General features: G+C 40.7%; 2 protein-coding genes across 2 annotated transcripts; both read right to left on the reverse strand.

Annotated features, from left to right (window-relative positions):
- Positions 1-6,390: 6,390 nt before the first annotated feature.
- Positions 6,391-33,039, reverse strand: LOC311001905 (GTPase IMAP family member 7-like; the record flags this gene model as incomplete). Its single annotated transcript, XM_083993084.1, has 6 exons — positions 33,005-33,039; positions 31,653-32,138; positions 14,150-14,203; positions 11,513-11,925; positions 6,948-7,148; positions 6,391-6,399 (listed from the first exon to the last, which is right to left on the reverse strand). The coding sequence occupies exons 2-6, from the start codon at positions 31,999-32,001 to the stop codon at positions 6,391-6,393; spliced, it is 1,026 nt and encodes a 341-aa protein (XP_083849210.1). The 5' UTR covers positions 32,002-32,138; positions 33,005-33,039.
- Positions 33,040-35,254: 2,215 nt separating this feature from the next.
- On the reverse strand, positions 35,255-37,288 carry LOC311002221 (GTPase IMAP family member 4-like). Its single transcript, XM_083993507.1, has 2 exons — positions 37,170-37,288; positions 35,255-36,090 (listed from the first exon to the last, which is right to left on the reverse strand). Exons 1-2 carry the CDS (start codon positions 37,174-37,176, stop codon positions 35,261-35,263), a joined length of 837 nt encoding a protein of 278 aa, XP_083849633.1. The 5' UTR covers positions 37,177-37,288; the 3' UTR covers positions 35,255-35,260.
- Positions 37,289-53,151: the final 15,863 nt, after the last annotated feature.

Raw genomic sequence — 53,151 nt, forward strand, 5'->3', positions numbered from 1 at the left:
TGTAGTGTGTTTTAAGAGCTGTTTTGAGCAAGAGAGAGACAGTTATTTTGCCGCGATTTCTCCCTGTGTGTGTGCGTGAGTGTGCGTGCGTGCGTGTGTGGTGTGCATGTGTCAATGCGTCCTCCATGTACTAGCCTACATGCTAAATGTATTTTATTTTTTGTGTGGTAGGACTTTTATGGAGAAGATGACCATTTCATTCACATCCATTTAGTTTTATGTCGCCATCATACAGGTATGTGTGTGGTTGCTCAGCCTCCATTGTTATGTTAGAGATGTTTACTTGTATGTTTTACCATGTGAAGAAATGTGATAGTTTTTTGGGAGAAATAGTGCTGCATTTGTCAGTCTGTGCTGTTCCTGACTGAGAGAGGACTTTTATGGAGAAGATGACCATTTAATTCACATCCTTTTTGTTTTATGTCGCCATCATACAGGAATAAACCTGAGTGTGAACCCAGCCCTGCGTCCCGTGTTATTGTGCACAGAACACAACGCAGTAGACCGTCCCGGCTACACATGGACTCCAGTAGCCTACTGCTGATACCGATGCCAACATTTTTGGTGGTATCGGAGGCATTTCCAATACTGGTATCGGAAAGGGAATAACTCTACTGGGAATGTTCCAATACGCTGACATAAGCAGGGAAATTATTAAAAACAACTGAAAACAGCTTCATTGTATTTTCTTCATGGGAACATGTGAATATGAGTTTTGAGATTTAACAGGACAACATCCCATTCATGTACTCTAATCTACTTTGCCTTTCTTCTATGAAGTTCAGAAAAAGGTGGATAGGTTATAGCAGGAATATTGTACACTTAATATAAAATGTGAAGGCAAGGGCGTCAGTTTACTTTGAAAAGTGGTGGGGACAATGACCATATGCATATGCTTCCTGCCCACCCCCCCCCCCCCCCCCCCCCACCCCCCCGACGCCGCCGCCGCCGCACCGCACCTGACACCGTTTCCCGGATAGACTGCCGTTCTCAACCAGACTCTGGTCTCCTATAGGACCGGGTCTGGGTCCAAGTTTGAGCAAATACATGAGCAAAGACCCGACCAGGTCCGACCAGTGTTGAACCCTGGACCCGATGCGGCTGCGAGATTTAAAAAAAAAAAAAAATTTAATTCTCCACCGGACCGCAGCAAAAAAAAGAAAAAAAAGAAGAAGAAGAAGCCCGTAGCTGTGTTTAGAGACGTGACAGGTGGGGCATGACAAGCTGGTGATCAGCTGTGGTCATTGAATTGTTAGACTACACTACAGTAGGTCATTTCAATTTACGCATCTGTGTTTTTTCCTTTTTATAACATCTATGCGCATCGAGGGTGAGTGAGAAACAGAAACAGCGGGTGTGCCAGATGATTGCCAACCAGCAAAAACTGAAGCAAGACGGTTATAGAGAGGAAAAACACACAATATACAATATATGTCCAAAATACTTTGTCCCGTCGTCACGACGTGAGTGAGGAAGGATCTGATGGTCGCTCAGGTTTAGTGATGAGGAACTGTCACTGTCAGCTGCTGCTCCAAACAGACACGTTATAAACTTTATTTTGAAGGGACAGATTAGATGTTGATTTCGTTAACAGTGACTTTGCACCCAAACATTAAGCATATATCGGGTGCTGTCTCATTCGGTACAATCGAAACGAGTGGAGGCAGCGCTTCAGTTAGGCGTCTGTTTTATTTTTCACGCGAGCCGTGAGCGCCGCTGTCAAGCTGGATAGACGGATCGTACCAGACAGGAAGTCGGGCACAGAAAAGGCGAGAGAATCCGGTCAAAAAATAAAATGATGATTACCGGTAATGAAGTTGTTGCTTGTCCGTCTATACATATTTGTCAGTTGCGTCTGCACACGAGACACACACACACATCCATACATACATACAGAGCTAGAGACAGACCTGTGTGTGTGGAAAACCGAGTACAGACGTGGTCGATGTTTTCCCGGCGCGGAGAGAGAGAAGCAGCTCCCTGTGTAACCAGCCAAACTGCGAGGACGCGCGCAGCGCGCCGCTCCGGGCTGTTATAACTACTTTAATCAAAGCTACATTGTTGCGAGTCGGCTCCGGCAGAGGCTCTGCGCCGTGCACACTGTTTCAGCTGCCTATTTGTCATAGTTTATCAACGTTTTTTCGCCATTCTTCATTAGGATAATGTTAAGTTAATTTTGTGGTGGGGACAAAATTGTTCTTGACAAAAAGTGGTGGGGACATGTCCCCAGCGTCCCCAGCGTAAATGACGCCTATGTGTGAAGGTAATTATCTCCTCCATTATTTGGAAATGGCTTCTATGTTCCTAAAAAGAGTTCATGTTGTGACATTTCATGGTACGTAGCTTATCTTTGTTGGAAAATATTTATACATTTGATCCAAATGGGTTACTGGGAAAGACTATTACAGTGTAAGATCTTATTACTGTGTTAGTTATGTTGAAACTACCCATACGTTTCTAAGGAACAAAGCCCACTACAGTTTGCAGGCAGCAGAAAGGTAATTATGGGTTAACTACGGTGACATTTCCAGCAGTTGCCACATCTACCATCTTTCATCCAAATGGGTTATGGGCAAGACTATTACAATGGAAGTTCTCATAACCATGTTAGTTATGTTGAAACTACCCATACGTTTCTAAGGAACAAAGCTCACTACACTTTACAGGCAGTGGAAAGGTAATTATGGGTTAACTACGGTGACATTTCCACTGGGCAAGACTATTACAGTGGAAGTTCTCATAACCATGTTAGTTATGCTGAAACTACCCATACGTTTCTAAGGAACAAAGTCCACTACACTTTGCAGGCAGCAGAAAGGTAATTATGGGTTAACTATGGTGACATTTCCAGCAGTTGCCAGATCTACCATTTGCTTTTGGGAAACAGATATTGCAGCTAACCATAAGGTAAGACTGTGGAAATTACAATTACATCAGGTTAATCACACTGAAAGTACTTGACTATATCATGGAAACGACAGGCTATTTACTCTGTAATTACCCAATACTTAGCAGTAATTCACTGCAATTCTACTACTACAACTTGTCTATATTACTAGAGTGTCATTTCTTTGCTATATTTCTTGACATTACCATGTAATTAATTGTTATTTCTGGGCTATATTTCTCAACATTACTACACAATTGACCATTATTACTGGGCTATTTCTACACAATTAAAAGTTATTTCCTGGCTATATTTCTCAACATTACTATGAAATTGACCGTTATTTCTAGGCAATTTCTTGACATTACTACGCAATTAATCATTCTTTCTGGGTAATTTCTTGATATTATGACGTAATTAACGGCCTGGAAATTAAAGGGTTACCGAAGTGTACAGTAATTTGCTCAGTTTTTAAGGTTATCAAAAACGGACAAAACTCAATTAACATTCTGATACAGTAAGTGTTGAAATTAAAATCTTCTGGTATTTAATATTTTTGTTAAATTACAGTCTTTTAAGAACACATTACAATAATAAAGATCATCATAAAGATCACCGTGCAATCATGAATATAGTAATGACGGTTTCAGCTACTTGAAGTGAAACTGTGTGTTCATTGGACCATTTCGCACGCCACCCAGACTGAAAAGGTCACCTGACAGATTTAGAGTCAGCTTCTTGATAAAGGCTTTGTACATAATGTCTTTTTATGTGATATAATTACCCTCCTTTTGTGTCAGACAGGTCGAGGCAGTTTCACCTTTTCATGTGTTTTAAGTGTAGGAAACAGAACAGTTTTTTTTTTCATATTTAATGGCAAAATCTACAGAGAGCTTCACTGAATCAACTGATCATTAAGAGACAAATATTATAAGACCTTGGTCTTATCAGGGTACAGTCTGTTACTTTTTGTAAATGTAGACAGCTTTTTTGGACCCCAGAAAATCATATTATTAATGTATGTTTTGATAGTGACTATTAATGAGTTTAGCCATATCCTTATAATTGGGTCTATGAAAGGGCAAAACACAAAACAAAACTGAAAAGATGTGACCATTTCGCACGCCACCCAGACTGAAAAGGTCACCTGACAGATTTAGAGTCAGCTTCTTGATAAAGGCTTTGTACACAATGTATTTTATGTGATATAATTACCCTCCTGTCTGGGTGTGACAGAATCCAGTGATCAGACTTTTTTTTTTTTTTTTATCAACAACATCCACTCCCACGTTCTGGGAACCAACTGTACAAGTAAGTAAAACAAAAACTGAGACATCGAGGTGCGGCCTGCTGCTTCTTGTTACTTATTACCTGTGTTTATTCTGGATTCTTGAGAATTTTCACAAAATACACACATAAATACAGTTGTTTGCTGTTTTTGAAAACTTGGGGCGTTTAGATCAGTATATTGCAGTGAACAATCATGATTGCTAAATAAATATATCTAAATGAGTAAAGCATTAATATTTTTGAAAACGCATTTAAAACTTTCTGAAACCTAATATTAAATATCCATTTCACTTTTTTAAGGTTGTGTGAAGGAATTGTTTTTGAGGTATATCAAGCAAGCTCTACTCACTGTCCATGCCATTATAAAATCACCCAGAGAAGTCCTTGCTGCGTTAAAAAAAAAAAAAAAAAATCTTGATCTCTTGTTATGATATGAGTATACTTTCGTTATCTACCAGTTGGACTTGTTGGGCCACACCTGAACAATGGAACAGTGTCATTTCTGTGTGCCTGTTGCAGTTGGTCAAGATAGTAAAATATGTTCTACACAGCATGAGCAAAAGTCACACAAAATAAAAATTTATGTTAAACACTTTGTGGTGTACTAGGCATGAAATTGTACAGTCATTTGCACAGTAATTAAGGTTATCAAAAAATGAGAAAGTGAATCATAGAGGCAGTTGAGGTCCAGCATTCTGATTCAGGAAGTGTTGAAATGTGGATATATTTAAAATGCTATGCTCATGCTGTTTAATGCATTTTTTTTTTAATTACAGCTATTAAAGGGATAGTTCACCCAAATTTCACTCATTATCTACTCACCCTCATGTCCACTAAGGGCTGGAAGAAGTTTCAGAGTCCTTTGTGCCTTCCCTGAGTTACAGGGGGGCTCGGCGCAGCACTGCATGTCCATATGACGGTTGCGAACGGAGTTCACTTTTCTTCGTCCAAAAAGACACACCAAAAAACAAATACCTCCATAGTGCTCGTCTGTAATGTCCCTCTTGTATTGAAGCCCCAACATGAAATTGTTCCGAAAAAAATTAAATAAGTCTATATTTTAAGCTTGTTTGTAGCGGAAGCTCCCAGTGTTGCTCTGCCGGAATCTTGCGCGATTTGCAGAGCCGTGAACTGGGTGTCAATGCAAATCGCAAAATTTGGACGAACCAGGAAGAGCAGTGCTGGGAGCTTCCACTACAAACAAGCTTAAAATACTTATTTAATTTTTTTGGAACAATTTCTCATGTTGGGGCTTCAATACAAGAGGGACATTACAGGTATTTGGATGGTTTTTGGTGTGTTCGCAGCGGTCATATGGACATGCAGTGCTGCACGGAGCCCCGCTGTAACTCCAAGAAGGCACGGAGGACTCTGAAACTTCTCCCAGCCCTTAGTCGACATGAGGGTGAGTAGATAATGAGTGAAATTTGAATTTTGGGTGAACTATCTCTTTAAAGAGCACATTACAGTAATAAAGACATGTAATCGTGAATGTAGTAATGACAGTTTTCAGCAGCTTGTAGTTTAGATGCCTTCACAACAGCTTGGTTAAAAAGTTCATTTAAAGGGACTCTTTTTAACCTGAGATGACTTCACATTTGGTGCTGTGCAGTGAGCACTTTAAGGCAGCAAACTGATAAATGTGGAATTACTTTAATACAAATGCAATGGTGTGGCACGTTTGTATGCCAAAGAGTAAGTTATTAATTACAAGGAAGTTACGTATATTAGGATTTTGGTACTGGATCTGATCAATATTGGATTTGATGTTAAAGGCCGGGGTATATTAATGCTGAGGAAATTTGGTTTCTGCACCGTTGTCCTTCAACAACACATTTGAATGATTCCATAATCAAAGAAACAACTACAAACAAACATTTGACCAAATGGCCTATTTATTGTTGCATAATACATTTGCATTTATAATACTAAGCAAGAAATGATTAATATAAAACCTTAAATCATTGTTTGAAGACCCACATGGTTTCGGTGGACACATGACAAAGACAAACAACCAATTAAAAAAAACTGAGTTAACTGAGACTACAAGAAACAAATATCAACTACTTAATTTACCAGCTCAATAACTCTTTATAGAAAAGTGTTCACAATTGTATGATTTTCTATTTACAGGTAAAATCACCCTGAAGAAAGGGATCTCCGCACACTTAGATCTATGCAATCTCTATTTATTAAAAGCTAAGCTTTCGGTCTCAGACGACCTTCATCAGAGCATACCACAGGTAAAATCACAAAATTAAAAGCACAGGACAAAAAATTCTTAATCCTTATTTTACAGAATACATGTTAACAAACATGGTTACAATATTTTTTTGAATGAGATTTAAATGATTACTGCAGTTTGTGGTGTTTTTTATTCTGCCTTAATGCTTTTCATTCAAGGATTGTATATTCTTTCATACAAGGCAAAAAGTTTGTCCATGATAACTTGAAATGCATTTGTTTTTTGTGGCTCTTCAATCATGACGGCTGGTGGAACCTCAATCACGTCTTTTAACACTGTTATCACTGGTGTTGTGAGATCCTCTTTTGTTGCCTTCATAAATTTTGATTTGATCAAAACAGCAGAGGCAACAGCAAGTAATGCTATGACTGCCCCACCCGCAAAGTATGGAGCCCATGTCTGTGTTCTATTTTTTATCCCAGTCTTTAGGACATGGCTTCTAGCCTGCTTTCTGATCTCTTCCTGTGTCATATTTCCTGATGACTGTCTAATGCGCTCTTCCTCTTTCTGTATTTTTCTCTCCACATCGTTTAACATTTCATTGGAGTAGTAATCTCCGTTGTTGTCCTCCACTATCTTTTCAGTGGTCTTGAGCAGCTCTGACACCTGGAAGTGGTTGCTCCTGTATCCATCTTCTTGGTTCTTCTTCCAGTATTTATTGTCAACGACATGGCACCGACCACCACACTTCTTCACCAGATCACTCAGGGCCTCACTTTGATTGACATACTCCTTGATCTCCATATCTTCAAGGAGCTGATCACCATGAGTGAAGACAACTACGGCATATTTCAGAGCATCTTCAGAGAAGTGATCACAAATTTGTGTGATGACGGCCTTCTCATGCTCAGTGAATCTCTCCACTTTAAGCACAATGAGAAAAACATGTGGCCCGGGAGCACACTCTGTGACACACCTGTGTATGTCAGCCTTCAGGTCCTTTTCAGACCTGTCTGGGTCAAAGAGACCGGGGTTATCGATCAAAGTGATGCTTTTTCCATTCATAGTTTTGGTCTTGACTTGACATTTTGTTTCAGAGTCAAGGGAACGGTTTATTAGGAACAGTTCTTCTCCAAGTATGGTGTTGGCCAGGCTGCTCTTCCCAGCTCCAGTTTTTCCAAACAGGACGATCCTTAAGCAGGATGTGTTTGGTGCTTGAAGAGAGTACAAAACAGAGTAAAAATTCTCTATCTCTATTTCAACTGTCATTGTTTCAACTTGTAAAAGTTGTCTGTTTTTCTCATTCGTTTGATTTGCTTTAAGATTTATTACAGCGTGTCATGAAAGAAAAATGTAAATCGTAATGTCACAAATATTGACTTTTGATATTTTTGCCGTAGTGGTCTTTGTGTACATGTCTGTTGCTCACTTCACTAAATCAGCTGTAATTTCTAAGAATGAGAGTCTGGAGGATTTCTTCCACTCAGCAACACACACACATACACACACGTAACCATGTTTCAAATTTCAGAAGTGCTTTTTTAATTTATGCATTGTTAATTTATCTATTATGCAATTCGATTCCAGCATTAGGTGAGTTTGACATTAAAAGAAAAAGACTGTTAGAACTGATAGAAGAAATAAACCTAACTTACCGTCCATGGTGTAAAAAATGAAATGCCGGTGCACAAAATGATACAAATCCTTCTCCTCTGTATCGTGCCCTGTTGTGTTGTTCTGACTTGCCCTTTGCTTCTTTTTTTTCTACCTGTCTGACTTGTTTCCGGCTCCAAGCTGAGTCGTCAACACGCATTGTTAGTATATTACACGGGCAGCAATATATTGTAACAGAAGAGCATAGTATTAGGCTATAACATCAGGGTGAAACAAAATTTTGCATTTTATAATTGATGGCCATGCAAATTAGGGTAATTTAAAGTAATTAATTATATGAAGGAAGAATACAAAATCAACCACGTTTTCTGGTTAGTCTGACACTTTCCTTCCATGATGATGATGATGAAAAAAAGTCTGTCTTTGGTCTTATGACATAAAAGGTTACACTACATATTTGTGATACTTTCCCACTGGAATGTCCAAAGGTCTCCTGCATTTTTATTTTGTTCCTTTGACTATGTATTAACACTATCACACTGTCACTATCACAATGTCAGATGTATTTTGGCAACTTCAGGTACTCTGTAGTTGCATTCTCAACAGCTGGGACTTTATCATTCTACTCCAACTAGTTTATGCTGCCATCTAGAGGAGCTCATTGTCTGTTAATGTTGGTCTTTCTCATCAACCCTGCACATTGTTTCTTGACACCATTATACATTTAGGCCTACGTATGCAGGATTTTATTATGAATAAACACAAAACAATTTTGGGGGAGACATTACTTGGTAATGGTAAGCATGGGAGAAAATTTATCAAGAGTCACACTTCAGCTTAGCCTTACATCTTATATGTATTGTGGAGGAAACCCAATTTGAAAAGGACTGTCATCTGTGACACTGACAGCCCCTGCTGCCGTCTTTGCACCATTGTATGTACAACTGTTCTGTCTGTTCCTCCCTCTGCTGCTGATGATCCTCCACTTGTAGCATCTCATTGATGTAACGTTGTCATTGGTTTACCTGCCTTATCTCATCTATTGTATGGCTCCTTCACCTGGAACTGGTTTATACAGTATGTTTCTGGAGCTGTTTGCCACACTTCACTAGATCTTTAAGAGCATTCTTCTGGTTGACAAACTCCTTGATCTTTCTTTCAGGCAGTTTGATACTGTGAGGAAGAGAACTATTGCATACTTTAAAGCTTCCTTTGATAAATTCGAGGTGTAGGCTATTTTGTCAATTATTGATCATAATAAACAGTTTCAGCTTTGAATGTAGAAATACATGGTACATGGATTTTTGGTGGTTAGCATCCTCAGTGCACTGTGGTCTTTTTGTAATGAAATGTTTCTTAAATATCAACATGCGTTTCTAAAGTTCAGTTCACCTGAAGGTAGGCCTGGGAATCTTACACTTTGTTGCTATATCATGCATTATTGTTGAAAATTCATATTTTACCATGTAGACAGGCTGCTTTCAACTGGGGAGTCCATTATCTATACATTTGTGTTGTGGTATTGTCTTAAAATTTATAACAAGCAGACAAGATAGCTCTTAAATGTTTATTTCTTTTATTTACAGAAGTTTAAGAGAAATAAAATCACATCACACTGATTATTTCACAATTTATCATTTAAAAAAAATCCACAGCATAATAATTTTAATAGCAAGGAGTAGTTTTACTGAAAAATAAGTATTGTGACCTTCAAGAAATTTATTGAAATAATAGTTGAATCACAGGTTCAGCTGGTTAAGGCCAGTAGGTGATATGATGTAATTACCAAGCTAAAGAAAATGAGAGCTAATCTAGTGAGGTGTCATTGGACCCTACCTGGCTGTCACTGACATGGTTTTATTAACACAAGCAAGACCAACACCTCAGTTTTATTACTTAGAACTGAAAATCGAATGGATATGAATCTGAACAATCCTAGTGCACACACTAACCTAGAATACATAAAACACAGTCAAACACAGCAAATGTATACATGATTAAAATAAATGTTAAGCAAGAGAACAAATACATGGGGCGGTGTTTAGCTCAGTTGGTAGAGCAGCTGCCCCATGTGTTGGGGCTATAGTCCTCACTGCAGGCGACTGTAGTTCGAATCCTGCGCCGAGTGGCCCTGTTCTGCGTGTCATTCCCCCTTCTCTGCCTCCTATTTCTTGTCTCTCTCTCAACTCTCCTGTCCATTAAAGGCGATCAATCACCTATAGCGCTATAACATTATGCAAAAATCCATTACCAAACTTCAGATAAAACTCATGTATCATATTCAAGCCACTGTAGTTTTCTTTTATTTATTTGATCTAGACTCAATGCTTCTTCTTCATTGTTTTATCCATTTTCCATTTGTCACTTTCTTTCAATAACAACTTTTCATTTTTGTTTTGTGAACCGAAGGCGAATATTGTTTATAGTAAGTTCTGCTCCTCATAAAAGCAGAAAATAATTTGGTATTGAATGAATAGAAAGGTCATGTTGTGAAATTTACATTTACACTGACTCTCCTATAATAACAGGAATAATGCCACTTACATCAACAACGTTAAAAATACACCAAACCATAACAGTATGGTCCCAGCAAGTGGTACTTGCACACAAAATAATAACAACAAGAAGAAGAAGAGCAAGGCAACCACCAGCAATGTGATTACTGCACGTGGGGAATATTTTGTCAATATGTAATCAATCAATTTTTTCAGAGCCCACTCTGAATATTGAAGTATTGCTAGTGCTACTCCTACAGCTGTTGCTATTCCTGTAATAGCTCCTCCAACAAATATTCCTTCTGCACTACCTCCTCCGGCTGCACCTGCTCCTGTTGCTGCTGAAGCTCCACCTGCTACTTTTTTTGTTTCTGATGCAGCTGTCATATCTTTTTTTGTTGCAGTTGCTTGTTTTTCATTGGATTCCTCTGCTCTTTTTTCTACTTCTTCTGTATCTGTTGCTGCTTCTTTTTCCTCTGTTTGTTTTGTTGTTGCTTCTCCATCTTCCTCTCTTCCTGTTGTTGTTGCTACTTCATGTTGTATTTTTGGTGCTGCTCCATCTTCATCTCCTTCTTTGTCTTCTATCTTTGTTGCTTCTTCCACTGTTCTTTTTATATCGTTCAAATCTTTTCCTTCTCTGGCTTCTTTTCCTTCCTGCACTTTCTCTGCTGCTCTATCTGTTGGTTTTGCAGTGTCCTGCAAAACTACGACAGCTGGGCTGGAGAAAGCTTCTACCATTGATTCTGCTGCAGGGCCTGTTAGTTTGATCCACATACTCTTGTAAACACCTTTGTTTTTGGTTTTGCTGGTGTCTCCTTCTAGCATGTTGCCTACTGATTCTTTGTTGCCGGTTTCCTCTGTTTCCCTCTCTGCTGCTTGCAACATCTTGTTGGTGTAGTAGCCCCCTTTGTTTTCTATCACTAGCTTGTCTATTGTGCTGAGCAGCTCTGTCACTCGGTTCTTCCTGTTTTTATTATCAACAACATGACACCGACCACCACATTTCTTCACTAGATCACTGAGACTTTTTTCCTGATCCACAAACTCCTCAATCTTCATTCCTTCAGGGAGCTGATCACCATGAGTGAAGACCACCACAGCGTTTTTTAAGGCTTCCTCAGAAAAAAACTCGCACATTTTGTCAATTGCATCCTTCTCTTGCTCTGTGAATTTCTCCACTTTCAGCACAATGAGAAAAACACGAGGTCCAGGAGAGCACCCTGTGATCCAGGTCTTCATCTCCTCCTCATGTCTGTCAGTGTCAAAGAAACCAGGAGTGTCAACCACAGTGATTCTTCTTCCATGAACAGATTTGGACTTTGTCTGACATTCACTTGCTCCACAGATGGTGGTGTGATGTATCTTGAACACATCCTCTCCAAAGATGGTGTTAGCCAGGCTGCTTTTCCCAGCTCCTCTTCTTCCCAGCAGGACGATCCTGTATTGTTTTAGCACTAGAGGAGAACATGGGTAAAATTACAAATAATATTAATAATAATAATAGTATTTTTGTGCTTGTTCTACTCTTAATTAGTCACTTTACGTTATCTTGCAATAATGTACATTGCAATAATGTGTCTTGTACATTCTTGTTACAGGACTGAAATGAAGAATTGAAGGATAAATATTTACAGTCATGCTAAACTGAATTTCTTACAAGACATAGATGATGCAGTTGGGAGTTAAATTACTCCTGTATATTTACTCCAGTCAGACTTACAACAACACTGGTGCTCTGAACATGCTCCACCACCCTAGGCTATGACCTGTTCTTGATTGGATGTTTAAAAAAATTGTGTAACAGAGGAAGCCGGCAGCTCCACATGCTACTGGTTTTCTGTTAGCTAACTTGTGTTGATTGTCTGGCCTGTGACGTAATAGGTCAACCAGAAAAAGGTCACGCACTAACAAGCTGAAAGGCAGAATAATGCTACCTATTGTAGCAGAATAAATTGATTCCCCAAAACAAAGGCAGTGGTCCAATTAAAGCTTCAGTTGGTAACAATTATTCAGTCATATTTGATGGAACTGTCACTATATTCAAATAGTCAGACATTAAATGGGTATTTTAGGACAAAATCCAACTCTTCTGGCTCCACCTACAGCCTGTAAACGTATTTGCCGAAATCCACCATGACTGACGATTCTCCACCAGTCAGGTAGAGGGAGCAGGAGGAGCAGCCAATCGCTGCTCGTACACAAAAGTGAAAGTAAAGTCCGCGACTTGGTCGGAAATTTCAAGACGATACACCTCCCTCCCTCTACACACACAAACACACACACACAAGAAGAGTGTGTTTCATGGTGAGAGAGACGTTAGATCGTTTTGGAGTCTCCGGTTGATGGATACGGTACGTCTTCTGTCAGTGCGTACGCACCTGCACGTGTGTGTGCCTGTGTGTATCTGTGCATGTGTGGGGCGTAGGCCTGGGACGATAACAAATTTTGCTGGACGATATATTGTCCCACAAATTATTGACGATAAACGATATTATTGACACATTTTTTGAGAACAAATTAACCACTAATATAATAATAATATTTCATAATAATGCAAGTAGACCCTTTTAAATGCGATACACTTTTATTTCTCATGAGTATTTTTTTTTAACCATTGTAATTGGAATGACAAGAACGTATAGCTACTATCCTAAATAAATAAAATAAACAAAAAATAATAAACAGTGCAGTGCAGCTCTTCTGTCCAATAACGTTACACACCTGAAGCTCCACTTTTCATTCAAACAAACTAATATGATTTCCACAGATGTAAGATTTCATCAATGAGACCAGCATTTATCTCCTAAAAAGTATTAAACCAGCCGGCGGTAAACCTCTAAAAACCTGCTGATAAGTTTTCTTAGTCGTTTTCTCCCCCAATGACGGAGGGTGACCGGCCCGTGAGCTGCTGCACACGGCTGCAGACTGTGGGAAGCCCCGCTCCTCCTGCTCGCTGCTACCACATTAGCTCCAAAAACGTCGGAGGAAATCTCCTAACAAGTGATATGTGGATAAACTGACCACAGACTGGGGATCTAAACTTTGACTTTCTCGCATGAAAAAATATTAAAACTTTAAAAAGTGACGTGTTAACAGCGCGGCAGCAAGAATTACGGTAAAATAGCTTTTAGCTGCTTAGCTTTACAGCTAGCGCTGCCGGTTGCCACGAAATGCATTCTGGGAAACAAAGATCCTGGATGACTGAAAAGAGGGTTCACTCCTTTCATTCTGCAAAACAAACGGCCCAGGTGCTGAGGCCGATGCACAGAGTGAAGCCTCTTGTCATCCAGCCTGGTTGGAGGCAAGAGACCAGGAAAACAAATACGTGCGCATGCACATTGCGATATATCGAGGCCGGAAAAACTGTCGAGTTCATTTTCATTTATCGTGCGATTAATTGATTTATTGATTATCGTCCCAGGCCTAGTGGGGCGCTTGGCAGAGGTTCATAAAGGGACCTGACGGAGTATTGTCTTGAAATTTCCGACCAAGTCGCAGAGTTTACTTTCACTTTACCAAATGGAGCTTTAAATGGTCCCACAACTGTTACTGGACTTTCTTTCATCAAAGAGTTCAGTTGTCAGTCAAAAATATGTTTTGCCTCCCGAGGAATTTAAACTTCACTTGGCAACAACTCTTGGATTTGAACAATATCTCTCCAAATATGTAAATCATTACCTTTAATGGTCTTCCCAACTCCAGATGTTCCTGCAATGATTCTGGTTGGTGGCACTAGGGGAGCAAAGTGATAAACGGTAAATAACATCGAACAGCACTGCCTCGGATCATTTTCTCACTATAATAACGTCAACACCGGTTTATATGATGCTGAATAAGTATCATGTAACAGTATTTTTGTTCAAGCATGTGTCACTTTTTACCTGGTGCTGGTTTGACTCCTGCCATGGCTCTTCTGACAATTCTGTTTATGATGAGCTCTTTGCTGTTTGCTGGGTCTGCTGCATCTGCCGCTCCTTTTTCCTTCCCCTTTATTTCCTGCAAAACTACGATACCTGGCCCATAGAAAGCTTCCCCTAATTTTTCTGCTGCAGGGCCTGTTAATTTGATGCACGTGTTCTTGAAGATATTGTCAGCCCCATTGCTCCCACCTCCCACCTCTGGAGCCATCTCTGTGTTTACCATCACCATCTCGTATCTTGTGTTGAGCTGTAGAGCCAAGCTTGGATAGCTGCTGCTGGAGTGGTTGTTTTTCCCCCCCAATATTAATTATCAGTGATGTGACACTGGCCGTTGCACTTCTTCACCACATCACTCAGAGACTGTCTGCCCTGGAGGAGATAAATGAATGTGTCATAAATCACACTATTTGTCTGCAGTGTTGTTTAAAATACTGAATGTATGGATTCATTCATGCTTCAACAACATTGTCTCACAGTGTGTATAAGAAGTTCACATTATGTCCTGTAGGGCTGGGCCAAAAAATCGATTTTTATATTAATCGCAATTTTTTTCTGGCAATTTCTTTTTCCGATTTTTTTTTGGGGGGACGACCAATCTTTATTGTACGATCATGTATTCTGTGCCATTACACTCGACAAAGTCAAACTGGCATGTTGTGTTCGTTTGTTCACAGATATCTATGTGAACAAACAAACACAACAGACAAACTGGTGTGATGTGTGTTGTTTTTTGTAAATATGACTTATGATGTATTGTCAAGTGTTTGGTTCAACCTGCTCTTGTTTAAGGAAAGAAAATCACAATAATTGAAATATAAAATCGCAATACTTGGTAAAATCGAATCGCAATACTTGTTTAATCAGAATCGCAATTTAAATCTAATCGGGACCCAAAAATTGTTAGAGAATCGAATCGGCACAAAAGCATATCGCCCCATCCCTAATGTCCTGTAATGCAGACGTTCACATACATTCATTACAATATCTACAGGTGTAAACTAGAAGTTTAAATTTGTAAACTCTTCCTGTGAGAGTCTCACTTTAATGATAGAACACAACTTACCGAAGAAAAAAAAAAAAAAGAACACAACTTACCAGAATTGTTGTCAGACATGATAACCGCAGAATGATGGAACTGCCTGTTTGATTGTTTCTTATAGATAGTCTTAAGTCTTTGCTAAGAGTGTGTGTTTTACTGCTCGGGCGATAGCAGAATGAGACACAAACTGTATGAGTTGTCAAGCGTAAGTGTCGTCCCTCAGTCTAACAAACCACACCCAGAGAAAGGTTGTGCAGTGTTGCCAACTCCTCAGTAAGGAAAGTCGCTATTGGCTGTCATGAAAGTCGCTAGAAGTCGTTAAATTACGTCATCGCCTCCTGCTCGTTAAAAACAGGAGTGATACATGCTTTCACGTTGGAGTCTTCAAACCAGAAACACGCCGGAAAAAGTTGCTAGATTTGTCGCTAGTCGCTTTTGACAAAGTCGCCGAGAGGGGTTGGAAAATCGCCAGATTTAGCGAGAAAGTTGGCAACACTGAGGTTGTGTTCCGCATAGCACTTGCACGGGGTTTTCCGTTCACGTAAACAACTTCAACTGACAACCGAACTGATCTGACAGGTCTGTAAAGGAAACTAACCAAGTAGCTAAACAATAACACTTCTGGAGAGATTGCCCTTTTCAGTAAACATCATTTCATTTGACAAGCAACAATTTAAACCATGCACTGGACTAATCAGGTCCTCTGTGAGCAGCGGTGATGTGTAGAGTTTTTTTGTTTTTTGTTTTATGTACAAGAAAAACTGGAAAAACACTGATGGTCTGTAAAATGATATGTTGTTACATCACTTCACAGCAAACCACCCCAGGACACTATTCGCCACCATTAAAGGGATACACCAACATTTTTTTTTCCGTGTCTTGCCTCACTACCAAGTCCATGACAAGCAGATAGACACCATCCTTTCGAGTTCGACTGTGCGTGCAGTAACGAGGGAGAGCCCGTTTCGCCTGTAATTAGCTTAGCTCAAACGCTGGAAGTGTATAGGTAATGGTAGCCTGCCTCCATCTAAAGTCATCAGAGAAACTCTTCAGCAACTCTAAACGGAAACCGGTGGGCCGATCTTCGTCTCAGAGCTGACAAAACTCTCCGGTAAGGCATCTTGAGCGGTCAAATGCCGTTAACGGGACGAGATCGGTCAAAACGGAGGGTTCAAGCAGAGACGGTTTATTTTGGTTCAAGCTAGCTACATCGAGGGTAGGTTAGCTTCCTATTTAAAAGTAAAAGCACAAATTCTATCGTCATGGATTTCTGTATGTAAAGGGCCACGGGTAGGAGGCAACGGGTAGGAGGCAGGCTAACACTACCTATACACTTCCAGCGTTTGAGCTCAGCTAATTACAGACGATACGGCTCTATCTCCCTTGTTACTGCACGCACAGTCGAAAGGATCTGCTTGTCATGGACTCGGAGTGAGGCAAGACACAAAAAAAAATGTTGGCGTATCCCTTTAACTGCCTATCCTCATTTTCCTCGACCTCTCTGCAGCTTTTGACACTGTTTCCCACACAATCCTCCTCAAACATGTATCCCATCACCTTGGCATCACCAGTACAGCCCTTATATGGTTTCAGTCCTATCCAACCGATCTCAGTTTGTCCCCATTGTTTGATGTTCTACCGTTTCAAGTACTGGTATGTGAAGTTTAAACTGTTAGCGGTCTCGTAGAGAATTGGTTCAATAGGTTAGCTTTGCAGCCTCACTAGGATACGTCTCATCTCACCGGCACCACACCATAACCAGAAGTTAATTTGTCACCATTAACAGCACCTCCTCTCCCCCTGCCCCAGTCAACCACAATGTCCCCCAAGGCTCTGTGCTTGGTCCTATCCTTGTCTACCTACACCCCCTTGGCTAGATCATACGTCACCACAGTCTCAATTTCCACCGCACTGATGATACCCAGCTCTGTCTCAGCACCTCACCATCCACTCTGCTCCCTCCACCGTCTCTGCTCAACTGCCTTCATGCATCACAATATACATAGTGCATTAGCTGAGACTTGAACTCACATCCTGTAGATACTAAGACCTCTAACGGTGGCGTGCACAGACTTTTTGAAGGGCAGGGGCAAAAAAAAAAGAAAAAGATAACATAACAAGCCACTGAAGCCTGTGTTTTTCAACAATTGAAACTGAGGGCAGAATTCAAAATATATATATTAAAAAAAAAAGATAAAATTATATTTGCCAAACTTAATCGACCATGACCCCAAAATTCTCCTTTCATGATGTTCAAAATTAGATCAGTGACTACTGTTAAATGATCCTGCTTTAATTCTGGTTTGGCTCTGTCAACACAGTATGACTGATCAGTAAATTGTTTCTCTTTAAAAAAAAAAATTCATGACTCTTTCCTCATTCTTGATTTTCAGCTGCCTGTGAAGGGTGCGCCCTGTGTATGTTTAGACTTCCAAAACAATAGTTCCAATTCTGCATTACTAGCTCAACCATGTTCAAATATGAATTTGAATTGCATTTTAAATTTATATAAAACACACATCATGTATTGGTGGCCTGTGATGTAATAGGTCAACCAGAAAAATGTCCCGTACTTACAAGCTGAAAGGCAGAATAAGGTCACCTATTGTAGCAGAGCTGGACAGACTTCAGTCAAGGAATCGATTCTCAAAGACAAAGACAGTTGTCCAGCTAAGTGCCGTTTTGGGAGCTCTCTTGTCTGATGCCCACCCTCGAGCGTTTTTGACGCTTTGGAAGCTTTTGGTGTGAACGCACAATTATGTCATCGATTACTGTCTAATACTTACCAGATAAACTCAGATTTTTATAATTTGGCAAAAATGTGCCGTCTGGGATGGTAACTTTAATGGAACCATGAAAACATTTTATCAAGTGTACCCACTAGTGATATGACTTTTTTCTTCCCTTGTCCTTTGTCCTGGTTCATCAAATTGAAGTTGGGTTTCTTTGTCCAAGTGCCCTGACATATGCACTGCATGTCTTTTATTTTCATATTTGGTTGCTGACACATAACACTGGTAGGAGCAGCTACAGGAGGAGGAGGCAGATCAGCAGGTTCAACAGGAGCAGATGCAGCTGGAGGAAGTGGTGCAGCAGGTGCAGCAGTGGGAATTTTTGTTGGAGGAGCTGTTACAGGAATAGTAACAGCTGTTATAGGAATAGCAATAGTAGCAACACTGAGTGGAAAAAAATGGATAAATTACATATTGACAAAATGTTGAGAATTTATTTGTTAGAAAAACATTATTTGAGTAGAATAGATAAATAATAAATAAGTTAAAGGTCAAATATAAGTTAACATTAATATCGATAAAAACAGTATGTTGAATATGTGGTTAAAAAAGAAACTGCATTTCATTTGATTTTGGAGTTACATTAAAAACTTCACGCCCCATGATGCTCTAGGAGCAGGAAGGTGATTGGACGTGATTACGCCAGAGTGTGTTGTTGTAGGCAGCCATGTTGAACTTTGCCTTGAACTCGCACACACTGTATGTTTTATTCTCTCTTTTTTTATTATTCACTAAAGAATGTCTGAATTGAAGAACACAAACGTTCACACACATTCATTATAATATCTGCAGGTATAAACAAGTTGTAAACTCATCCTGTGAGAGTCTAACTTTAATGATAGAGTAGTGCATAAGCTTGAAAACAAAACAATACCTCCTGGGTGGGATTGTCCTGAAGCTCAGCATCACACTTCCTGACCCTCATTAACCCTGAAGCTGCATTTCTGTCTCTGTGCTCTGACTGGAGAGATTTACAGTAAGATCTCTACTCCAGCTGATGTTGCTTTGTGCTGCCATCTAGAGGTTGCTACACATCACAGCTTGGTGTTTTCTTAGTGTTTACGGTTTCACTTTCCTCTAACACTAAATTTGAGGGTCATTTTTATTATTTATTTCTACCCACAGTCGGCACATGTGATCTGTGTATGTGAGAGAGAGAGGGAGACCATAACAAACAGTTAGAGGTCAGTGGTTGTCTGTCTTGGCTGCCATGTTACATTAAAAACTAATGCTAATTTGATTTCAGTAACTGCAGATTGAAAGACAGGTACAATGTGAATGGGCCCTTATTCATTTAACATCAGTGATGATAGTACATTAAAGCAGAAGTAAGCGGAATGTTTGTGTTAATATAAGTCTCAAATAGTTATATCTTCCAACAGTAATCACTTACATAGAGTGTTTGGTCTGAAACACGGGTCTGTCAGTCACTCTGCTTTGCTGTAAGCCAAGGAGAGAACTTTCCTTGTATCCTACAACCTTTATCCAATGAGGAGAGGGAACGGCATAAAGGGGCGGTCCTCTCTGTGTGTGCAGCCATGGGATGCGCGTGAATGTGGTGACGTATAGGGACGAGGGCGGGGACTGCTAACTCCATCTGCTGACAGGAAGTTAGCCAAAACGACCGGATCGCCTACTTCTGCTTTAATTTTAAAGCAACATCAGAGCTTGTTATCATAAACATTGTTTGTTATCATTAATTATCAATACAGCTCATCTTTTTTTGACAAAGAGTACAATCTCTTTTTATGCAGCCAGAAAGCAAAAACAAAAATGTGATGTTAGTTTTCAACAGTGACAATCATTTTTATATAGCTTAGCCTTTCGTTCATTTTATCCAGTATATATTTATGAATAAACATAATCAAGCAATGGATTAAAGGTAGCTGATAGCAAGATTTTACTATGACATAGGACGTTTTAATGATGAGTCCCCAAAGTTTGCAACTCATTTTGGCTTTCCATCCTGTCCTGACTGTCAATGTAAAACATTTTTCAACAATGCAACTGTACTATCCAGGACACAGTGGCTGTCATCTTTGACACACCGAGCTGTCATCTTTACAGCTTGCCATGGTGTTTCTGCTTACTCAGATGCATAGTATCCTAACACCACCGGCCAATGCTCCTACTCAAGCAGCTGCATTTGTAAGTGCTGCTACAGCTTTTCCTGCTGCAGATGCAACTGTTCAGGTGACAGGTGTGGCAGGGCACACCTACCAACACTTGACTTCCCGGAATAACAAAGAGGGTTTCTGTGTTGTCATTTACAGTAAATGTCTTCTTTGATTTTGGTCATGATAATCTGTGAAAATGAAGACTTGCAGCAGCATTTACAGACACACATACAATGGGTAAGGTTAACCATAAACACTGATAAATAGAAATGAAAAAAATCAATGTCTGTGTCAATAAAAGATGATTTGATGATTTCAACCTTTTCTGACATTAATAGATTATTTTATTTTAAGTTTAATTTACAAAAATACTCATATTTGACAAGTTATTAATTCAGTGTTGTCTGTAGTGTACTTATCACACTATATAACACTTATGACTATTGGAAAAATGGGGGGAAAACAAGTTTAAATAGTTATAAATTATAGTTATAAAAACCAAATCAGATTTATTTTTCTTTCTCATATTAGCTCAGTATGAAAGAGAGAGAGAGGTTTGATATGTATCACTGCATTGTTTTCATATTTGGTTCCATGGTGATGCAATACACTGGTATGATAATCATCACCTGAGTGAAAAATAGCCTAGCTTCCTGGAACTTTTTTTTTTTTTTCCACTTTTTGAGTAAGAAAAAAAATCTGTTATGGAGGATTCTAACAGAAAGGAAACTGAGATATATGAAGTTTTGTACACCACTCTTTATAATGTTCATCAAATCAACAGATCAACTGTTTATTCTGAAAATATTTCACATGTTCCCTCACCAAGATTGTTTCACAGTTTATCATTAAAAAATCCATAGTAAAATGATTATATATAAAATGTAATAGCAATTATAATAGCAAGGAGTAGTTTTACTGAAAACTTTGTAATGTGAAAGTAAAAGTTGAATCCAGTTCAGCTGGTAAAAGTTGAAGCCAGTAGGTGATACTATACCCACAAAAAGTTAGGAATATCTGACTTTCTGTCAGATGGGAACTGTAAAAAAAAATCATGCTACAGTGATATTATATCATCAAAGTATGGCATTTAAGTAGAAGTATGCTATTTTTTTCATCTTAAACAATGTATTGGAACAAAAGCTAATAGTGGTGGGTATACCACAACAAAAAATGTTCATGTCTCAATAAGTTGTCATATGGCCAAAGGACGTCCACTTCTCTGCCTTTCGGTGACTCTTCCAGTCTCTCTGGCTGTGATGTCCAATTCCGATTTGTTGCCTGTCCAATTATTGATGACATACAACACGCAATTCATTTGAGTTGTTTTGTTTACACCATTTTCAGATTCAACACGTGGCCTATACAAGTTCAAAGTTATTATTATATCAAACATTTTAACAAAACCGTGCCCATGCCAACCATACTGTTCGCAGACAATATGGAGTTTTTGTAATCGCGTATAATGAAAAATAAAAAAAGACACCAGGGAGATGACAGTCATACAGTAGTTACATAATAAATAATAATAATACATTTTATTTGTAACGCGCTTTTTCAAGTGCTCAAAGACGCTTACATAAAAACACAATTAAAATACAATGCAGAAAATGATCACAGATTAAAATACAAGAACAAGATACACAAGTTTAATTTATAGATTAAAAGCCAGTTTAAAAAGGTGGGTTTTTAAAAGTGATTTGAAGGTGTGGGGGTCTGTGCAGTCTCTGATGGGTTGGGGGAGTGAATTTCAGAGGGTGGGGGCGGCAACGGAGAAGGCTCTGTCCCCCCAGGTTCGGTGCTTGGTCCGGGGGGGTAGGGTCAGGAGATTTCCTGCTGAGGATCGGAGGGCACGGGGGGGGTTGTAGTGGTGAAGAAGGTCTGTGAGGTAGGGGGGGGGCAGGTTGTTGAGTGATTTGTAGGTGAGCAGGAGGATTTTGAATTGTATGCGGTGTGCGATGGGGAGCCAGTGCAGTTTCTGGAGGACAGGGGTGATGTGTTCTCGGGAGCGGGTGTGGGTGAGCAGGCGGGCAGCAGAGTTCTGGATGTATTGGAGTTTATTGAGGAGTTTGGATGATGAACCGTATAGGATGCTATTGCAGTAGTCCAGTCTGGATGTGATAAAAGCATGGATCAGGGTTTCAGCGGCAGAGTTGGTGAGTGCGGGGCGGACACGGGCAATGTTTTTGAGGTGGAAGAAGGCAGTCCTGGTGATCTGGTTGATGTGGTGGTCGAACTTAAGCTGGCTGTCGAAGATGATTCCAAGGTTCCGGATGAGTGGGGAAGGGGACAGAGTGCAGTTGTTGAAGGTGAGGCTGAAGTTTTGGGTTGTTCTGGTGCAGGATGTGGGACCGATGATGATGATGTCTGATACATAACATAGTTGACAGCATTGCCATGATAAAAGCATAAACGTTTGTCTCAAATGTTAAAAAGGAGAGGCATTTTATCCTCACTATTCTGTACTTTTAGGTTTTTTTGTCATAATTTTAGATTTGTCAAACACAGACTTGGCTGTGTTCACGACTGCCTCTTTGACTGAACCTGCTTGATCAGCTTCGTCATATCCAATACAACCTCCTACGACTGCTCCTGCTGCTGCTGCAACTCCTGCAACTATACCTAATCCAACTTCAGCTCCTGCTGCTGCTCCTAGTGCCAGTACTGTTAGCTTCAGTACTCCTGCTGCTGCTATGGCTGCGACAGCTGCTCCAACCATCATTGGAATGCCAAGCAGAGCTCCCAACAGCACTCCTGTGGTAACACCAGCTAATTTCTTTAGATGGTTTGAGACATTTATCTTTGCCTGCTCTCTGATCTCTTCGTCTGACATTTCTGGTGATGTCTGTCTGATGTCCTCTTCCTCTTGTTGTATCTTACTCTCTACTGCTTGTAGCATCTCATTGGTGTAGACACCCTTTTTGTATGCCACCTCCTGAATTGTGTTGATTAGCTTTTTCACAAGGACATCGTTGTTCCTGTATTCATGCTGGTTGTTCTTCCAGTGTTTATTATCAATGACACAGCACCGATTACTGCACTTCTGCACCAGGTCACTCAGCTTCTTATTCTGACGGACAAACTTCTTAATTGTCTTTCCGTCTTTGAGCTCGTTACCATGAGTGAAGAGAACTACAGCATGTTTGAAAGCCTCCTCACTAAAACATTCTTTTATTTTGTCAATAACCTGCTCCTCCTGCTCTGCAAATTTCCCCACCTTCAGCACAATGAGAAAAGCATGAATCCCAGGAGCACACTCTGTGACACACCTCACTATCTCAGGCTTCAGTTCCTTCTCAGACTTTTTTGTGTCAAAGAAACCAGGAGTGTCGATCAGAGTGATTCCTTTACCATCAACACGTCTGGTTTCTGTCTGACATTCTGTTGTTTCAGAGTTTGAAGTGTGGCCTTTGTTGAACACATCTTCTTCTCTAAATATGGTGTTAGCCAGGCTACTTTTCCCAACTCCAGTTTTCCCCAGCAGGACGATCCTCAAGTCTGACAATAGAGAAGATTAATTAGATGTACATTCTTAGTCATAATTTCTTTTGCATTAGAAAATCTATTTATTGTTTTCCGGTTAATAAGCTTTGAAAATATGATTCCAGTCTCTATTTTTTTATGTTGTTGTTTATGTGAATTTTTGAGGATCACTCAGGATAATGTGACACTGAGCACTAAACCACGTAACAGTATTCTACTTCTGCCTCTCACATTTTATCCCTGATGCATCCTAAAGCCCATTCAGAAGGTATTGCATTTCTTGGACAGTTGGGTGCATCTGCTATAAAAATGTTTGCCTTAAATGAGCACAATGGGGCATTTCTAAAACATCAACTAGTTTAAATTTAAATTAAACCTTTTTGTCTCATATGTGTTTACAAAAGAGGAGATTATGTTAGCTGTGTCAGTAAAAGCCTTACCTGTGTTCCCTGCTGCTTGATCAGCTTTTTTATGTTGAATAAAACGTTTTTTAAATGAGACCACTGCTGCCTTCACTTCTTCTGTCATGGCTGTGGCAACAGATCCAACCATCACTGGTCGACCAAACAGAGCTCCCAACAGTGCTTCTGTGGTGACACCAGCTAATTTCTTGAGGAATTTAGAGACCTTTCTTTTTGCCTTCTCTCTGATTTCTTCATTTGACAAGTTTACTGATGTCTTTCTGATGCCCTCTTCTTTTTGTTGTATTTCACTCTCCACTGCTTTTAGCATCTCATTGGTGTAGAGACCTTCATCATCTGCCATCTTTTTAATTGTGTCAAGTAGGTTTTTCACCTGGACTTCATTGTTCCTATATTCATGCTGGTTGTTCGTCCAGTATTTATTATCAATGACGTGGCACTGATTCTTGCACTTCTCCAGCAGATCACTCAGCTTCTCATTCTGACCGACAAACTCCTCAATCTTCATTTCGTCATCAAGCTCGTCACCATGAGTGAAGACAACTACAGCATGTTTGAAAGCCTCCTCACTGAAACACTTTTTTATTTTGTCAATAACCTGCTCCTCCTGCTCTGTGAATCTCTCCACTTTCAGCACAATGAGAAAAGCATGAATCCCAGGAGAGCACTCTGTGATGCACTTTGCTAACTCAGCCTTCAGCTTCTTTTCAGACCTGGTTGTGCCAAAGAAACCAGGAGTGTCAATCAGAGTGATCTCTCTTCCCTCAACAGATTTAGTTTTTTTCTGGCATTCTTTTGTTCCAGAGTTTGCAGTGTGGCCCACACTGAACACATCTTGTCCCAGTATGGTGTTACCCAGGCTGCTTTTCCCAACTCCAGTTTTTCCCAGAAGGACGATCCTCAAGTCTAAATGGAAAAAAGATGTGTGATTTAATAGTGTGTGTGTGTGTGTGTGCACACGTGCATGCGTGCTTAAAATAAAAGAACACAACTTACCACTATTGTTGTCCGACATGATAACCGCAGAATAACCACTGCCTGTGTGATTGTTTCTTACAGATTATTACAGGCTTAAGTCTTTGCTCATGAGTGTGTGTTTTACTGTTTGGCCAATAGCAGAATGAGACACAAACTGTCTGAGCCGTCCCTCAGTCTAACAAACCACACCCAGAGAAAGATTGTGTTCCACACTTGCACAAGGTTTCAGTTCATGTGAATATCTTCAACTGACAACTGAACTGATCTTTAGAGATAAGTCTGTAAAGGAAAACCAACCAAGTAGCTAGCTAAACAGTAACACTGTTAACCATTGTTCTTTAGAGGGTGTTCTGGTGAGAGTGCCATTTTTCAGTAAACAATATCACTTTGTTAACTACAATTCAAGCCATGCACTGGACTAATCAGATCCAGCAGTGATTTTGATGTTCAGTAATGAAATCTACCTGTGAATATCACAACATTTAGCCATGGCGGATGCAAGGGAATGGTGTAAAGTCGTGCTTTCCTAACTGAAGCATTGTAAACAAGAATATTTTTTCTAAAATTTTCGAAATAAATAATTTCAAATCAAAATATAGTTTTTCAATGGGAAACAGAAACAATTTAAGCTGCTTCACAGTAGTGGTTGGGGCAGATTTGGGTAATCCTTAGCAACAAGAGACAGAATAGGAAAACAATAAGAACACATATTGCATTAGCTGAGACTTGACCTCACAACTTCTAGACTGGAGGCTGTGGTTAAGTGGAGGTTGGGGTGTAAGCTGAAGGCCATTCTGGGTGACCCTGAACACCCTCTACAGACTCTCACAGGTGCCGCAGTAACAGGCTCATCTCCCTGACCTGGAGAACTGAAAGGGTGATCCTTCATTCCTGCTGCCATCAAGATGCACAATGCCATTTGTTAGGCTATATACTTTTACTTTGTATTTGTATCATTTTAGGTTATTTATTGCTCTGTGTATGTTGGTCTTTTTTTCTCTTTCTTTTTTTAACAAAAAGTAATTTGCCCTAGAAGTGAAAACTGACTGCAATTGTTCACAAAAGCAGAATTCAAAATGTTTTTACAGAAATCTGCTTGTTTTAGATAATACTCTGATATTTGCCAAACTTCATCAACCATGACCCCAAAATTCTCCTTAAATGAACTTGTGACTACTGTTAAAATATGCCTGCTGTAATTCTGGTTTGTCTTCTCATCTCTCAAGTGGCTGTGTCAGCACAGTATGACTCATGACCAGGCACTATTGTTTCTGCTTGAAAAAAAAATCCATGACTTTCCTCATTTTTGATTTTCAGCTGCCTGTGAAGGGTGCACCCTGTCTATGTCTAGACTTCCAAAAGAATAGTTAATATTCTGCACTACACGCTCAACCATATTCAAATATGTATTTATATGAATTTTAGTATATAAAACACACAACTCAGTTTGCAAGTATTTTTGGCTTTTGCTCTCAAAGCTTGAAACACTACACATGTAGGCTATCTTGTTACTTTGTCTTACTGCATGTTCCATTTTCACCATTGATATGTTTGTTTAACCATGCAGTAGGCCTGCAATATACCACTGAATAAGTCTGACTCACTGGAATATCAACCAGGCTTTCTCTGTGTTGGAGTTTTATTTCAATCAGACAACTCTGGAATGAGAAGAAATCATTTAATGAGTGTAAGCATAGCAAGCTGAAGCACAGCATGTACAGTATAGCATATTCTTGAGCATGGCTACAGCAGGTTTGGTGTCAGGCTCTGTCTCATATTTGTTCCCTGAATGATCTGCTTTGCCACATTACAGGGAATGAAGCGACCCCCCCCCCCCCCCACCGAGGATCACGAGACAGAGCCGAGGTGGTGGGTTTGCAAGTAGTGAAAGGCAGAGCAGCAGCACATTAGCAGCAGAAGAATAGCCAGGGATGAGCAGGTAATGGGGGATTTAAATAACCCGCCCTATTTGGGCTGATCAGGATGGGCGCTGCTTGAGTTGTCTGCCTGAACTAGCTTCGCAGGCTTCGCATCATTTTTTGACATTCACTGAGTAATTGACCCTTCGCCAACCCCTCCCACAAACGGTTATTGTCCAATCCTACGTTAGCAACCGTAACTATAGGCCTGGCAAGCTTTTGCCAGTGAGTCATTACGTTTGCTTTTGTGGACACATTTTGAGACAAGGACGAAAAACATTTGTTTGTAGAGAAGGATGTTGTTGTTGCTGCTGCTACTATGGCAGTGGCGGCGGCGGCAGCAGCAGCAATATAGAGATGTTCAGATACGAGCAGACTTTTTTTTTCGACTTGAGCAAGTGTAAATATGGGGATAACCATATGTTCACCTCCAAAATGACAGCTGTACTTTTAGGGCTTTTACCTGGGCTTTTAGGCGAGGGATCCTACAGGCAGGGACTGCTTTCACTGACTGATACAGTGCTGGGAGAAAAAAAACAGCAGCGAAAGCTGTATGTGGTTCACAATCGCCCAAAAACTTGCAGTTTGACAACCAGTGAGATGACCTAAGTCTTCGTGGGTTGATAGACGGTAAAATGACCAGCCCTTACTGCTACTCTGTCCAGTCGTGTCGTTGAACAGATGTTTTATCCTCCTGCGCGAGTCACGTCACTGAAAACTATGAATGATCTTTGTGACTTCTTCTCTCTATTATCTCAGAACAGTTTATCCAGAAATTTGCTGATATTTCCTTTGAAATCGATACCAAATATTGCCAGGAGCATGGCTGGGAGTGAAAGCTTGCCCGGCGTAGCAACAGTAACCAAGGGGGCGGGGCTTACGCGAAGGGTCAATTCCTTACACACTCACTTTACTTTTATACAGTAAAACCAAAAGAGCTTCTTATATCAGGCTGATAGGAAACATAATTTCTTACCATTTTTAATTCAGAGCATGGCAGCTTGATTTTCAGACTCTTTTATTATAGTTTCTCAGTAGATAGCAGTGATTTTATTTATAAGTGGCAGTTATGACAGTTGTATTGTATCAGCTTGTATCTTGCATAGATAAACCTGATTAGATCAGAAAAGAACAGGTATCAAAAATTCTGAGGCATGCCTCATAATGTGTGAATAAGTGTGTCATGTTAGGTGAACATTCACTTTGCACTACCGCACTCATCAACTGCCATGTTTCTCCACCGGATCACACAGATTGTTATTCTGACTGACAGATTTCTCAATCTTCACTCCCTTAAGCATGTTGTTGACATCCAAGTCAGATGTTACTGCTAGAGTATCTGTCACTTTACCTTGAATGAACCTGGCGTGAGCCTGTTTTTCATGTTTTCAGTAAATGCTGCTGTTTCTTGGCCATTATCTGTACAAATTCAGTGTTCAATCACTGTAAATATTTGTTTTACACTTTGGGTGTAGCCTATTTTTTTTGTCTTGGTCTTTTCATAACTTATTATCATGACCTGTATTTCTGTAAGTAAGAAACAGTGGTGGAGAGATTTTTCCATGATTTTAATGTTTGTTCACAGTTTTGTTAAGCATCACCAGTGCATCAGATCACTCCCATGAGAGAACCATCAATATCACACTCCAAATTACCTAAACTTTATTTATCAAGTTGTCACACAAACATGTAGCCAAAAATGCAATACAGAGCAGAAAAAAACAACAACAAAATAAAATGACAACCAAACATAGTTGAAGGCTTTACTGAAGTAAATGTACTAAAACATTAAAAAAAAAAAAAAAAATGCTATCAACATTTTGTTTTCCAAAATGAATCCTTCTCTACCAAAGCCCTTCTGTCTCTACCCATTCTTGTGCAAAACCCTCCAGGCTGATATGATAGCGGGCCCTTTAGTTTTTCTACCCATAATTCATGGCATAAGTGCCCCTTTTGCAACTGGCCAGCTAAGAACGGGGCTGAGCGGCTACTCTCTCTGAAGTTAGAGGAGCCATGCACTCACATCTCCTGTAAATCGGTAGAGATTCATTAAGAGTAACAGGAGTACAAATAAAGGGCAAAGTCAAATGTTAGAATGATATCACAGTAAGAGTTAAATGGATTATATCATAAATGAAATACACACTTTTGATTATAATGCTAACATAATAGAGCCACTTTTCTCCATTCAACATATAGACCATCACATGCAAAATTTGACACTACACTTGCAATCACTTTTCTACAATTCAAGGCTTCAAAGCCACAATTAGGGCAGTCAATGTGTCTCCTAACCCTAACCCTCTTGAGTGAGAAAATGTAGTGAAAATAATAACATTAATTCATTAACATTATATCAACATAACATTATGGCTTGCAGGATCTACTTATAATAAGAGCCAGCCATGTTGGGGGCAGCTGTTTTGAAACCGTCTGAAACTTCTATAACAGCAAGAATAACGCTGACAACAGAATCACCAATGATAGTACAAACAATGATATAAAGTATTCAGATGAAAACAGCAGCAGTAAGTAGAAGACTACCACTAACAAGAAAAGTCCATAATTTTGCTTGATAATTACCCAAAGATGTTTTATTTTTTTGTATAATTGTACTAACTTTACAATTTTCGGGATCGTTTTTATTAGTCCCCACACTCCAACTGCTGTAGCTACGACTTTTGATATTAATGCACCTAACCCTCTTGATACTAATGCACCTACCCCTCCTGACACTAATGCACCTACCCCTCCTGACACTAATGCACCTACCCCTCCTGAAACTACTCCAAATGCCCCCCAAATGATCGCTGTTAAGCCCCCAAGGAACCAAAAGAGAAAATTTCCAAATCCACTTCCCTTTTCTCCTTTTTGTCCTTCTGGACTCCTTTTGGTTCTTTTTCCTGTGTTTTTTTCCTCCTCTTTTTTTGCTTTGTCTTCTTTTGAAGAATCCTCTCCTGCTTCATCTCCCCCTTTTGCTTTTGGTGGATCTTCTACTTCTACTTTACCATCATCGTCTGTCTCCACTTCCACAACTTCTCTTTCTTCTTTGACTTTTTTTCCTGCCTGCACTTTCTCTGCTGCTCTGTCTGTTGCCTCCTCAGTGTCCTGCAAAACTACAACAGCTGGGCTGAAGAAAGCTTCTACCAATGATTCTGCTGCAGGGCCTGTTAATTTCATCCATGTATTCTTAGAGACACTTTTGTTTTTGGTTTTGCTGCTGTCTCCTTCTAGCATGTTGCCTACTGATTCTTTGTTGCCGGTTTCCTCTGTTCCCCTCTCTGCTGCTTGCAACATCTTGTTGGTGTAGCAGCCCCCTTTGTTTTCTATCACTAGCTTGTCTATTGTGCTGAGCAGCTCTGTCACTCGGTTCTTCCTGTTTTTATTATCAACAACATGACACCGACCGCCACATTTTTTCACTAGATCACTGAGACTTTTCTCCTGATCCACAAACTCCTCAATCTTCATTCCTTCAGGGAGCTGATCACCATGAGTGAAGACCACCACAGCGTTTTTTAAGGCTTCCTCAGAAAAAAAATGACACATTTTGTCAATCGCATCCTTCTCTTGCTCTGTGAAGTTCTCCACTTTCAGCACAATGAGAAAAACACGAGGTCCAGGAGAGCACCCTGTGATCCAGGTCTTCATCTCCTCCTCATGTCTGTCAGTGTCAAAGAAACCAGGAGTGTCAACCAAAGTGATTCTTCTTCCATGAACAGATTTGGACTTTGTCTGACATTCACTTGCTCCACAGATAGTGGTGTGATGTATCTTGAACACATCCTCTCCAAAGATGGTGTTAGCCAGGCTGCTTTTCCCAGCTCCTCTTCTTCCCAGCAGGACGACCCTGTATTGTTTTAGCACTAGAGGATAATAATAGTGTTTTTGTGCTGCTCATACTCTTAATTAGCCACTTTACGTTTTTCCAGTTACAAAATATTAATTGCAATAATGTGTCCTGTACAGTCTTGTTACAGGACTGAAATTAAGAATTGAAGATCAAATATTCAGTTATACTAAATTGAACTTCTTAGGTCAACCAGAAAAAGGTCCTGTATCCTAACAAGCTGAAAGGCAGCATAAAGTCATCTATTGTAGCAGAGCTGGACAGAATTCAGTCAATGAAATGATTCCCAAAGACAAAGACAGTTGTCCAACTAAATGGTCTCACAGAGCTACATTGCAACAGTAACTGGATTGCAGGCTCTGTCGTTTTTCATCAAAGAATTGTGGTGTCAGTCAAACTTCACCTGGCAACAACTCTTGGATTTGAACAATATCTCTCCAAATATGTAAATCATTACCTTTAATGGTCTTCCCAACTCCAGATGTTCCTGCAATGATGATTCTGGTTGGTGGCACTAGGGGAGCAAAGTGATTAACAGTAATTAACATCAAACAGCACTGCCTCAACTCATTTTCTCACTATAATAATGTCAACACTGGTTTATATGATGCCAAATAACTATCATAACAGTATTTTTGTTCAAGCATGTGTCACTTTTTACCTGGTGCTGGTTTAACTCCTGCCATGGCTCCTTCTGTCTCAGTTACTTGTTCACCTCCTTCTGCAGCTCTGTGTCCTGGTGGTGGTTGCATCAAGGCTCCTCTGACAATTCGGTTTATGATGAGCTCTTTCTCTTTTTCTTTGCTGTTCTCTGGGTCTTCTGCATATGCCGCTCCTTTTTCTACCCCCTTTATTTCCTGCAAAACTACGATACCCGGCCCATAGAAAGCTTCCCCTAATTTTTCTGCTGAAGGGCCTGTTAGTTTGATGCACGTGTTCTTGAAGACATTGTCAGCCCCATTGCTCCCACCTCCCACCTCTGGAGCCATCTCTTTGGTTACCATCACCATCTCGTATCTTGTGTTGAGCTGTGTAGCTTTGCTGATGCTGGAGTAGTTGTTTTTTGTTTAGTTTTTTTCCCCAGTATTGATTATCAGTGAGGTGACACCAGCTGTTGAACTTCTTCACCAGATCATTCAGAGTCTGTCTGCATAGGAGGAGATGAAATGAATGTATCCTTAATCACACTGTTTGTCTGCAGTTTTGCTTTACATACTGAATGTATGGATTTATTCATGCCTACATCAACAAAGGTGTCTCACAGTACAGTACACAGTATAAGGAGTTCACATTATGTCCTGTAACGCAAAAGTTCACACACAATCATTATGATATCTGCAGATATAAACAAGTTGTAAACTCATACTGTGACAGTATAACTTTAACGATAGAGTAGTGCGTAAGCTTGACAAAAAAAACGTGCCTCCTCCTGGGTGGGATAAGCCTGTGAATATTCTCATTTGTCCAGGTCATAGCTATCTCAAATACATTTAAATCGAAAGCAACCAAGTCCAGTTGCTTTCTGTTTTGTTTTCTTTGAAACTCCTGGGTGGGATTGTCCTGAAGCGCAGCATCACATTTCCTCACCCTCCCTTACCCCTGATGCTGCATTCCTGTCTCTGTACTCTGAGCAACTGGAGAGATATAAGATCCCTACTCTAGCTGATGTTGCTGTGTGCTGCCATCTAGAGGTTGCTACACATCACAGCTTGGTGTTTTCTTAGTGTTTACGGTTTCACTTTCCTCTAACACTAAATTCACGGTCGTTTTTGTGATATATTTCTACCCACAATCAGCATGTGATCCGTGTCTGTGGGACCTTAACAACACAAACAGTTAAAGGGCTTTTGGTTTTATTTCTTGGCTGCCATGTTACACAAAAAACAATGCTAAATTGATTTCAGTAACTGCAGATTGAAAGACAGCAGTCAGTGCTAATGATGTGACCTTAACCTCACAACCCCTGTCGTCTAAAGACAGACAAGTTAAGAGAGAATAACCATTTAGCCTTACCAGTTCCGTGTGTTCCCATGTCCTTTCTCCTCTGCTCTCACTCTGCTTTCACTTTCAATTTGATGTGCCAGTTGAAGGGAGGGGGCTATTTTGGGATTTCATCCCCTCCCCCATACTCAAACAAGAAATTAAAGAGGAAGAAACCCTGCTGTGGTGCAAAACTTAAGACAACAAGAGACATAAAGTACACTCAGATGTCCCATGTTACACATCTATGCTGCTTTATTAATTTGGGGTCATTCCTATGTTCCCACAGCCCTATGTTCCCACATTTCTAACTTTTGTTGTCACTGAAAATTAGGCCCTATGTTCCCACAGCCCTTTGGTCCCACCATTGGTTGGGTTTAGGCAATGAAGAAAAGAGTTGGTTAAGTTTAGTAAAAAGACCAGGTAGAGGCTAGACAGGCCAGATAGATAGAGTCCAGATAGGTAGAGAGAGTCCAGTGGGAACATAGGGCCTAATTTTGAGGAAAACCTTAGAACTGTGGGAACATAGGGCCGTGGGAACATAGGGCTGTGGGAAGTGGAACATAGGCACGCTCCCATTAATTTAACATCAGTGATGATAGTACATTAATTTTACAGCAACATCAGAGCTTGTTATCATCAATATTGTTTGTTATCATTAATGATCAAAACTATTAACCTTTTTGATAAAGAGTACAATCTACTTTTATTCAGCCAGAAAGCACAAACAAAAAATGTGATGTTAGTTTTCAACAGTGACAATCATTTTTATATAGCTTTCGCCTTTCATTCATTTTTATTATCCAGTATATGAATAAACATAATCAAGCGATGGATTAAAGGTAGCTGATAGCAAGTTTTTATTGCGAGGTATGATGTTTTAATCATGTGCCCTCAAAATTTGCAAGTCATTTTGGCTTTCCATCCTGTCCTGACTGTGGATGTAGAATTCTGTCAAACAATCCGACTGTGCTATCAATGACACACAGGGCGTCATCTTTGACGGCCCCTGCTGTCATCTTTACAGCTTGCCATGGGGTTTCTGCCTCCTCGGATGCATAGTATCCTCGAACACCACCAGGTGGAGGAGAGATGCCATGCAACACCTAGCGTTGGAAAAACTGAGATTTACTCTGCGGGGCTCTGAAGAGAGCTTCCACAGGACTTGGTGCTCCTTCATAGAGGTAGTGGCTGGGTAGGCTACACTCCCCTCCTCTTATTCTTTTTCTTTTTCCTCAACTATTTTCTATCATGTAAACTGTACGGCTGTAGTAGTTTTTTATTTATCTTTTTCACAAATGATTGAATGACTCTTAGTAACTGAAAGATGTATAGGTAATCTGTGGTAATCTTATAAATTGTCTCTTATTATTATTTTTTATTATTATTATTATTATTATTTTTTTTTATTATTATTATTTTTTGATGTTTGGTGGGTTTTTTTTTTTAATTTTTTTGTACTTTTATTTTTATTTTTCTGTCTGCGTGTTGTTTAACCTATTTTATTTTCCCCATTTCTGTAGTTTGTTACATGAGCGTCTTATGTGGGATAAAATAAAATAAAAATATATATAAAAGAAACAACAACAAAAACATATCAGTATGAGTGTTAAGACAACAAAGGTCCTCGGTGTTCAAAAATTACAATGAAAGGAAAAACACTTACTGTATTACTAAAAAGATAGAAATAGGCTGTAGGTAAAATTGCATGGACTATCTTACTACAGAAATAGAAATTGAACAACAAAATGTGTAACCCATGTTGACAGCTGAACATCAGGGCAATAAAACATGAATATATTATGGAGCATAATAACACCTAACTAATATCAACAAGTGTCCATACTATTTTTATTTTATTATTATTATTTTTTTTAATACTTTTTGCCTTTCATTGATAGCACAGTCAAGAGAAACAATACGGGGCCGGCTGCAGCTAGGGCTATAGCCACTGCATATGGGGCGCCTGCTCTACCCACTGAGCTAAACAACGCCCCAGTGTCTAATAATAAAGGAGACAATTACAAGCAAAGCCTGCAGATCCACATATTTTTGAACTAGGCCTACATTGATCAACTGAGTTTGAGCTGACCACAGTTGAATGATGAGTCCTTTCCACTCTTTTCATGGATGAATTCAGACATACAGTATTTTTCCTTGCTCAAAAATATGAAAAAGTACTAAGACTGACAATACAAAAGAAAAGCAAAAAGCAAAACCATCCATCCATGCTGAGAAGAGTTTCTATTAAAAACACACTCAAGAACTTGACGGCCGAAATTTGTGATGTCAAAATGGGGTCACGGGCCAAAAAAGGTTGGCAATCACTGGCATAGAGTGTATTACTGCTTTGGTTTTCATCATTTTTGAGATGAGGAGCACACCAAAGATCACTGCTCCAGCAGCCATCACCGATCTCTTACTTAGAAATGTCTTCAAATACTTGATGTTTAGAAAAGATGGTGATTCAATGTTCTTCTCTTTTTGTTCCTGCCATTCCTGCAGCATCTTTGCTGTGTAGCAGCCTCCTCTGTTTTCTATCACCATCTTCTCTATTGTGTTGAACAGCTGTGCCACCTGGAACTGGTTGCTCCTGTATTCATCCTGCTGCTTGTTTTTCCAATATTTACTATCAACAACATGGCACCGACCACTGCACTTCTTCATCAGATCACTCAGATCTTTGTTCTGGTTGACAAACTCTTCAATCTTTGTTCCCTCAGGGAGCTGATCGCCACATGTGAAGACGACTACAGCATATTTTAAAACTTCCTCAGAGAAGTACTGACAGATTTTAGTGATGACATCCTTCTCCTGCTCTGTGAATGTTTGCACTTTGAACACAATAAGGAAAGCATGAGGCCCAGGAGAGCACTGAGAGATACATCCAAGTATCTCAGGCTTCAGTTCCTCCTCAGACCTGTCTGGATCAATGAACCCAGGAGTGTCGACCAAAGTGAGCCTCTGTCCATTGATGGATCCAGTTTGAGCTTCACATTTTCTCTTTGAAGAGCTGATACCGTGGTTGACAGTGAACAGTTCCTCTCCAAATATGGTGTTGGCAAGGCTGCTGCGCCCAACTCCACTTTTTCCAAGCAGGATGATCCTCCATGTTGCATCTGGCATTAGGAGAAAATAGTGAAACATTTATTTTTACCCAACAATGTCTTTAAGAATGTCATAGGCCTACCTATATTAAGTGTCAGATGTAGGAAATACGAAACCTACATGATAGACTGAGAATGACATGGAATGTACAGTCTCTGTGGCTCTATTTTATTTTATGGTGATTGTTAATGAGTTTATACAAACAGCATCAACCCGGACAGATAAGACCGTGTTTGTCTATGTCATGATCTCTGTAGATCTGGTGCAGGGTTGCCAGTCTTGACTAATGATTAATTTGTCCTAGTTTAAAACAACAAGTATCTGTACATACGGTACAAAAATATGGTGCATAGGTCATGTGTTTGATAGATATCATCTACTGATACTTTATGATGAAAGCACAAAACTTAAAACATTGACTGACTGACTGACTGTTTTGACTGATTATCCTAAATGTGCTGCAAATTAAGCAGCTGGTGGTCACGTAAATTAATACGATCTTGGTGAGAGTGGGTGTTGAACTGAAAAGGCTGAAAAACAAATAACAGAGCCATGGGCATGGTGGCCATTTTTACAGGACACGTCAGGAAACAGCCAGATGGTTTAGGAGAAAAAGCATGATTCACCGTATTCACCCTCAACGCTAATTTGGTGCGAATAATAACAATAATGGTTTACATTTAGCGCTTTTCTATCGATACCCAAAGCTCGTACAGAAACTATTATTCGTTCATACCACATTCACACCGGTGAGTAGGCTATAGACCTTCGTTTCTTAGTCTCACTCTGATTTTCTGTCTTGTTCTGTTTTTTCTTTAGCAGTGTGATGTATCTATTTGTATCGTTTCGTCAGTGGTCCGACCCGACCATGCCTTCCAGAGGTATAGAATTAGACTACTTAGAAATAGCGTATCTTCACACTGTTGGGCTCATTTGCTGTTGTAGGTAACAGAGACACATCAGCAGAAACCAGAGACTTTTGTGTATCAAGTTAAAAGCTCCGTACTGGGGCTTTAACATTTTACAGTGTGTGAACTGAAGTCCACTCTGTGTTCACAAAGCGATTTTGATATTAGTGAATGAAACTCACCACCCATGATGTGAAAGAAGAAGTCGACACGGCGAGGAGTCCAGTCTAACAGACTGAGTGACTTGGTGTGTGTGTTTACTCTCTGGCTGCTTTCCTGTTGCTGTGCTGCTTCCACTCGACTTGGCTGCTCTTAATGGGACTTTGTGATGAACTTCCAATGTTAGGTGCATGGGGTTTGTTATTGAGTTCAAACTGTTAATGATTACAAAAGGAACTGGACCCAGTCGCAAAAAATGACACACAAACAGTAAGGTGAACAAAAATTATTTACTAAAGTCACAGGTAGAGAACCCCCCCCCCTCCAATCCACAACCCCTGCCTGCCCAGATGAATAAAAAGAATAAAGTGATTCAAACCTTTATTTACAAAATAAACAGTTGTAAGTTTTTGTTCCTATGTGTGTTATTGAGATTTAAAAATTTTAATATACACAAATGTAATTTTGATAACCTCACATCCTCAGAGCAGACAAAGCTCTGTAGATTCCCGGGGCTGCAGCAACCAGACATTGCTCAGTCTCTCCCCCAATGACCCCTCCCCTCTAAAGACACACACACACACACACACTAGACAGGATGTAAAGGAGCTACTGCAAAGTCAGAATGAAAAGTGTGAGGACTTTGTGTTTCCCCGTTGCTGCAGTTTATTTAAAGCAGAAGTAAGTGATATATTTGTGTTAATATAAGTCTTAAATAGTTATATCTTCCGACAGCAATCACTTACATAGAGTGTTTGGACCGAAACGCGGGTCTGTCAGTCACTCTGCTCTGCTCTGAGCCGAGGAGAAAACATTTCTCTATCCTACAGTTTTTATCCAATGAGGAGAGAGAACAGCATGCAGGGCTGTGTGTGCAGCCAAGGGACGCCGTGAATGTGGTGACGTAGGGACGAGGACTGTTATGGTGCGTTCAAGGCAGCCCGTAACTCGTGTTTTTCCGACCTGTGAAGTTGTACCCCAGTTCGATCTGGTACGAGTTCACGGGTCGGAAGTTACGAGTGGCCGTTATAGTGACTTTCACAGGTAAAACAGGTTGGAAAAACACGAGTGGGTTGCCTGGAACGCTACAAAGTCGTAAGTTGTGACTTGAAGCTGTAATTTACGGTTTCAAAAGCCTGCCTGGAACGCAGCATTGGCCAAAACGACCGGATCGCTTACTTCTGCTTTAACTTTACTGGAAATGGAAAATTTATAGGTGATTTAACACACACACACACACACACAATGAAGCCCAGTGTTCATGGTGTAACTGTTAGGGAAAGAGCAGAAAGCTGGACCCACAATGCAGACTCAGGAGGCAGATAGCAGGTTTAAGATTTTAATGACACAGGCTGGTGTGGAGCTGGAGTGCAAGTTTGGGTGAGGCTGGGCAAGGCTGCGGTGCAGGAGGCAGCGGCAAACTACGTAGAAACAAAGGAGAAAAGAAAATGAGGCAGGCAAAATCTCACAATGGACAAAAATCTAAACTGAGTTTCAGGAGCCAAGGTGTTACCACGGATGGTCAACGACGAACTGGCAAGGAGTGGATAGATAGGAGATAAATTGGTCTCATTGATGAAATCTAACAATTGTGGCAGTAACATTAGTTTGTTTAAATGAAAAGTGAAGCTTAAAGCAGAAGTAAGCGATCCGGTCGTTTTGGCTAACTTCCTGTCAGCCGATGGAGTTAGCAGTCCCCGCCCTCGTCAGTACGTCACCACTAGAGCACTGGAAAAGAGAGTTACGACAGGCATTGGTTCAATGGAAGCGCCTCCTGATGGTGGAATATGGGTATTGCAAAAGCGCCCAAGAAATGACAACTCTGCATTGTTGGTGAATGAGCAAGTGTGGTATTTTCAATAATTTAAGGACATATATAAGATCACCCACTTTATGGTATCATTGAGGACCTTTTACAGATAAATATTAACGATTAACGAAATATTATAGGCGAGTAAAAAAAAAATAGTTGTCTACATTAAAGCAGATATCAGCTTCACGGCCGTTTCGGCTAATGCTGCGTTCAAGGCAGGCTTTTGAAACCGTAAGTTACAGCTTCAAGTCACAACTACGACTTGGTAGCGTTCCAGGTAACCCGTAGCTCATGTTTTTACCATCCTGTTGTCTGTGAAAGTTCCCTATAACGGCCACTCGTAACTTCCGACCCGTGAACTCGTACCAGATCGAACTGGTATGACTTCACAGGAAGTAAAAACACAAAGTACGAGTTTCTTTGAACGCACCATGAGTTAGCAGCCCCCGCCCTTGTCAGGCATCAATTGGTCCTCGTGCTACGTCACCACATTCACGCGCATCCCTTGGCTGCACACACAGCCCTTCATGCCGTTCTCTCTCCTCATTGGATAACACTTGTATCCCACAAGGAAAATTTTCTCCTCGGGTTACAGCAGAGCAGAGTGACGGAGAGACTCGTGTTTAGGCTGAAATACTTCATGTAAGTGATTGCTGACGGAAAATAGGACTATTTAGGACTTATATTAACAAAAACATTCCACTGATATCTGCTTTAAAGCAGAAGTAAGTGATATATTTGTGTTAATATAAGTCTTAAATAGTTATATCTTCCGACAGCAATCACTTACATAGAGTGTTTGGTCTGAAACACGGGTCTCTCAGTCCCTCTGCTCTGCTCTGAGCCGAAGAGAAAACATTTATCGTATCCTACAGTTTTTATCCAATGAGGAGAGAGAACGGCATGCAGGGCTGTGTGTGCAGCCAAGGAACGCCGTGAATGTGGTGACGTAGCGACGAGGACTGTTATGGTGCGTTCAAGGCAGTGGCGTAAATATCGACGGTGCAACCGGTGCAGCTGCACCGGGGCCAGGCGCCGTCAGGGGCCCATGAAGGAAGAGAGAGAGAGAGAAAAAACAGCTGTCCAGAATTGCCACAGGCCCCTGTTTTTGTGAATGGCATAGCTCGACGCGGGTCGGTATAAGGTAACGCTGAGTGGCTGGTATGGGAGGAGGAAATTATCATTTATACAATCACCTTGATACCTGTCAGTCAAGATGAGCGGCGGTTTGAGCCCAGCTCAGGGCAGGCTGGTGTTGATATGGAGCTGCTGTCCGTGGTGCTTAAAGGACAATTCCAGGCGAATTCAACTCTGGGGTGTATTTACCTATCATTTTAGGTCTAAAAGAATGAATCTGAAGATTTTCAGTTTAATTGCTCCTGTTTAGCGGTAGTTGCATCTGTCCCCGCATCCCCACGGCAGCAATGAATGGGAGTGGATGTAAGTTCCGCTGTTTAGGCTGTTTCCAGCCCTCAAAGCCGCAATTTTTTTCCACAGACAGCGTCAGATGGCTACTCAAACATGTACCGAGAAGTTTATTTACTTCAAGCAAGCCGGCATGTTTGTAAAACTAGATCTAATTCAAAGTCTCCCGGAGTCTCGCGCGAGCCCGAAGTTGCAGTGCTGGTGTATTCAGGCGCAGTGGGAGCTACCGCTTGTGTCATAAACACAGGAATATCAACTCTTTACTTGCTTGAAGTGTACATTTTTTTCCACGGACAGCGTCAGGTGGCTACTCAAACATGCGCCGAGAAGTTTTTTTTACTTGAAGCAAGTCAAGAGTTGATATTCCTGTGTTTTTGACACAAACGGTAGCTTTTCCCACTGTGCCCGAATGCACCGCGCACTGCAACTGGGTCTCGCGCGAGACTCCGGGAGACTTTGAATTAGATCTAGTTTTACAAACATGCCGGCTTGCTTGAAGTAAATAAACTTCTCGGTACATGTTTGAGTAGCCATCTGACGCTGTCTGTGGAAAAAAATTGCGGCTTTGAGGGCTGGAAACAGCATAAACAGCGGAACTTACATCCACTCCCATTCATTGCTGCCGTGGGGATGCGGGGACAGATGCAACTACCGCTAAACAGGAGCAATTAAACTGAAAATCTTCAGATTCATTCTTTTAGACCTAAAATGATAGGTAAATACACCCCAGAGTTGAATTCGCCTGGAATTGTCCTTTAAGCGCTGGTTTGCAGGGTGAGTTTGTGGCCAGTCACCTGTAACTGGGGTTGCCACGAGAACTGATACCTCTACATGCTGACACGCAAAAAATACGCCAGTACCTGCATTTTTTCTCGGCGGACCGTGTCGATCCCTGTCGGGACTGACGCGGACAGAATACGCACGTGAGTCTGAGCAGCGCGAGGTCTCGGTGTGGCTGCAGTCGAGCTCGCGGTCCGTGTAGTATGTGAATGCAGCCGGACCTCGAGCCTTCTGCTCAGTGTGCGCCACAAGTTTGAGCTCATGTAAACATGACAACGTGCCACACGTCTTTCTCTCGTCAGTTGTCATGATGGAAACATGACGCTCTGACAGTGGTGCGGCGTTTGAATCATAACACATCCATGGTTTGGACCAGAGAAAAAACAAACGTGTGTAAATGTAATACGTGCTGAAAAATGAAACAATGTGTCATTTTTGCACCAGTTTGTGTAGCAGTTCTCTCAAGTGGCTGTGTGCGTGTCCGTGTGTGTGTGTGTGTGTGTGTGCGTGCGTGTGTGCGTGCGTACGTGCGTGCGTGCGTGCGCGCTTGTGTTTAGGGCAACAGGTATAGGGCACAAAAAAAATATTTGCACCGGGGCCCATCACCATGATGTTACGCCACTGGTTCAAGGAAACTCGTATTTTTCCGACCGTGAAGCAGTGTTAATTTCGTCAGACGAGACGAGACGAAAAATATTCGTCAACGATGGTTTTTTTCATGACGAAAACGAGACGAAGACGAGACAAAATCAATGCCCTTAAACACTGACTGTGACGAAATTTACACGCATTTTTGTTGACGAAAAAAGACGAGACGAAATCTACTTAATCAAATAAAAACTTAATAAAATGTCTCTTTCTTTTTTCGTCACAGACTTTTAAATTAGCTACAATCCAAAAAGTGCCTTCACTAGATGCATGTCATGTTTTTATCCTCCTGCGCTGCTGCCAGGGGTGTGTGTGTGTGTGTGCCTGAGTGAGGAACACAAACACACACTATGTGCTATGTGCGGCGAGTAGGCTACAAACTGGTTATGGGGGGCGGGGGGCGCATGGCCATTGCAGGGGGGGTGCGGGCACTGTAAACCGGCAGCGGAATCGCTGCGAAGCTCCGAGCAACGGAGATCATGTGCGAGCCGGAGCACCTCCCGTTCATATCATTGCATTTGTCAATCGCTGTGTTTTATTTTGAAAATTAACCGGATTCTCTCGTTGTTTCTTTGTGCGACTTCCTGCCCGACTTGACAGGATCGCACGGGGCGCTGCTGCTGTGAACCAGAGCGATATGGCTCCGGTGTGAACGACACAATCGTTAACATCAAAGGGCTCCGCTTCTCGGCTACTCGCAGCGCTTCTGCGGCCGGTGTGTCCCTGGCGTATAGACGCGTCTCCGCGCTGGTCGGTCGCTTCTGCGCTGTGTGTGTGTGTGTGTGTGTGTGTGTGTGTGTGTGCGCGTGTGTGCGTGCATCTCTGTTTAGATACTGACAAATAGCCTACATAAATGCACACACAAGCTGGAAAGTTGGCTCATCTGACAGCTGCCTGTCAATATTGGTTTGAGTAGATTAGTTGTGATTAACATTACTGTCAATCTGCTTTCAAAGACTAAAAAAAGACTATTGACTAAAACTAGACTAAAATACTTTGGATTTTCTTTGACTAAAACTAGACTAAAATGCCAAGACTTTTCGTCGACTAAATATGACTAAACAAAAAAGAATACAAGCTGACTAAATATGACTAAAACTTATAAGGGCATTTGACACAAGACTAAGACTAAAACTAAATTGAAAAATAGCTGACAAAATTAACACTGCCGTGAAGTGGTACCAGTTCGATCTGGTACGAGTTCACCGGTCGGAAGTTACGAGTGGCCGTTATAGTGACTTTCACCGGTAAAACAGGTCGGAAAAACACGAGTGGGTTGCCTGAAACGCTACAAAGTCGTAAGTTGTGACTTGAAGCTGTAATTTACGATTTCAAAAGCCTGCCTGGAACGCAGCATTAGCGAAAACGACCGGACCACTTACTTCTGCTTTAATATTTCGATCTACATTTTGTAATAAACAAATTATAAGTATAATTTGATATGACCAAGACACCTAAAAACAAAAACATGTCTGTTTTCATCTATTTACAAGCAAGTGGGCAACACAAATACATTGGAGTGAATGAGTTTTCTGGGCGCTTTTGCAATACCCATATCCTGCCACTCGGGGCGCAAAACCCTTACCACGGGAGTCAATGGTGGTGTCGTTAGCCTACTCTCTTTTCCAGTGCTCTAGTCACCACATGCACGTGCATCCCTTGGCTGCACACACAGAGAGGACCGCCCCTTTATGCCGTTCTCTCTCCTCATTGGATAAAGGTTGTAGGATACAAGGAAAGTTTTCTCCTCGGCTTACAGCAGAGCAGAGTGACTGACAGACCCGTGTCTCGGAATTCGGACCAAACACTCTATATATGTGATTGCTGTTGGAAGATATGTAAGGGATAATGCCCGACGAGGTGTCCATTATCAGAAATTAATGGACGACGCGGAGGCGTGAACCTTCCGACGCGAAGCGGAGGACGGTTGCTTCCGCAAAGTCCATTAATCTCTGATAATCGGACACCTCGAAGGGCATTATCCCGCTTATACCATGGTCACTTACGAGAAAAATACATATTAAATAATTCAGTCATGATTTAATGTTGTTTTTACGGTTAAAATCATACGTCGTCTCGTCTGTAACAATAAGCGGCTGAGCAGACTATTTAATAACTCTCGTCGGCGATAAAAGAAAAAAAAGAGGGACCCGCTGTGACCGCAGCGTACAGCCAGTGACTCTGCCACAGCCTGATGGTTGATCAGTGAAGGGAGGTGAGGTGACAGCTTAAACGTTACGGTGACACAAAGTTTTTCAGAGGTCCAGTGCACTTCTTACCGCTTGTGTGTTTACAGACTCCAGTGCCGTGATGCGCTGAAAAAAAGTTGTTTTGGTCCGAGTGTCCGTTGCCGTGGTTACCAACAAGCGTTTGAGCCAGCGCAGTAATATTTAGAACGTAATCAGGCTATTTTACCGGAACATCTTTATGGGTGTCCATTATGTAAGGGATAATGTATAGTTCGGAGGTTGTTATGGAGAAATAAACCCGACAGGTTGAATGGAACCCCGACGCGAAGCGGAGGGGTTTCATTCAACATGAAGGGGTTTATTTCTCCATAACAACCGACCAACTGTACATTATCCCGCTTATTACACGGTTTACGAGTGAAATAATTAATATGAAACATAATGTTGATCAAAATACGACTTTCATCGATTTAAAATTGCATTTAGCGAATCTGCAAGACCGGTCACTTCCGCAGTTTTGCCGAGCCTCCTCCCGTTCGTGCATTTGAAGCCTTTGATAATCAATCAGTGGATCGATGGATTACCATACACGTGTTAAAATGTGTGTATTGTGTGTAGTCGTATCTGTCATAAACAAGAGATTAACTTTACTGTTTACGGGGTGCGTTTGTGTCGCGGAGCCGCGGTGCCAGCTGCACCGAGACGAGAGGAGAGCTGACACCGGGTCAGAGGCTCTGATGCAGGTCTGGTTTCCAGCAGCGATGTGGAAGGAGCCTCCACTCTCCTTGTAACAAGCTACAAGTCATTTATCTAACATCACTAATAGTCCGACGCTGTTTAATGACGGTAAAAATGAAACACCAGGTAAATATCCTGCATAGTTTCTCTTTTCTGTGCTGCGCTGATCGGAGCGGCTTCCCTAGCAACGGTCTGTTATACATGACGACGGTCCGTTATACAGAAATAACAGACCGCAGAACGCAGCGCTGGACCAATCAGAGAGCAGGATTCAATAGAGCCGTGTAATAACACTTTTTAATGGACACCCAGCAGCCAATCAGAATCGAGGATTCATCCAGACCATGTTATAAAACTATTTAAGGCTTATATTAACACAAACATTCCGCTTACTTCTGCTTTAATGTGTGTGGACAGAAGAGCAGCGCAGCCTTGGGACTCTGTACAGAAATCACCCCATTTAACGTTACATGCTGGTTTATCATTATTATTATTTACTTATTTATGTAATATGGTTACAGTTAGACGGACAGAGTTTTTTTTTTCAGGGGTGATTTCTCCGTTTGCGTCTAAACGGAGGGTGCAAACGATGGTTAATGTCTCCGTTTTAAAAAAATAACCGGTACGTATAAACAGGGCCACAGACAACTGACAACCAAGAAACAAACACAGGCAAAGCAAATCCTAGCAGTAACAGTCAGACAAAAAAATGTTTCATCTTTATCTAAAGACAGAAGACATGAATTATTTAATGTCTCATAAACACCCATCTAAACTATATTTTCTCTCATGATATTGTCCATATCTTCGTTTCAAAATATTCACAGCGCATACTTTGTTCCTTATAATTAAGTTCTACCTTTTCCTCATTAAACATAAAGGATTTCAAAGAAACCACACACATTACACTTACTGTAGGAGTTGTATTTACATACAACTGTCTTTATTGTTTTTACAGTAATATCATTCGTGTTTGTCTTGATTACACAGATTCTCAGATTACAGGTTCAAAATGAGTCAACAAATAGTTTAACATCATGTCCAGGTCAGCCATATTGTTCAAAGACCCCTCTGTTTTTGTATTGATTTTATTGATTCAAAGACATTATTTTAATTTATAATTATATTTTTGTAATCATGTATAATTAAAAAAAAACATCAAAGAGATAACACATAGTCCAAGATTCAAAAGTAAGTATTAGGAACATAATACATGTGTATAAACCATCAATACATAATGACACAAACATTGCCAAATAAATCTTACCAGGCCTTGTCTTAACAAAGTGTTTCTCCCATCTCCCAAAGATGGAAAAGGAGTTGGTTGAAGCAAGTCTGATTTCTGTGAGCTAATGTAGCTGACCCATTGACAAGTTTTTCATTGTAAGAATAACATTTAATGAATTACCTAACTACTAACATTGTGTCACTGGTTGAAAAGAAGCACCAGTAAGTGCCAGATATACAGACATATCCCCCTGAAATAAAGATGAAGGTCAGTTGTGTGAATAAACAACTTGAAGAAGGGTGTTGTCACACTGAGGAGGAAACTACTGTATCTCAACATCAACACGTCTTTGTAAAGCTCCAAAAGACTCAAGTTGGAAGGCCGAAAAGTCATTTAGACAGGAAGTGTTTTTACAGCATTGCCATAATTAACAGCACAAATTCAACATACCAGTTTTTGTCTCAGCTGTTAAGGACAGTTTAGACCGTGAGTCAGGGAGAGAAAGGGATCTGTTGCAGCCCCGTGAACGGTTTAGCTCTGTAAATGATTTTCCATCATACTGTATATTAGTTCACTCTGTGTTCACAACACAAGTGACAAGTAAATGTAACTCACCACCCATGGTGTGAAGAAAGAAGTTGACACAGTGTCGAATAACGGACTGCGTGGCTTGACAAAGAATAATGAGAGGCCGTCTATCTGGATGATGTATTAAATTATCTTAAGTAGATGAAATAATAATATGACTTGTGGTTTATTAACTCAAAGGATTGTTGTGACTCCCAGGACTAGTATTGGTGGTATTTGATGTTTGATTTTCTTTTTTCCACTTTTATTTTTCCTTCTGTCTTGATCGCAGCCACACAATTCTCAAATTGAACATGCAGGTTCAAAATTAGTCTGCAAATAATTGAACAAAACCATGTCCCGGTCAGCCATATATACCGGTATACATATATACATTACATGATACCCCTTTGTGTTTATTTAATTGATTTCAAGACATTATTTCACTTAATTCTTTCTGATTATATTTTTTTGTAATCATGTATAAAAAAACATCAGGGAGGTGATTCAAAAGATAATAAAGTACAAAAACACATGTAAAAATAGTGAGTGCATAATGACATACAGTGAACACATACTATGAAAAAGACAGAAAGTTGGTCAAAACAAGTCTGATCTCTGTGAGCCAATATATCTGACCAGTTGAAAAGTATTTTTATTGTAAGAATAACATTTTAATGCTTTACCTAAATATTAACTTTGTATTAAAGAGAAGTGAACAAGCTTTTTTCTATATGAAAATATTTCTTTCAAAAACACTTTTTGTTTGGAAAAAAGGGTTAGTGTACTCTTGTAAAGAGTCAGTTTCTATAAACGATTTGGTTCTTCTATCACATTGTGAGCTGTTTCAAAAACAGCCCTAGCTGTGTTCACTACTGCCTCCCTGACTGAACCTGCTTGACCAGCTTCTTCAGATCCAATAAAACCTCCGACTAACGCCCCTGCTGTTGCTGCTCCTACTACTGCTGCTTTAGCTGCAACGGCTGTTGCTTCAGCGAGTTCTGCAACTGCAGTTAACAGAGCTTCATTTGTTGCACCTCCTCCTGCTGCTGATGCTGACATCCCTATGAAGGCTCTCTCTGGTGTTACTGAGGCCTCTACTGCTTCCCTCCATGCTCCTATTCCTGCTCGTGCTACGGCTTTGACAACTGATGTAACCATCACTGGCGCACCAAGCAGACCTCCCAACAGTACTCCAGTGGAAACACCAGCTAATTTCTTGAGAAGATTGGAGACAATTGTCGTTGCCATCTCTACGTTCTCTTCCTCTTTCAAGTGTGGAAATAACCGTCTGAGCCACCTTATCACTTCTTGTTTTACTCTCGATATTAATTTTAGCATCTGATTGGTGTAGAGACCTTCTTCTTCTACCATGCCTTGAATTGTGTTTAGTAGGTTTGCCACCTGGACTTCATTGTTCCTATATTCATGCTGGTTGTTTCTCCAGTATTTATTATCAATGACACAGCACCGATTCCTGCACCTCTGCAGCAGATCACGCAGCATCTCATTCTGACCAACATATTCATTAATTGTCATTTCTTCATCGAGCTGGTCACCATGAGTGAAGACAACCACAGCATGTCTGAAAGCCTCCTTACCAAAACTCTCTTTTATCCTGTCAATAACCTGCTTCTCCTGCTCTGTGAATCTCTCCACTTTCAGCACAATGAGAAAAGCATGAATCCCAGAAGCGGATTCTGTGATACACCTTGAAACCGCAGCGGCCAGATCCTGAGACCCGTTTGTGTCAAAGAAACCAGGAGTGTCGATCAAAGTGACTCTTCTTCCATTAACAGATCTGGTTTCTATCTGACATTCTCTTGTTTCAGAGTTTGCAGTGCAGCTTCTTGTAAAAACATCTTCTCCCAGTATGGTGTTACCCAGGCTGCTTTTCCCACCTCCAGTTTTTCCCAGAAGGACGATCCTCAAGTCTGACAATGAAAAATAATTAGATGTACATTTGTAGACATCAGAAAATGAAACATCATATTTTACTGTGTCATTTATTCTCCCAGCAGATTGTTGTGACCCTCTTCATGCTTGATCTGCAAAGCCTTCAGGTCTTGTTTTGTGAGTATGTTTTTTGCCTTTATTTGATAGATTAGTTGAGAGACAAGAAATGGGGAGGCAGAGAGAGGGGGAATGACAAACCGGGGCCAACTGCAGCGAGGCCTCTATATATGGGGCGTCTGCTCTACATCTCTAAATTTTGAGGGTCAGCACTCATTTCTATAACTAGTAATGGAGATGTAATAGAATATGGTTTTACTGACAGAATAATGGTGTGGTTTAATTGTGCTTCGTGGCATCTCAGGGGTCAAACTCACCACCTCCATTGTTTGGATTCACTTGAGCGGCTTCGTTACTCATCTTTGAGGACAGGTGTGTTGATCCTGTGGAGAGGTGCAAAGTGAGAAAGAACAAACACACAGGAAAACATTAAAATTGCAGAATCAGTAGCAAATGGAGGTGGGTTGTATTATACAGTAGAGCTGCAACAATTAATCAAACAATAATCAATTGTTGAATTATTCGTCAGCTATTTTGATAATCGATTAATCGATTTGTTCCTTTACAACAATAAACTGATTATGTCTTTGGTTTGTTGACAAAAAGACATTTCAGGACGTCATCCTGTGGTTTGGGAAATACTGATTGATATTTTTCAACATTTTTTAACAGTTTATTAAAAAAACAACCAATCGATTAATTCCATTAAATAAATCAACAGATTAATCAATAATGAAAATAATTGTTAGTTGCAGCCCTGTTGTATTATACAACCCAACCTGGCTTGTAACACTGAAAAGATAAACATTCACTTGACTTCAAATTAGCCTGATCTGCTTGAACCAGATTTCATTCACAGTAAATAAGTTGTGCCACCTTGGACTGTTGCTGCTGAAGTGGTTGTTTCTTCCAATATCTGATCAGTGACGCAACACCGGCCGTTGCACTTCTTCACCAGATCACTCAGACTCTGTCTGCGCTGGAGGAGACAAATGAATATATCATTAATATGGTTTGTTGTTTGTCTGTAGTGTTGCTATAAAAAAAAGGATGAACCGATTCATGCCTCTGACAGAGCTTCAACCATGATGGTAGAAAGGCAAGTCCAACTTTTATTTGCACCCTCAAAACAGTTTTTTTTTACTCCATATGCTGAGAAGAGACAAAAAAAGAGACTAAACTTACTGTTTTGAAGTAATCTTTTTATTTGTTGATTAATTAATTTACAAAAAATCTTTCAGCAGAGAGAGCAGACATTTTTAACAATCCTGAATAGGGTTCAAATTACTAATCACATCAATCAATGCCTTCAGTTATCCTCTCATATAGGAAATAACATCAATACTATTATTTTTAAAAATCTTTTGAACTGAAACTCCACAGAAAATGATGAAAATAGTTATTTGCTAAACTTCTGCAATACTATCACAAAGGGCAAATATAGCACAAGACAAAGTAACAGTAATCAACAGTCTCATGAAGCTTTCAGAAAGTGAAAACCTTCACCTAAAATGTTTACAAGTTAGAAAATGCACTGTTGGTGAGCAAAGCCAAGAGGAGCTGATGAAGGGTTAGATTTAGAGATGATGGTGGTCTAGTGCCATCTAGTAGTGAAGATGATCATCTACAGAACCTTTAAAACCTTTCATTATGCTGCCTGTCCCAGGATAAAGTGCACCTCTGCTTTGGTTTTCATCATTTTTGAGATGAGGAGCACACCAAAGATCACTGCTCCAGCAGCCATCACTGATCTCTTACTTAGAAATGTCTTCAAATACTTAAAGCAGATATCAGCTTCACGGCCGTTTCGGCTAATGCTGCGTTCAAGGCAGGCTTTTGAAACCGTAAGTTACAGCTTCAAGTCACAACTACGACTTGGTAGCGTTCCAGGTAACCCGTAGCTCGTGTTTTTACCATCCTGTTGTCTGTGAAAGTTCCCTATAACGGCCACTCGTAACTTCCGACCCGTGAACTCGTACCAGATCGAACTGGTATGACTTCACAGGAAGGAAAAACACAAAGTACGAGTTTCTTTGAACGCACCATGAGTTAGCAGCCCCCGCCCTTGTCAGGCATCAATTGGTCCTCGTGCTACGTCACCACATTCACGCGCATCCCTTGGCTGCACACACAGCCCTTCATGCCGTTCTCTCTCCTCATTGGATAACACTTGTATCCCACAAGGAAAATTTTCTCCTCGGGTTACAGCAGAGCAGAGTGACGGAGAGACTCGTGTTTAGGCTGAAATACTTCATGTAAGTGATTGCTGACGGAAAATAGGACTATTTAGGACTTATATTAACAAAAACATTCCACTGATATCTGCTTTAAAGATGTTTAGAAAAGATGGTGATTCAATGTTCTTCTCTTGTTCTTCCTGCCATTCATGCAGCATCTTTGCTGTGTAGCAGCCTCCTCTGTTTTTCACCATCTTCTCTATTGTGTTGAGCAGCTGTGCCACATGGAACTGGTTGCTCCTGTATTCATCCTGCTGCTTGTTTTTCCAATATTTATTATCAACAACATGGCACCGACCACTGCACTTCTTCATCAGATCACTTCAATCTTCGCTCCCTCAGGGAGCTGATCGCCACATGTGAAGACGACTACATATTTTAAAACTTCCTCAGAGAAGTACTGACAGATTTTAGTGATGACATCCTTCTCCTGCTCTGTGAATATTTGCACTTTGAGCACAATAAGGAAAGCATGAGGCCCAGGAGAGCACTGACTGTGCGTTCACACCAAAAGCGTCGGGAGTGTTTCGGCGGCCAGAAGTCATTCATTTTCAATGGAGACTGGCGTCGAGGGGCGTCGGCAGAAGTTGAGAGAAGTTCAACTTTATGCAAATGAGGAGCGTCGCGGCGGCAGCGGCAGCCAGTTGCAGACCGGGAGTCGGGAGAAATTGAGAGTGCCTGAGTGGACACATCTTCCGCGCTGCTTGACAGTCCCGCCCCTTTGGATCCACTGGAGCTGAATAGAGTGTTGAAAGCGTCTGCTGCCAACGCTGCTGACGCTCCCAACGCTTTTGGTGTGAACGCACCATGAGAGATACATCCAAGTATCTCAGGCTTCAGTTCCTCCTCAATGAACCCAGGAGTGTCGACCAAGTGAGCCTCTGTCCATTGATGGATCCAGTTTGAGCTTCACATTTTCTCTTTGATGAGCTGGTACCATGGTTGACAGTGAACAGTTCCTCTCCAAATATGGTGTTGGCAAGGCTGCTGCGCCCAACTCCACTTTTTCCAAGCAGGACGATCCTCCATGTTGCGAAAATAGTGAAATATTTATTTTTACCCAACAATGTCTTTAAGAATGTCATAGGCCTACCTATATTAAGTGTCAGACGTAGGAAATACGAAACCTACATGACAGACTGAGACTGAAAATGACATGGAATGTACAGTCTCTGTGGCTCTTAATGAGTTTATACAAACAGCATCAATCCGGACAGATAAGACCGTGTTTGTCTATGTCATGATCTCTGTAGATCTGGTGCAGGGTTGCTAATCTTGACTAATGATTAATTTGTCCTAGTTTAAAACAACAAGTATCTGTACATACGGTACAAAAATATAGTGCATAGGTCATGTGTTTGATAGATGTCATCTACTGATACTTTATAATGAAAGCACAAAACTTAAAACACTCAGTACGTTTACATGACACTTGAAAAAATCGAATTATTGCCTTAATCCGACTATAACTGGACAACTGAAGTGCATGTAAACACCTTAGTCCGACTGAAATCGGAGTTGGAGAACTCCGATTAAGACACCCAGATAATGCGATTGGAATTCGTATCCTATTCTCAGCGTGAATCCGGCCCAGACTGGTGCGTCTGGTCGGGAACTGCAGTTGAGAATTTATTATTAAGCTTATAAGTTGTTTATATTCATTTTTTAGGAGGTGACAGAAAAGTCAACAGGACAGGGGGGCGTATTAACCCGCTGAAACGACGGGTGACGCTGCATGAGGGGGCGGACCCCGTCAGTTATTCGATTTTCTCAGTTGCATGTATATTGAGACAAGGACAGAAGTCCGACGTGACGCCAAAGTCGAATTTTGAGAATAGCTCGATTAAGCTCTGCATGTACACGTACTGACTGTTTTGACTGATTATCCTAAATGTGCTGCAAATTAAGCAGCTGGTGGTCACGTAAATTAATACGATCTTGGTGAGAGTGGGTGTTGAACTGAAAAGGCTGAAAAACAAATAACAGAGCCATGGGCATGGTGGCCATTTTTACAGGACACGTCAGGAAACAGCCAGATGGTTTAGGAGAAAAAGCAGGATTCACCGTATTCACCCTTAACGCTAATTTGGTGCGAATAATAACAATAATGGTTTACATTTAGCGCTTTTCTATCGATACCCAAAGCTCGTACAGAAACTATTATTCGTTCATACCACATTCACACCGGTGAGTAGGCTATAGACCTTCGTTTCTTAGTCTCACTCTGATTTTCTGTCTTGTTCTGTTTTTTCTTTAGCAGTGTGATGTATCTATTTGTATCGTTTCGTCAGTGGTCCGACCCGACCATGCCTTCCAGAGGTATAGAATTAGACTACTTAGAAATAGCGTATCTTCACACTGTTGGGC

Source organism: Trachurus trachurus (assembly GCF_905171665.1).
Source record: "Trachurus trachurus genome assembly, chromosome: 18".
NCBI lineage: Eukaryota > Metazoa > Chordata > Actinopteri > Carangiformes > Carangidae > Trachurus > Trachurus trachurus.